Source organism: Mesocricetus auratus, unplaced genomic scaffold (assembly GCF_017639785.1).
Source record: "Mesocricetus auratus isolate SY011 unplaced genomic scaffold, BCM_Maur_2.0 Super-Scaffold_100008, whole genome shotgun sequence".
Lineage (NCBI taxonomy): Eukaryota > Metazoa > Chordata > Mammalia > Rodentia > Cricetidae > Mesocricetus > Mesocricetus auratus.
The window spans coordinates 38,933,179-39,005,267 of record NW_024429192.1 but is presented as its reverse complement, the minus strand read 5'-3'; the positions used below and the strand labels follow the sequence as shown (position 1 = coordinate 39,005,267).

The following is a 72,089-nucleotide window of genomic DNA, read 5'->3' as shown; positions in this document are numbered from 1 at the left end:
GGGTATAATACCTATTTGTTCTTACTCTTAGAAATGGTTATGTAGCCGGGCGGTGGTGGCACACGCCTTTAATCCCAGAACTCGGGAGGCAGAGGCAGGCGGATCTCTGTGAGTTCGAGGCCAGGCTGGACCGACAGCCTCCAAAACAATACAGAGAAACCCTGTCTCGTAAAAAAAAAAAAAAGAAAAGAAAAAAAAGAAATGGTTATGTAAACAACTTTTTAATAATCCAATATATATTATAAAATGGTTTGATTCCTTTCAGTCTTTATTTATAAAGTGATTAAGTATTTGCTACTTTACTCTTTTTCTTTCTCAAGTAGTAGAATATGTGCAGACACTGAAAGAATTTCAAAAGTGCTAGGCATCAGAACAATTCTAAGACGCTCATTTGCCAACGCTCTTATCTTGTTTAAGCCAATATATTTTGTTTTATTTTTTTCGTGTTAGAACAACTTGCTAAATATCTTCCCTAATTCCCTAATGTGTCAATATCATACTGGTGCTGTTTAGCATGATCACACAATAATACTGACATATATTCTTCATCTGTTATGTCCTTATATATTAGAGTATACAGAAAAGGAAACAGAAAATGTAAGTGGCCAGCATGAGTTGACTCTGAAGTTGCAGAGATATAGTAGAATTTGAATTCAGTCTCCAGAACCCTAAAGTTCTTATCCTTTTAATTGTATCACAGAGTCTTTGAGTCTTTCTCAATTTTATATTTCAAATATTTCACAAATGTTCCAGATCTACTTATTGAGAAGAAGGTAAGATAAACTTTGAAAAGAAAACAATTAACATTTTAAATATCTTTAAGTTACCTAGGAAGGAAAAAAGCAATTCCTTTCTTTGTGTGTTATGCAAAAAAGTATACAAGAAATAAAATTTTTGGAATACAACAAAATAATATGCTTCAGAGAGAACAGGCTATGGACAGAACTCTGTTCCTATGAAGATTTGCATTATGAATATTTATCTCATAAAATTTATTGGCAATTTACAAACACTAACTACCAAGTCAGTCAATGAGGCAATTGACAAGAACCTCAGAAACACTTGTCATTCAGGGAGCCTCTGATGATAGGAAGGTGGTGATAACCAAGAAAAATCATTGTAATCAGAAGCAGTTGATGTGTTCATGGAAAATACTAAATTTAGTGGCTACAAACAAGAGACTATACAACTAGTTGCCCAAAAATCTTCTGGCCTACTAGGCTTAAGATCTTTGGACATATCCAAGAACCCTGTATGAGGGTTTCTAAGAACCCAAAGAATGAGCAGATAAGGGTTCTGTATTTGTCACATCAATGTCTGTCAAAGTAGTGGCTCATCAATATGGGACAAGAGGGCCAATTCCCATAATATCTATAGTCTAGACAAGTCCAGTAGTTTCCCATGAACCCAAAAGACATCAAGAGAAGTTTTATTTCTTTAAAACATATTTAAATGCATTTTATTTTGTTTTGCTTTTCTGGTAAGTGTATAAAGGATCAGGCAAGTAACTCAACTCTCACATAGAGAGATGAAATTTCAAATTAAATTATTGAACACAGGCTTAATTACGTTGTTAAAATGTTGCTTCAAGAAAAATGAATGTTATAATGTGGCACTATTGTATTTGCTCTGCAATAATGAAATCTATTACTCAATTAGTTGTTTTTCCCATAAGTTACAATGTCAACTTTCTACAGAAAATGGTGATTTTCCATACAGGAACCCAGAAGTATTTATTGATAGAAATTTTATTCTCCAAAATATATTGAATAAGGGCTAGAAAGTTATCTGAGTGTTTAGGAGCACTTAATACTCTTACAGGGAAACCAGCTTTTGTTCCCAGCACCCATATGATTGCCCACAATCTTCTTTAAAGCCAACTCCAGGGACCAGATACCTTTGCTGATGTTCTTGGACTGCTATACGAACATGACACACATGAATGTTCAGATACACATATACTCACATAAAATCAAATACATATTAAAGAAAAAACACCCAATCAGGACTGAGGCATTACCTCAGTTGATTAATTGCTTACCTTGTTAACATATGGAAGAGAGTTGGGGTCACTAGATTCTACACGAAAACCTGGCAACTTTGACATGTCTTTATATGGCCAGGATTCTGGAAATAGAGACAAGACAATGTGTAAGTTGACCATCTGGAATGGATGTCCTCCATGTTCAACAAGAAACCCTTGATTAATAAATAAAGTAACTGATGATGGATGAAAATACTTAATATCAGCTTTGTACTTCCACTTACACACACACTTGTGCTCATATACATATAAACATATATACATACATGCACACACAAAAACACTGAATGCACACGTAATACTTACTTGAAGAGTAAGAGATTCACACTATATTATTTTGCATTATGTTTAAACAAATGCACTTACTGAAATTTGCTTAGCCTTTGGTATTTTCTATTATATTATTGCATCAGAATTCTTACCTCAAGTGATCCAACACAGGCATGCATATACACTCCTGTAATCTTATTCTAGATGCATATCTTAAGTCAGTTTACCCAATCTTATCCAAAATTATTTGTTATTATTAATTATTGGAGAATTTCATATTATATATTTTGATCACATTTATTCAGATTTCTTCCTCTGAACTCTACTTCTCACCTATTTATTCATTCAAATCTGTGATCATTTTCCCCTGAAATAACCCATCACAATCAACTTTTATGCACATATACTCCTGCCAGAGGTGTTATCCCCTGCAGCATGATCAGTCTGCCAAGAACTGCAGAAAACTTCCCCTCCCTTAGAAACTAGAAAAAACAGAGGCATGCTTAGGATTGGGAGCCCATAAGGTCCTCTTTACCCTCTGTTATAAAGTGAATGTCTTGCTATTGTTCAAACGACCATTGCTGCTGTGAGTTTATGAGTATGATGGTTGTGTAACATCCAGAAGACAATATTTTGTTCTGGTCCTCCACACATTTAGCTTCAACAGTTTCCCTACTACCTCTTCCTCCATGGTTCGTGGGCATTTTCAATAGGGGTGGGAGATATAGATATGCCATTTTTGTCTGACCAGTACACTGAACCTACTCTCTACACTTTGATAAGCTGTGAGTTTCTGTATTAACAAAAATCCACTGCAAATTATCTCTGATGAGATCTTAAATATTCACTAGTATATGGTTATGGAGATTACAAATTAGAGGAAAGTTTAAAACTATATACATTTAGCACAATAATAGTAGTAGATGCATACATGGGGACTGTGAGATCCTCAACCACAAGTTGTTGGCCAGGTTTAAAATGCCATGTGTGTTTCTTAGTGAGGAGCAGGTCCTAAATCCAATCAGAAAACATTTTGTTTCCATATTTTATAATTTTATGGACAAGCAATAAGTTGTTGTGCAAACTTTTATGCAGATAATAAAGGAACTCTTTTATCTTTCACTAGGCCTTAGGGTTTTGTTAAAGTCATATTGTAAATAAATTCTTCACAAAATGTAAGTACCTGAGTTTGTGATTAGCTATTTTATATATTCAACATATGACAACATGAAGCATACCTGAAAAGTACTACACCCTCAGCAAATACTTATAAATGACTCCCAAGTACTATAGTTTCATGAAGTATTTCAGTGTAATGTGAATTTCACTGTACGATTACAAGTAATATGAAACTTTGCACTAACATTTATGAATATTTTGAGTGAAGGAATTTGAAATGCCTTCCAAACAAAATGTTGTGGTGAGTTTGGTTAGACAAGTAAGATGTTGTTTTTACATCATTAGAAGAATACTAAGAGGGAATCTGAAATAACTATTGTATATATAATATATTATATATTATATATATATAATTGTATATATAATATGGTGTACCCTGTGGTACACACCAAAATATAGTGACCTTTATTTATTCTAAGTCTTCTTTCTCAGATGTGCTTGACAACTACATTTTTTTACTTGTTAATAGCTTATCTTCTGTATTTATTTTATTTTTCCTCAACATATGTTTTTATTTAAATTAGAAACATGCATGCTTCACATGTAAATCCCAGCTCCCTCTCCCACCCCTCATCCCTTGGCCCTCCACCAGTAACTCCTCCAGCCTCCCCAAGTCCCCCATCATTCCCCAGGGAGGGAGAGGCCCTCTTGGGGGATCGCCAAAGTCTGTCATTTCATCCAGGGAAGGACTTAGGCCCTTCCATATATATGTATGTATATATATATATATATATATATATTTAACTTTTTACACATGTCACTTTCAGTTACCTCTCCCTCCCCTCATCCTCCAACCCCTAATCTTCCCAAACCATCACCCCCACTCCCCAGGGAGGGCAAGGGCCTCCATGAAGGATTTTCAGAATCTGTCACAACATCCCTGGAAGGGCCCAGGTTCTTCCCCATGTGTCCAGGCTGAGAGAACATCCCTCCAGGTAGTATGGGTTCCCAGAGTCTTTAATATAACCTTTGTATTATAATAGGCATTTGACAGGAAAAAGTTAGATCAGCATGCTCATCATTGGATCCAGCTATGTGGGACTTTCTCTAATACCTTATAGGAATTGTAGATTGCCAAATTATTCAGTCTAAGAAGAATTATGGGTACCCATCTTCAACGGAAAAATATACACAAGAGAACTATAAACTCTTAATTTAAGAAAATATATTTCTCTTCCCTGTATATATAGGTGTTATGAAATCATAATGCTGGGAATCATAATATGCATATGTTTTCTGTAAAGACATCACTTACAGTAAGACAAGTACACTGATTGAAATATAGTCATTAAATTGATACAATCATGAGATCTTTCGTATGTACAATTTGTCAGATGATAGAGAAATTTCTCTTAGGTCATTAAATAAAGCTGTTAATTAATCTAATAAAACAAAACATGGAAATTAGCCTAATCAATACCCACTAAAGAAAAAGCATACAGGGTTAGTATTTATATATACATGTGATCTTTCTATGCTTACCTAAGAAAATCATTCTCCTTCTGTTCACTAAATATGTTCAATTAGGAGAGTATGTGTTGTAGTTTCATGAACATATAAATATTAATAATATCAACTAAGTCTGCTCTATGTTCTATAATTTGATAAATGTTTCAGGCATTTTATACACTTTATGACATATTCTATAATTTTTAATGATGGGTATTCAAAAGACAAATGTTGTGAATAGTGGAAATCAACATTTGAGTAATTCATGTGTATAAGAAAGCATATCTCTGCCATGCATTGGTGACACATGCCTTTTATTCCAGCACTCAGGGGTAGGGGATTAGTCAGATTCAGGAAGATCTCTATGAGTTCAAGGCCAGTTTGATGTATAAAGCGATTTCTAGGTCAGGCTCCAAAACAATATAGAGATACCCTGTCCCAAAAATAAAAAAAAATAGCAAAATGAAAAAGAAAACAAAAAGAAATCATATCTTCATGAAATAGTCACTAATATTTATGCCAAAAGCTATTGAAACCTAAAGAATGATATTGTCTGGTTTATATTACCAAGTATGAATCATTCTTACTGAGGGGACCTTCCTCTCTCTCTTCCTCTTACCACAATTACTCTAATTTTATCATCTCAAATCTGTTCTCCATAGGTTACAACACAGAAAACAAACACAAGAAACAATTTTATTCTTATCAAGCTTAGGGAAATTGAGCTTGCTGAAATTAATTGTAGGACAATGGGGGAGGAGTTACTTATAGGACCAAGGATAACACAAATGCAGTTACCTGCTAGAAGACTTATATATTATAAAAATACATTTCTATATTACGTGCAGACAGTTCTATTGAAGCATCCATCTTCTTAGAAATTTTTACTGCTCTTTTAAGCTTCCATAGCAGCAGTTTTCAACCTTTTGGGGGTAATATATCAGAATTCCTGAATAACAGATATTTACATTGTGGTTCATAACTGTAGCAAAATTACACTTATGAAGCAGCAGCAAAATAATTTTATGGTTGGGCTCACCACTGTATCAGAGTCTGTATTAAACAGTCACAGTTTTGGCAAGGCTGAAACCCATTGTTCTGTGGGGTATTGTGAATCATATGTTTTAGGAATTCCCATAGCCTGTTCAGTTTTGTTTACTTCCTGAGTTTTAAGACCTGAATTCTCCCTCAAGAATGTCTTAATTTGGAGGAAACTTTTATCTTCTTAACATCTTCTGTTTAATTTAAACAAGAAATAAAATGTTCCATGTTTTACAATAGGACCTCGTTACAAGATATGTGGCAATAATCAGTTCCATTAAATATATTAGCACAGTGAAGTGACTGTTTAGGTATAAATATATATGTATAAATTACTATATTTATGTGATTATTATCTATGAAGATGTAGAGTAGTGTAGTTATCAGGGTTTCAAAAGTAATAGTGTTATTCATTTTTGATACAGGGACACATTCTTATAGACATGCACTGTACCCCCTTGCCCAATACATAGAAAAAATATTTTTGTTGCTTCATCTCCAAAGACGGACTTATTGATTAAGGGTATATTAACTTTGATGAAAAGGAAAAGCAAAAGAAAATGAGTATTTGCAGAAGGAAAAATAGGAAAAGTAGAGAGAGAATAAGGTGGAAGTCATGAAAACATTTGATTATTAGGTCACCATTCTTGTTCCATGATATTGTTTTAATTCTGTAAATATCTACATTTATTTTCTTGTCTCATGGTTACAGCCTTGGAAAAAGTATTTTCCATGAAATTCATTATAATCTGTACAAAATAAGTGGGGGAGAGAGTCAGCACAAGGAGAACAATTGATGCACTTACAAATTATCTTTAGACTTCAATGCAAATGGTTTAAATTCTTATTTATAGATTAGCAAAGGTGTTTTTGTATAAAAATGCCATCTAATTTAAAAAGTTGTAGGTGATTTTAGCTCTTTATGTTTTGAAACATTGAAATGAGGCAAGATTACTTACAGGGTAGACTCCACTGAAAGAACTCAGGACATGAGCAATTTATTAAAATACAGTTTTATATTTCTATGTAACTTAAAATCCAATTTTCCATAAAAAATTTCTGACATCAAGTATAATTGGGAATAAAAGCTCGTGGCAGTGAAATATTCAACTACCAATAGTTTTCCAGTGTTTTTGCAGAGGGTTAAAGAGCTGGAAGAAATGGTATCTGAGTGTGCATAAGACTTACAGACACATTTTCATGTGTACCAGGCCTTCTTATGAAAAATATGTTACAGAACACTACAGATGGCACAAAAGAGACATATTTTTGCTTCATTGCACTATATTATAAATTATGAATTGAATGAAACAGTAAAACCATAAATCATTGTACTTTTATCCATATGACCAGAAGAAAGCTGACAATCTAACTGTTTTTAGAAAATTAGATGCAAGAGAATATTGAAGAACAATTTGTCATTTAAAGAAAGCCAAGATTTACCTCACTTACAGTGGGAGTAAAGTTCAGTAATTATGATTAAAATTGTAATAACTTAACAGGTTTTAATTTTAATGACTGAAGATACTACATTTATCATTTATATGGAAAATACTTCATTATTTAATTATTAAACATATTGTACTGGAAATGAGAAATCATCTTATGTGAAGTATTACTGTTATACAGGAGCATTATTGGAAGTTATTTATTCATAATTACAAACAATAATACATGATCATATCAAAAGATAATATACAATTCTTAATGAAGACAATTGTTCACTATGGAATATAAGCATAATGATTTTCAACACAGTAAGTACTTTGAGCTTTTGTCATTTGATTTTAACCTTTCTATTTTATTTTTCTATTGCTTAATACTTACGTATTCCACAACAGAGAATTTTACATGGAGTATCTTATAATACCAAATTCTGGTGGTATTTTGGCAGTATACATTTAAATGTTGCATTCATTATGCTGAAACAGTGATGGCATTATTTGAATTTCTGAGCACAGATAGTGAGCTTTTTTTGATTATCAGCATCTGCATGATCTATATAGAACAGGATTCCTCAGAGATATCTCAATTTGTAGTCCTAATTGTCGATATGTAACTTTATGTGACATAAAACATGTTGAATAAATAATTGTTAAAGGTAATGTGTTGGGAAACCTACCTGGTTTTCTTTTTGGGATCAACATACAGAATTCCTGCAGATGAGAAGAGATTAGTTTAAAAAAAAGATTGAAAACTGAAGCAGAGACTGTAATGTGATCATAGCTGGAAAGGGGCCACAATTCTAAGAATGAATTTAGTCTTAGAAAACTTTGATATAGCAATAAATGTCTTTATTTGGCATCTAGAATGAATACAACAAACAAACAAATTTGATTTCAACTCATAAAATAAATGTTTATGGTTTTAGCTACAGTACATAAGGAATATACCTAGATATTCAGATCTTGATTTTTCTTTTCAATTTATGTAAAATATGATTATCAGTATTTAAATACATTTACACATTTATTCAGTCCACTAAATAAAGCAAGAGAAAGTGAAACACCTAATAGAGTGATCCTGCACAATATATTCAGGGATAGACCTCAGCTTTCCAAGCTTATGCATGGGAAAGGAAATTTTCTGTCCCAAATTTATCCTGCAGTCATTCCATGCCTCTGTTTCCCTGTTTCATTTCTAGTATTTTAGTCATCACTTCAGCTAATCATAGAAATCCACAAAAGTGACATCAACACAGACAAAAATCTAGCAGTAATCAACTGTGTTTTCTTCTTTGTCATCACTTATGTTTAGCTCTGGATGTTTAGATCTGGTTTGGGTTTGTACAAATTGTGTGTATGCTGTCACAGCTATTTTGGGCAAGCTTGTATGTGCAGATGTCTTGCTGTGTCTAGAAGACAGTGTCCTTGTAGTCATCTAACACCCTGGCTTTATCACTCTTTCCACCTCCTCATCTGCAATTATTTTTAAATATTTCATCTTTAATTGACTTTATTTCTTGGATACTTGTTATTTTTGTCAGCCTATTCTATGTGTTGCTTGTTGAATCATCTACACATACAAAGAAGCCTCATTACTAGTTAAATAATATTCCAGATATAACTCAATTTTTTCACTATCTTTAATGACCAAATTAAAATCCACAACTCTCCAGACTTCACAATTCAAGAGTAGAAAAGCTTTTAAAAGTGGGGATAGAAAAGCTTTTAAAAGTGGGGATGGAATGCAGAAATCACTTCTCCAATCTCAGAACATCATATCTTAATGGTGATCAGTTTAAAGATAATCAAACAAAGAAAGAACAAGAGTTCAAATGACCTGAAAATTCAACAGAATATGAAAAAATAAAAAATTAGTTCAATTTTTCTATTTGTGTGCATCCATTAGAAAAGATACTAGCTTAAGTAGATTTCAGGATGTCTTATTACTTTCAAAACAGCTAATCATCCCTTCATGATACAGGGTTAATAACAGTCCTACATGCAACCTTATTTTAGTTTTGGAGAGTAGAATTGGTCACAGGCAACCCAAAAATACTTATTATGAGGCATGCTGACACAACAGGCTTTGTTTAAAGAAGAACTGCACAAAGTTCACTCTGATAATATCCAATTTGAGAATCAAATTGTTTCTTTCTTTTAAAATCAATTTCTACATTGCACTCAATGTTTCAAATGGCCATATTGTAAGAGCTTATTTCTTATTTATTTATTATATTCCTCAAATCACCCTAATGGAAGATACAAAATATTAACATTTTCAAATAAATAGATTGTAGGATTCTTAATGCCTCCAATAGAACATATAATTGACACAAGACAGTAATTGTAAATGTTACCTAGTGTAGGAAAAGAATAATTTCTCAATCATAATAGCTTACAACAATAATATCCACTATGTTTGGGGTCTGATGCTTTGTAGTTATGAGAGTGTCTTCTAAACACTGGCAATATCAACCTTGAATTCTGGAAAGATAGCACTGCTCCTCTTATGTGGATTAGAAGTAAGAAATACAAGATTGATGAACACAAATTGTTTCATGTTTTTGTAAACAAACAGGACTTAGATTTTCTTACTAATAAATGACAAACCCAAATTGAAGGTTCTGTTTATGGAGAGGAATACTGGAAAGTCTATATGGTATATTCATTTCTGTTCACTGATACAGAAAAGGCAGAATCATCATTGCTACGTGAGGTACTACCACAGAGTGGCTGCATATATTCCAGTATCAAAACATGAGATTTTAGCAAATGTAAACCATGCAGTATGGAGGGAAAAAAACCTAATTTTTTTAGATAAGTGAAACTTATTGATAAAACATTTATGGATCTTACAAATACACGCTGAAGAAGAAATACTAATGTCCTGAGCAAAAAAAGTGTAATTTGTTATAAGGTAATATGTGCATTCATCAGAAATCAATGAATGCAGTTTTAAATATACCGCAAGTTAAGGTAATTACGTTCATGACTACAACTTGACTATAAAGATCACTTAAAAAGGATATCTGTCTGTAGTGAATGATTGACTCTAAGGTGCTTATAGACAAACAGCATACAAAATTGGTGAATTATCATAAAAATGAAGATTTAGGATATTCATAGGAGTATTTTATTCTCAATTCTGAGGTGAGATTTCAGATTTCAATTAGTTTTAGAGGACATCACGGAAAAGAAAAGAGATAAAGGCTTTGTTAATATATCCATGGTTTATGAGGAGTCTGAAAAAAAATGTAGTGAGAATTCAGGCACTTTAAGAAAGAAAGTGTAATAGTGAAAGCAAATGAAAAACAAGGTTTATTTCAGTTGAGTATGAAGTAGTTAAATAGTGTTTTATTGGTATTCAAAATTAAACTATGTTACTATTTATAGTTTATAGTTCATTAAAAGTGCCATACTAAAAAAATATACTTGAGGCCACTTTTTGTAATAGAAACAATGTGTTCAGAATTGCCAAATATTACTATTCTCTAATAAAGAAGGGTGTGGAGAGAAGAAACTAGACAAATAGTAGGACCCAAACAAAAACATTCATGTCAAATGGAAAATAAAAGCGTAGGAAAATAATTGGATAAATACAAATTTAAATTTATATAAAGGAGAATGTATTCCTATAATTATCTAAAATATAACTGTAAGTATTACATCAAAATCTCACTGTGAATACTTAGAATGTAGATTACAAGAGATTGTATATCCTCAGATGAATAATAAAGAAATATATTAATTTATATAAGGAACTTTTGAAAAGGCTTTCTGTTTATGTAATATATAAAATACAAACAAAATACAAATGTATGTAAAAAGGGGGGCTGAAAATGTACTAAATAAAAATTAAAGTTGAATGGTCTCACTTGATACAGGTTGAACTACTCATTCTAATGATATTTTATTTATTTATCTATTATATATTTTTTTATTTAACTTTTTGTGCATGTCACTTTGAGTTCCCTCTCCCTCCCCTCCTCCCGCACCCCCAGTCCTCCCAATCCATAACTGCCACTCCATCCCCCCTCCACTCCCCAGGGAGGACAAGGGCCTCCATGAGGGATTTTCAGAGTCTATCACATCATTCCAGGAAGGGCCAAGTTTCTTACCCATGGGTCCAGGCTGAGAGAGCATCCTTCCACGTACTGTGTGTTCCCAGAGTCATTCTGTATGCCAGGAATAAATACTGCTCCACTCTCCAAGGTCCCACAGATTGCCAAGGCCTCCTCTCTGTCACTCAGGTTCAGTGGGAGGGATGTCTGGCTCAGTCCCATTCTGGCCCCTCAGTCATCAGTCTGGGGTCTATGTGTTCCCCCTTGTTTAGGTCAGCTGCCTCTGTGGGTTTCGCCAGCCCAATCTTGGTTCATTTGGTCACCACTCTTCCTTGCAACTGTGTTCCAGGAGTTCAATTCGGTTCACAGCTTTGAGTGTCTGCCTCTGCCTCCATCAGCTACTAGATGAGAGTTCTAGGATGGCATATAAGGTAGTCATCATTCTCATTATCATGGGAGGGCATTTAGGGTAGACTTAATGCCAGTTGGTGTCATTCTTGTATATCTGTGAAGATCTCACTAGTGCCAGATCTCTCCTCCAACTTATACTGGCTCCCTCTTTATGGTATCTCCCATCCATTTCTCCTCTATTCTTACCCTGGCTCAACCTTCCTGCTCTTCATGTTCTCCTCTCCCCTCCTCTTTTCTCCATCTCTTTATCCCATCTCCATCTACCCTTCCCTCTCCCCCCAATCCAATTAGGAGATCACATCCCCTAACCCTTCTCCGGGTTACCATGCATATCTCTCTTAGGGTCCTCCATGCACCCCAGACTCTCTGGTGGGGGATTGTGAGCTGGAAATGCCCTGCTCCATGACTAAAATCCATATATGAGTGAGTATATACCATGCTTGACTTTTTTTTGACTGGGTTACCTCACTCAGGATGGTTTCTTCCAGCGCCATCCATTTTCCTGTAAATTTCAAGATTCCATTTTTTTCTGCTGAGTGGTTCTCCATTGTGTAAATGTACCACATTTTCTCTATCCACTCTTCAGTTGAGAGGAATTTAGATTCGATCCAGGTTCTGGCTATTACAAATAATGCTGCTGTGAATATAGGTGAGCAGATGTCCTTATTGTATGAGGTTATATCTTTTGCATAAGAGTGGAATTGCTGGATATTGTGGTAGACTGATTTCCATTTTTCTGAGGAATCTCCATATTGATCTCGAAAGTGGCTGCAAAAGTTTTCATTCCCACCAGCACTGGAAGAGTGTACCCCTTTCTCCATATCCTCTCCAGCATAAACTGTCATTAGTGTTTTTTATTTTTAGCCATTGTGACAGAAGTGAGATGGTATCTCAGAGTTGTTTTGATTTGCTTTTCCCTAATGGCTAAAGATGTCAAGCTCTTTCTCAAGTGTCTCTTAGCCATTTTGGATTCCTTTATTAAGAATTCTCTATTTAGTTCTGTACCTCATTTTTTAATTAGATCCTTTGGTGTTCTGGAGACTTGCTTCTTGAGTTATTTGTAAATTTTGGAGATCAGTCCTCTGTCAGTTGTGGGGTTTTTAAATATGTTTTCACATTCCGTGGACTGTCATTTTGTCTTGTTGACTGTGTCCTTTGCCCTGCAATAGCTCCTCAGTTTCAGGTGGTCCCGTTTATTAATTGTCTCTCTTAGTGTCTATGATACTGGTGTTATGTTCAGGAATCCGTCTCCTGTATTATTTCATTCAAGGGAACGTCCCACTTTCTCCGCTAAGAGATTCAGTGTGGCTGGATTGATGTTGAGGTTTTTGATCCATTTGTGCATGGTGATAGATATGGATCTATCTGTTGTCTTTTACATGCCAGCATCCAATTAATCCAGCACCATTTGTTGATGATGCTTTCTTTTGTCCATTGTACAGTTTTAGCTTCTTTGTCAAAGATCAGGTATTCAGAGGTTTTGATATCACGGTCTTCGATTCAATTCCGTTGGTCTACCTTTCTGCTTTTGCACTAATACAAAGCTGATTTCAGGACTATAGCTCTATAATAGAGCATGAAGTCAGGGATGGTGATGCCTCCGGAAGTTCCTTTATTGTACAGGATTGCTTTGGCTATCCTGGGTCTGTTTTTATTTATTCCAAATAATGTTGAGGATTGTACTTTCGGTGAAAAATTGTGCTGGTATTTTGATAGGGATTGCATTTTTGGTAGAATTCCTCACCAAAGCCATCTGGCCCTGGACATTTTTTGGTTGGAAGACTTTTTGTGGCTGCTTCTGTTTCTTTAGGGGATACAGATCTGTTTAAATTGTGAGTGATATCTATCCAGAAAATCATCCATATCCTTTAGGTTTTCCAATTTACTGGAGTACAGATTTTCAAAGTGTGACCTGATGATTCTATGGATTTCCCCAGTGTCTGCTGTTATGTCCCCTTTTTCATTTCTGGTTTTGTTAATTCATATGTTCTCTCTCTCTGTCTTTTAGTTAGATTTGATAAAGGTTTGTCTATCTTGTTGATTTTCTCAAAGAACCCACTCTTTATTTCATCGATTCTTTGTATTGTTTTCTTTGTTTCTACTTTATTGTTTTCAGCTCTCAATTTGATTATTTCCTGGCATGTACTCCCCCTGGGTGAGTTTGCTTCTTTTTTTTCTAGAGCTTTCAGGTGTCTGTTAATTCTCTAGTGTGGCAATTCTCCAGTTTCTTCATGTGGGTAATTAGTGCTTTGAATTTTCCTCTTAGAACTGCTTTCAAAGTACCCCAAGGGTTTGTGTATGTTGTGCCTTTCTTTTTATTGAATTCTAGGAAGTCTTTTCTGTTTCTTTCTTCCTTTACGCAGGGGTGATGCAATTGAGCATTGTTCGATTTCCATGAGTTTGTGAGGTTTCTGCAATTTGTTTTGAATTCTAATTTTAAGCCGTGGTGGTCCTACAGGATACAGCGGGTTATTACAATTATTTTTGTATCTCTTGAAGTTTGCTTCATTGCCAAGTATGTAGTTGATTTTAGAGAAGGTTCTGTGTGCTGCTGAGAAGAAGGTATATTCTTTTTTGTTTGGGTGGAATGTTCTATAGATGTCTGTTAAGCCCAATTGGGTGATAACTTCTGTTACTTCCATTATTTCGTTGTTAAGTTTCTGTTTCACCAAACATCTGTCCAGTGGTGTGAGTGAGGTGTTGAAGTCTCCCACTATAAATGTGTGGGGTTTAATGCGTGATTTGAGTTGTAGTAATGTTTCTTTTATGAACATGGGTGCCTTTATATTTGGGGCATATATGTTCAGAATTGAGACCTTCCTAATGGATTTTTCCTATGATGAATATGAAATGACCTTCTTTATCTCTTTGATTAATTTCAGTTTGAAGTCTATTTTGTTAGATATTAGGATAGCTACACCTGCTTGCTTCTTTGACTGGAAAGCTTTTTCCCAACATTTAACCTTGAGGTGGGGTCTGTCTTTGAAATTGAGGTGTGTTTCTTGTATGCAGCATAAGGATGTCTGTCTTCGTATCCATTCTGTTAGCCTGGGTCTTTTATAGGTGAGTTAAGACCATTGATATTCAGGGATATTAATGACTATTGATTGTTGATTCTTGTTTTCTTTGGATCTGTTTTTGGGAGTGCTTTTATGTGTGAGTTTTTCTCCTATTTCTGATTTCTGGTAAACTGATATTTTTATTTTTGGTCTTCCTCTGACTTTACAGTATAATTGAAGTTATTTATCATAACAAGTTGTTCTCAAAGTTTATAAATGTAAGCTTTGTTGAAAAAATTGTTTTAAAACTGTCTGAATTTAATAAAAATTTAAAATCTGAAAGAAAAGAGAAAGGTGACTTTAATAACATTAAACTATGTGTACTCAAGAATATGAGAACCTTTCCAGAAGAAATTAAAAGGATAAGGGGATAGTAGCAAGAAATATAAATGTGAGCAGATCCAGGGAGACCAGGGGACCAGGTACAACAGACCCTGCATCCGGGCCTGCATTCCAGTGACTGGGGATTGCCTGGGAAATGCACAGAGCTTCCGTTCCAAGAGGGAGGCAAGCACCCCAGATTCCAGGTCTTTTCTTCCACCAACGAGACCAGGTAACCAGCAGATCCAGCAAAGGACCAGGAGACCAGGTGGGAGGCTAAGCACCCCAGATTCCTAGTCTTCTTTTCCACCCATGGGACCAGAACGAGGAAAAGGAATAGAAGAACTACTAGATTATTGGACTTGCTAGCACCCATCAAAAGGGAACTCTGGTCCCCTAAACAACAGACCAGTAAGGGGATCTTTCTGCACCCACTAGAAGAGATGGGAAAGAAACAATACAAAAACATACTCATCAACAGAAAAATGAATATGACACCACCAGATTCAAGAGAATTCACACCAGCAAGACTCCAACATTCCAATACAAATGAAGCAGAAGAGAATGACCTAAAAACCACCTTCATGAAAATGATAGAGGCCCTAAAAGAGGATATAGAAAAATCGCTCAAAGAAATAGAAGAAAAAACAAACCAAAAAAGGCAGGAAATGGAAGAAAAAACAAACCAAAAAATACAAGAACTGGAAGAAAAAGCAAACCAAAAAAATGCAAGAAATGGAAGAAAAAGCCAACCAAAAATGCAAGAAATGGAAGAAAGAACAAACCAAAACATTCATAAAATGCAACAAATGGACAAAAAGATAAACCGAAAATTGTAAGCAACAATGCAAAAAGAGCAAGGATTGAAAACTGAAATAGATCTAATAAACAAAAAAAATCACAATCTGAAGAAAGGCTGTACATAGAAAGGCTGGGCAAACTGTCAGGTACTACCGATACAAGCTTTACCAACAGAATACAAGTGATGGAAGACAGAATCTCAGGTGTTGAAGATACACTAGAAGAAATGGATTCATCAACCAAAGAACATCTTAAGTCCAGTAAATCTTTAACACAAAACATAGAGGAAATAGGGAACACCAGGAAAAGACCAAATATAAGAATAATAGGTATAGAAGAAATTGAAGAAAACCACCTAAAAGGGGTAGAAAACATATTTAACAAAATCAGAGAAGAAAACTTTCCCAACCTTAAGAAAGACGTGCCAATGAAGGTGCAAGAAGCTTACGGAACACCAAATAGAGTAGATCACAAAAAAATTCCCCTCGCCACATAATAATCAAGGCCCCAAACATCAGAATAAAGAAAGAATATTAAGAGCAGCTAAGGAAAAAGGCCAAGTAACATATAAAGGCAAACCTTTCAGAATTACACCTGACTTCTCCATGGAAACTCTCAAAGCCAGAAGGTCCTGGATAGATATTCTACCAACACTAAGAGACCGTCGATGCGAGCCCAGACTACTATACACAGCAAAGCTCTCAGTCACTATAGATGGAGAAAAGAAGATATTCCATGACAAAACTAGATTCAAGCAATACATATCCACTAACCCAGCCCTACAGAAAGTTTTGGAAGGAAAACTCCAACCCAAGGAAAATAACTACAACCAGAAAAACATAGGCATTAGATAATCCCTCTCTACCAACAGTCAAGAGAACAAAAGGGTGAAATTCCACACATAATTCCACCACCAACACCCATTCCAAATCAAAGAAGAATGAGCAATCAATGGTCATTAATATCCCTCAACATTAATAGCCTTAACTCACCCATAAAAAAAACAGGATAGCAGAATGGATTCGAAGACAGCACCCATCCTTCTGCTGCATACAAGAAACATACCTCACCCTCAAAGACAGATATTACCTGAGAGTTAAAGGTTTGGAAAAAAATTTCCAATCAAATGGACCAAAGAAACAAGCAGGGGTAGCAATTCTAATATCTAACAAACTAGACTTTAAAATAAAATCAATCAAAAGAGATGAAGGAGGCCATTACATACTCATCACAGGTGAAATCCACCAAAATGAAGTGTCTATACTGAACATCTATGCCCCAAATACAAAGGCATCTACATTTGTAAAAGAAACATTACTAAAACTTAAATAACATATAAAGACCCACACACTTATAGTGGGAGATTTAAACCCACCACTCTCACCACTAGACAGGAATACCAGATAGAAACTCAACAAAGAAGCAAATGGTATAATAGAAGTAATGGCCCAACTGGGATTAACAGACATCTATAGAACATTTCATCCAAATAAAAAAGAATATACATTCTAATCACCACATAGAACCTTCTCAAAAATCAACCACATACTTGGCAACATATCAGACCTCAGCAGCTTCAAAAAATATTGAAATAACTCCATGCATCTTATCAGACCACCAAGCTTTAAAATTAGAATTCAACAACAACACAAATTTCAGAAACCTGCAAACTCATGGAAATTGAATAATGCACAACTGCACCATTCCTCGGTCAAAGAAGTAAAAAAGAAATTAAAGAATTCCTGGAATTCAATGAGAATAAAGACACAACATACCCAAACCTATGGGACACTTTGAAAGCAGTGCTACGGGGGAATTTTGTAGCACTAATATCCCACATGAAGAAACTGGAGAATAGTTATACTAGAGAATTAACAGCACATCTGAAAGCTCAAAACGAAAGAAGAAAACTCACCCAGGAGTAGTAGACGCCACGATATAATCAAACTGAGAGCTGAAATCAATAATGTAGAAACTAGGAAAAGAATACAAAGAATCAATGCAACGAAGAGTTGGATCTTTGAGAAAATCAACAAGATAGACAAACCTTTGTCCAAACTTACCAAACAGCAGAGAGTGAACATGCAAAATAACAAAATCAAAAATGAAAAGTGGGACATAACAACAGACTCTGAGGAAATTCATAGAATCATCAGGTCATACTTTGAAAACCTGTACTCCACAAAATTAGAAAATTTAAAGGAAATGGACGACACCCTGGATAGCTATCACTTGCCAAAATTAAATAAAAAACAGATAAGCAATTTAAATAGACCTATAACCCCTATGGAAGTAGAAGCAGGCATCAAAAGTCTCCCAACCAAAAAAAGCCCAGGTCCAGATTGCCTCAGTGCAGAATTCTACCAGAAATTCAAAGAACAGCTTATAAAAATTCTCCTCAAAATATTCCACGCAATAGAAGCAGAAGGGTCTTTGCCAAGCTCTTTCTACAAGGCTTCAATAACCTTGATCCACAAACCACACAAAGACACAACTAAAAAAGAAAACTTCAGACCAATATCCCTCATGATCATTGATGCAAAAATATTAAAATACTGGCAAATCAGATCTAAGAACACATCAAAACAATCATTCACCGTGATTAAGTAGGTTTCAGCCCAGCGATGCAGGGATAGTTCAACATATGAAACTCCATCAATGTAATCCACCATATAAACAAGCTGAAAAACAAGAATCACATGATCATCTCACTAGATGCTGAAAAAGTCTTTGATAAAATCCAACACCCCTTCATGATAAAGGGCTTGGAGAGATCTGGGATAACAGGAACTTACCTAAACATAATAAAAGCTATATACAGCAAACCAACAGCCAACATCAAACTAAATGGACAGAAACTCAACACAATTCCTCTAAAACGAGGAACAAGACAAGGCTGTCCACTATCTCCATACCTTTTCAACATTTTACTTGAAGTTCTAGCCAGAGTCATATGACAACAAAAGGGGATCAAGGGGATACAATTTGGAAAGGAAGAGATTAAACTTTCACTATTAGCAGATGATATGATTGTTTACATAAATGACCCAAAGAACTCTACCAGGGAACTCTTACAGTTGATTAACACCTTCAGCAATGTGGCAGGCTACAAGATCAACTCAAGAAAATCAGTAGCCCTACGATATACAGATGATAAAAGGGCTAAGAAAGAAATCAGAGAAACATCACTCTTTACAATTGCCACAAACAACATTAAAAAACCTTAGGGTAATGCTAACCAAACAAGTGAAAGACCTGTATAGCAAGGACTTCGAATCTTTAAAGAAAGAAATCAAAGAAGCCCTCAGAAAATGGAAAGATCTCCCATGCTCTTGGATAGGTAGGATCAATGTATTAAAAATGGCAATCCTGCCAAAAGCAATCTACAGATTCAATGCAATCCCAATTTAAATCCCAGCACAATTCTTAACAGACCTTGAAAGAACAATAATCAATTTTGTATGGAAGAACAAAAGACCCATAATAGCCAAAACAACCCTTTTCCACAAGGCAACGTCCGGAGGCATCACCATCCCTGACTTCAGGCTCTATTATAGAGCTATAGTCCTGAAAACAGCTTGGTATTGGCACAAAAATAGACAGGTAGACCAATGGAATCAAATTGAAAACCCTGATATTAACCCACACATGTAGGAACATCTGATCTTTGACAAAGAAGCTAAAAATATACAATGGAAAAAAGAAAGAAAGCATCTTCAACAAATGGTGCTGGCATAACTGGAGGCTGGCATGTAGAAGAATGAGGATCGATCCATGTTTCTCACCATGCACAAAACGTAAGTCCAAATGGATCAAAGACCTCAACATAAATCCAGCTACACTGAACCTCTTAGAAGGGAAAGTGGGTAGTTCCCTTGAACGAATTGGTACAAGAGACAGCGTCCTGATCATAACACCAGTAGCACAGACAGTGAGATCAACAATTAATAAATGGGACCTCCTGAAACTGAGAAGCTTCTGTAAGGCAAAGGACACAGTAAGCAAGACAAAAAGGCAGCCAACAGAATGGTAAAAATATTCACTAACCCCACATCTGACAGAGGGCTATTCTCCAAAATTTACAAAGAACTCAAGAAGCAAGTCTCCAAAACATCAAAGGATCCAATTAAAAAGTGGGCTGCAAAAATAAATAGAGAATTTTCAAAAGAGAAGTCTAAAATGGCTGAGAGGCACTTGAGAAAATGCTCACCATCCTTAGCCATCTGGGAAATGCAAATCAAAACAACTCTGAGGTACCATTTCATTCCTGTCAGAATGGCTAAAATCAAAAACACCAATTACAATTCATGCTGGAAAGGATGTGGTAAAAGGGGAACACTCTTCATTGCTGGTGGGAGTGCGAACTTGTTCAGCCACTTTGGAAATCAGAATGGAGATTCCTCAGAAAAATTGGAGTAAACCTACCACAAGACCTAGCGTCTCCACTTTTAGCATATATCCAAAAGATGCCCATTCATACTACAAGGATGTCTGTTCGACTTGTTCATAGCAGTATTATTTGTAATAGCCAGAACTTGGAAGCAACCTAGATGCCCCTCAACCGAAGAGTGGATAGAGAAAATGTAGTACATTTACACAATGGAGTACTATTCAGTAGAAAAAAAAAACAATGGAATCCTGTGATTTGCAGGCAAATGGATGACACTAGAAGAAACCATCCTGAGTGAAGTAACACAGTCACAAAAATAGAAACATGGCATGAACTCTCTAATATATGGATTTTAGACATAGATCTGGGGAGTGCCAGCCTACAATCCCATGGCCAGAGAGTCTGGGAAACAGAAACTTCATTCAGTGGCTGATGGAAGAATAAGCAGACTCCCTCGGTTAAGTACTGAGCTGAACTCAAGAAAGCCAGTAACAGAGAGGGAGGATTGATGACCAAAGGGATTAAGACTGAGCTGGTTTTACCCCCAGAAACAGCTGACCTGACAAAGGTTAACTCTTGAATCCCAGGCTGATGCCTGGGAATCCAGCATGGGACTGATCAAGACCTCCTGAATCTGGGTGTCAGTGAGGAGGCCTAGGTAATCTATTGAGCCTTGGGCAGCAGATCAGTACTCATCCTGAGTATACACACGGACTTTGGACTCCCATCCAACAATGTAAGGTGCACTCTCACCCTGAACTCTTGTGGGAGGGTCTAGACCCTGCCCTGTATGAAATGACAGACTATGGACAACCCCATGGAGGGCCTCACCCTCCCTGGGGAAATGAGGGGATATTGGCGAGTTGGGGGGAGGGCACGGGATGAGGGGAGGGAAAACAGAGAGGGACCTGGAACTGACTTGTGAAGCAACCTTGTTTCTTATCTAAATTTAAACTGAAAAATAAATAATAAAAGCAAAAAAATAAAAAAGCAATATTAATATGTCCAATCCAAACCAGGTGCCAGATGATGGAAATGATTATTAAAATTAACAATGAAAATGTGAAAAGATTAGTAAACATATTTAAAAATAAATATATGTGAAAACATAAAAATATGCTTATTGGGGTAAAGAGAATAAACCATAAACTTGATTTGAATGTATTTGGAAAATGAGCTTCGTTTTTTCCATGGTTGTTCAGTGCAATTCCATTTCCTTACCCTTTTGTAGATTAAATCATTAATAAAAATTAGGACTTATTTATTAAACACGCACTAAATATATTTGTTTTTATTTTGGTATATATGTTCAATTTTACAAGGATTTGTCAATGTTTTAAAATATTCATAAGTGAAACCTGAATGTATAGTTTCTAAAATTTGGTATTCATATTCCACAGTAAGAGTTTTTAAATGCAGTCTTTGATTATTTGAAATGTTAACATTCTGTCATGTGAATATGCATAATTAATTTTATGCTAATTCTGAAATTATAGGTACACAAAGCCTGAATATATATGAAAATGTCATTTTAGAACATTTTCTCTGAGTGTATATACTTTAATGTTTTTTGAATTTTGAACAGTTATTTTAATGAATATATTTATAAGAAGTTATTGTTTTACTAAAACTGAACTCACTGTCAAATTTCTCACAAAACAAGATATGTAAAATTTTAACAATCTTTATGAATCTGTGAAAATAGCTCATTTTAATGCACATTTCCTTGATTAACATTAAAGGCAAAAGTATGTATTATTAAATTAACATTTTATTTATGAAAATATTTCCTAAATTATTTCCTTCCTTGAAGTCCTTTATGTATTCTGAAAAATCCATTACATGAAGTTGACATGAAATAGGGGACTTTTTAACTCATTGATATTTATGTAGATTTAAAAATTTTTACTTTAAATATTTTATAAAATGTATGTAATTATTCACTTGTTTTAATGCATCAACTCTATTTTTATAATGCTTAATAGTTTTCTTTTGTTTTCATAATTGTATTCTGCACAATACATGACTATTCTCATTAATATAGGCAAGACTTAAATATCAACACATAAGCCGGGCGGTGGTGGCGCCCGCCTTTAATCCCAGCACTTGGGAGACAGAGGCAGGCAGATCTCTGTGAGTTCGAGGCCAGGCTGGACCGATAGCCTCCAAAGCAATACAGAGAAACCCTGTCTCGTAAAAAAACAAAAAAAAATCAACACATAATAATCATATCTGTGTTACAGTAAAAATTTTTCACTATTCTATATTACGTAATGTATCTCCATCTTAATGGCCCACCATTTTGATCATATAAAATCTATTTAGTGTCTGTACTTATTTATGAAGTGTCTGCTCTAGTCCATTTGATAGTGTCAAATTCTGAACTTAGGACCACATTATTTTAAAATATTTTTTATTTTCTTTAAGGGTTTTTTATGCATGTATATATACAAGTGCACCACTACATGCAAAGTAGACAAAGGCCCAAAGAGGGCATTGGACATCCTGGATCTGGATTAGAAGAGAGTTGTGAACTACCATGTGAGTATTGAGAATGGAGCCTGAAGAGCAGCCTGTGTTCTTATCCACCAATCTGTCTATAACCATGTCGATTTTATCCACATGATTTTCTAAGAAACATAATATAGAACACTGACAATCTGCTTGCCACTCTTCTCATTCAATGTGCTTCATACTTTCATCTGAACTTAATGTCTTAATTTTTAAGGCAAATCTTGATGATAATAAAAGAGCAGCATAATTTATTAATAGATTTAAGAATTTTACATTTTTAAAGATTCTTCATTTTTCTTTTTTCTTTTCTTTTTCTTTTCTTTAAATTGTTAAGAAGCTTGCTTCACATGTCAGTCCCAACTCTCCCTCCCTCCTCTTCTCCCAGGTTCCCCAATAACCCTCCCAACCCCCCACGCAGTCCCTGCTCCACTCTCTAGTGATGGTGAGGCCCTGCATGGGGTATCTCCAAAGCCTGTCACATCATCTGGGGTAGGTCCTAGGCCCTCCCCCATGTGTCCAGTCTGAGAGAACATCCCTCCATGTGGAATGGGCTCCCAAAGTCCATTTGTATGCCAGGGATAAATACTGATGAACGATCCAAGGCCCTATAAATTTCTCAGGCCTCTTTGCTGACATCCACGTTAAGGGGATCTGGATCAGTCCCATGCTGGCCTCTCAGCTATCATTCTGGGATCCATGATCTCCCCCTTATTCAGGTCAACTGTTTCTGTGGGTTTCAGCAAACCGGTTTGGACCCCTTTGCTCATCACTCCTCCCTCTCTGCAGCTGGTTGCCATCCTAGAGCCTTCATCCAGTGGCTGATGGAAGCAGAGGCAGGCACCCACATCTAAACACTGAGCTGAACTCCTGGAAACAATTTGCAAAGAATTTTGCATTTTATAATATTCATTTTTATCTGCAAATGTCTATAAATTATGATAAATTAGTGGTTTCAAGGAATGAACTACATTGAGTTACTGTTGTGCAGACCCAAAATCTTAAATTGAGGAGTCCTCAGATGTTCTCACTGTGAAGTAATAAGGGAAAATCTGTCCTCTCCTATTTTTTGAGGATCTTCTGCATATCTACAAGCCTCAGAATCCCTGACTTTGAGTTCAGTAATAGAGCTTTTCTATGTAAGCACTGTGAACTTTTCCTTGTATCTATCATTGTAGCCTTTGTGACAGAATGTCTGCCCTCTTTCTATTTTTTCTCTTACAAAGACATCATTCATTGGATTTAAGGTCCATAATGAGCTAATGTGGATTGAAGTCATTATCTCTACTTTGCCCCTCCTTCTGTGCAAGTTCATGTTCTAAGGGTCAAATAAAAGTGAATTTTGGCAGATATGCTTTAGGTCCCATACCTCATTATTACTTGCACACAAAGCCCACAGTTTTCTATGGATTCGGTTATTTAGATTTTCATATGTTTGAATGAATTTATCTGACTTTGTAATAGTTCTTGAAAAAAGTGAATGCCACTTATTTTCCAGTTTTATTAGGAATTCCTTATTTTAAAAGGTGATTTATACAACAATATTTTGTATCTCTCTGAATAACATTCAGGATTTTTTTCATTAAATGGTTAAAGTCTCCTTTTCAGGATGAGTAACATGATTACTGGCACAAAATATATTTTATTTGTGGGTAACTGGGATTTGTTCCAATACTAATGCTTACATAATATGCTTGATTCACATTCAGTCTTTAAGTAAACATGCCTAAACAATTACTATTCTTGCAAAAACATACCTTTAAATGTGCTAAATTATGCCAGCTGGATCACGCATTTTTATTATCTAGTTTTAATAATTATAAACTAGCCGGGTGGTGGTGGCGCACACCTTTAATCCCAGCACTCAGCAGGCAGAGGCAGGCAGATCTCTGTGAGTTCGAGGCCAGGCTGGACCGACAGCCTCCAAAACAATACAGAGAAACCCTGTCTCGTAAAACCAAAAGAAAAATTATAAACTATATTAGCTATATTCTTCATATAGTTGAAATTTATTCCAAACTTTTTTCTCCCCCAAGTACAAATGATTTTTCAACTGGTATGTCAAAAGCCTCATTTGTTGTTATACATCTTAATTTCTTCTTTATGACTATGTTATTTTTGTTTTTTATCTGGTCTTCATTTCAGGGCATGCAGGTTAGTGAATTTGCATGTGTGCTTTTGCACTCCTACCATTACTTGTAGCCCCCTTTTAATTATCATTGTTTTGTATTGTATTCTGTTTTCTTTTGCTAAATGGACTATGCTAGCTTTTCTTTGTATGTGTTCCATGATTTGTTTATTTTCTTATTTGAAACTCCTCTGTTTTCTGCGGTATATCTGGCGTGGAAGATTTTCCTGAATCACCAATTTTCGACTCTTAATCTATAAATCCTGCTTAGACTTATTTGTGCAAATTCAGGTTATTTTGTTTCTAAGTACATGTCTTTCGCTATCAACCTTATATTTTAAATACTTTTTAATTTTTATATTAGGGATATTTTATTAAGACACCTTACATACTTCCATTTAGTAGAATAACCAATGAGTTTGACATTGAGACTTTGGAACTGGAGTGATGGTTCCTGAGTACCCTAGTTAAATCCTAACTCCTATGCAATGGCTCACAGCTTCCTGTAGCTCCAGCCCAGGAGACCTGACGCTCTTCTCTTGCCTCGTATACTGTATGTACACGGTATTCAAATATATATTCAAATACAGTACCTTAAATCATAAAATAATACAATACAATAAAAACTTTTTATGAGATTGGTATTTTGGCACTACAGCACATAGTAACTGATTAGATATTTCCACTAGTATGACGGCCACTGTGAAACTTTGATGACCTAAGTTCATATATAAGAAACAACATGAAGTGCTGGGCATGATCAAATGTGCTTTCATGAACCCTGTGCTTCAGGAAGCATAGATAGGTGGACATTGGTACTTGCTGGCTGCCAACCTCACTTCCGGTTCAGTGACAAATTCTGTCTAAAGGGACTAGGGCAGATAATGAATGAGTCTGATATCTGCTGTCCTCTTCTGGCACCCACACTAATGTAGACAGGTTTATATATGTGATACATGTGTGCATATGCCACAGTTACACACCACATAAATCCCAGACACATAGAGAAACTAGGAATATATGTTATCACTACCAAGATACAATCAATAATTCTTTAAGTTGATTAGATTCTCTCATATTTCAAATCTTTTTGTCATAAACCATATTAAATTGTGTGAACCACACAATTCTTAGACTAAGTCACATAAAAATATTTGATCACCTTTATCCTTTATGTAAGTAAACACAAAATTAAAAGACAATATGAAGAAATATTGATATCATGCTCTTATTTAATAAATGAATTTGCTTTATAATCAACAGTTTGATAGTTTTTAATAATAATTCCCCATTCTTCTTTGAATAACAGAAAATTTTGTCTAAAATGTGTTTATTTGTATTTGACTATTATCTTGTATATGTTATGCATGTGCATGAGTGTCAGTAGTTTCTAAGGAAGCAGCAATATAGAAAACTGAATCAAAGTTATATAAGAGTTTATGGTATATAAATAAGTTGTCAGAGCGCTTACATAGCATGCATAAGATCTTACATTAGATTTCCAGCACTACATAAAAACTTAGTGTGGCTATTCACATCCATAATCCCAGCACCCACTGGAGAATCAGAAGTTTAAAGTCATCTTCTGCCACATGGATATTTGAGTCCACACTGGGATACCAGAGATTCTTTCTCAAAAAATTAAATAAACCCTCATAGTTTCCTGTAAGTTTTTTCATATCTGGGAAACAGATGGTATTATATAAAAAGCAATACTATCTACATGACACTGGTGTGAAGAATGAAGATGAATTTTATAAAATAATATTTTTATTTCCTTGGGGCTCCAGTAGAAAACAATGGACCTAGTACAGACACATGGAGTTGAGAGCATAGGCAATCTATGGAAGTCAATAAATGAAATGCAGAAACACAAATATTAACTCACAGTAGCCTCCCAAATAGGCAATGTGATCAATGTGTTTGCAAAGAGGAAACTGAAGCATGGAGCATTCAATGGCATGCTTAAGGCTGTACAATCAGGTTCCCGGGCCCAGGATCTGCTGCATTTGTAGGTTAATTCACACAATATGCTCAGCTAAAGAACAGCTTAGTAAAGGAGAGATTGAGCTTTTAAAATTTACCAAAGTGCTACACAAAGAGACAAGTAGAAAATACCAAATGAAAATTAAAAACCATAAAACAGATTGCTAAAATTTAACATATGACTAAGGATTTCTTAGACTAGAGAGGAAGTGAAACAGCAGATTTAATTTCAATAACAAATATCACTCAAAGTAATAATGACTAAGAGTTTCCTAGAACAGAATGAAATCATGAGTCACCATACCTCATGTTTTAATAAATATTAAGTTTTATTGAGTTAAAATAGCAATTGACTCTGTATCTGGATTTGTCAATCATTTAGAAAGCAATGGCAACAGGAAAAACATACAGTATAAACCAAAGTTTACTACCTTTTTGTAGAAAAATAATAGAAACTTTAAACTGCATTTCTCATCAGTAGCATTGAGTGTCATAATCCAAACAAGGATGGTTTATCCATTCCCTGAAGAATGGCTTTGTATCCAAAATTTTCCGAATCATTCCACTATCATTAAAGAGAAAATGTAAAGTATATGTTAGAATAGTAATTAGAAAATATGTTGAATATCCTCCTTTCCTCTTCACAAAATTCTCCCTTATAAAAATACCACTAGGACAAGAACAACTGGAAGATGCTGCTCATAGGATGAACTGGAGCAAATGTATGCATTTGGACTAAAATGGAGCATGTGTTGAGAGCAATGCAATCCACTTAGTCTAAGCAAGCAGTGTGAATGTTTATAGGGTCTTTACGTCTAATGCTTTGAAAATTACTACTTATGAATCAAAGGTGGCTGCATTTTTTCAGAAGTAAAATTCCTAAGACTTCCACATTTACATAGTGAATTTCAGGTCAGTGGAAAAATGGACACAAATCATGATTCATTTTAATTCATTCCTTAATATATGTTTATCCTTCCTAGGCATATAAAATAAATATGGAGCCCAAATTCTGTCAAGGGCTTGTGAATATGAGAATGCTGCCCAATGGTGTGGAGATGGCTAATTCTAATGTTTATTTTAGAGTTAAATTAGAATGAGTATAAATTTTACTCTGTGAGGATTTGGAAGAGAAATAAAATTAAAGTATAATAAAGGTATATTGGTATAAGGTTATGGTTAAGGATATGTTTTGAAATATAGCTCAAGAAATATAAGGCAGATGGATTTATAGTGTGAAACAAACATCTGTAATATTTTTAGCTTGCCCCGGTTCAGTTTCTGTCAATGTTAATTGTCCATGGACAGGGACACAGGCTAACACTGTTATGGAAAAGAAATGAATTGAAAAACATCACTAAAGTTATAAAATGCTTTCTTTCTAGATAAGCATCGGAGTGGAACTAGCATTCATTTTGCTTTGAGATCAACAGTTTGAAGTGGATGTCAAAATTATATGCTATTAACTAGATCTATGAGAATGCAACATGTTTGTGGATACACAAAAATTTATTTCTAAAGCATTCTCAATGAGGTTGTAAGGTAATTTGGACACATAAGCATTGAGTCCATTCTGGATTTGATGAAACCGTGGAACATCTGGAATGACATGATTGAAAACTAAATACAGTTGAAATGCCTATGTGAAACTCAGAATAGAGATTTTTGACATTGGAAGGCTCAGTATGTAGGTGTCTCCTAACTGAAATGACTGAGGTCCTGTGCATATCGTGCATGTCTCTCTGTGTATCTTGTAATATTGCCATAAAACTCTTTTACCTCCGTTTAGGTATTACTTGTCCAGAGGCCCTAGTTTCCACAGGAAGACGTTAGTAATGATTTAATTACACTGTAAGGTAAGATTCCTGCACACATATTTGAATCCTCTGGACTCTCAAGTCAGCCAGTAAAGATGGAAATAAAAGTGTTGGCTGGTTTATAAGTTTCTATTCTTCTGTTATTAGATAAACTTATCAGCATCAACTTAAATATGAAAGTATTTTTTTCTTACATTTGTAGAGAGATAGAGTCCATACCCTTGAAGAATTTTTGGTAGCAGAAGTTTGGCTCAGAAAAGGCTGGGTGACTTACTTGTATTTTAGTTAAGACAGGTTGATAAAATGAAGTCTTTCTAATCAAGTTTGAATTTCAAATAAACAAGAAAAGAATTTTGGAATAAGAATGAATCAAGTACATTACATAATATTTTATTCCAGTGGTTATAATTCTCAACTTTATTCTTATATAAAACTTAGAAATTATATGATCCTTCATTCTTCCCAATACTTACATTACATATTATTAAAATTTTAACATTCACTCAAAAACTATCATGTTAACTCATGTCTTATATCACAGCTGGGTTTTCAGAAGTCACTTTTACTGATTCATGTCCCTCCCAGGAAGTGACTCTTTTCTGTCATATCCCTTTGTTTCTTCACAGCATGTTCTTTGCTTTGAAAATGGCTTTTATTTGAATGGCTGTTATCCAACTTCTGATTACTCAGAACAACATATCTTCATTTTAAAATCACATTTCTGTAGCACTGTATTGGTCTGATATTAAACTTGAGTTGTTACTGCTCAATATGTATTTCTCATTAATATTACTTGGCATAAGATATATTAAATGCTAAAACCCTTCAAAATGTTTATTATTTGAGCTCCTTTCAGCATTTTCTAAAATTGTATATAGTATATAAAATGTATATGAATTAATTATATTGATTACAAAAGCAGTATCTATTTCAACTTTTTAATTTGAGATTATTTAATTCTGATGCATTCTAAATATGTGTACTTGAATTCCTAATGTAAAACTGTTTTATAACATTAGCAAGCCAGAAGTGATTCTAATTTAAATTTTGATTATTCAAAAACCCTCTATATAATAAATGCTTTATGTCTTACCTACAATTCTTTAGCTATCAGAATCATCTATTAACAACTTAGGTGCAGTTATCAAGCTAAAGTAATAAATGTCCCCAAAACCAGACTAATTGAAACATTTCTAACAAGCTGAAAAGTTAATGTGATTTTAATGTATTTTCCAGCGAACTAAAAGCAGACACCATAAATCCACTAAAAGTCAAAGCTCACTTATCCACTTGGTGTTTTTCATTTTGTGGTGTCTCATTTTGGGGATGCAAGTAAGAAACAAAAATTAAAGAGAACGTATTCTTTATGAATCCATATAGTTGTCATGTACAGACTGAAAGCCCCTGTGTGGTGTGTCTAATAAAGATAACCTCAACAGTATGAACTATCAGAAGTGAATGATATCAAGGATTTTTAGAAAGTACCTTCAACAGTTTCTTCCTCGTGATAGGGGATGGAGGGAAGGAGAGATGCATTAGTTACTTTTCACTGCACTCAAATGCCTAACAAGAATCAGCTGAGGGAAGGGCCTATTTTACTTTGTAGTTTCAAGGTAAAGGAAGCAAGGTAAACAGACTCTAATTTTGTGGAAGCTTGCGCAGATCAATTACTTATTTGTTATTTATTTATTTATTTTAAATTTTATCTTACATTTCCACCACAGTTCTCCCTCCCACTCCTCCTCTCATTCCCTTCAGCCCATCCTCTCTTCCCAATAGGTGAGGTTTCCATGCCACCCTCTCTTCCCAATGGGTGAGGTTTTAATGAAGAATCAACAAAGTCTGGCATTTTAAGTTGAGACTGGAAAACGCCCTTCCTCCTTGCATTAAGGCTGAGCATGGCATCCCATCATAGGCAATGGGCTCCACCAAGTTAGTTAATGTACCAGTAATACATCCGTACTACCTCCAGGGGCCCTTCATGTAGTCCAAGCTTCATAACTGTCTCCTACATACTGACAGCCTAGTTCCCTCTACATCCCATGGAGGCTCCACACCTGCCAGTCAAGAGTCATAAGTTTCCACAAAGTTGATTCAGCTGTCTTTGTAGATTGCTTCATCATGATTTTGATCTCCCTTGCAATTATTCCCTCCTCCCTCTCTTTGACTGGATTCCTGGAGCTCAGCCTGGTGCTTGGTTGTGGATATCTGTATCTGGTTCCATCAATTACTGAAGAAGTGTTTATGATGATAGTTGGGGTATTCACTCATCTGTTTATAACAGAAGACCAGTTTGGGCACACTCTCCACTATTGCTAGAAATCTTAGCTAGGGTCATCATTGTGGATTTCTGGGAGTTTCCTTAGCACCAGCTTTCTCCCTAACCCCATAGTGCCTCTCTATATCAAGATATGTCTTTCCTTGCTCTCAGACAACAAAAGGAGATCAAGGGGACACAAAATGTAAAGGAAGATGTCAAACTATTGCTATTTGCATATGATAAAGCAGTATACATAAGTGACCACAAAAACCTACCCTGGAACTCCTACAGATGATTAAATACCATCAGTAATGTTTTGTGATAAAAGAATAACTAATAATTCAGTGTTGCTCCTATATGCAAATGATGAATAGACTGAGAAAAAAACACCTTTACAATAGCCACATATACAAAATATCTAACCAAACAAGTAAAATATCTGTATGACAAAACCTTTAAGTCCCCCCAAAAAGAAATTGAAGAATATACCCCAAAATGGAAATATCCCACTGTTCTCGGATAGGTAGGAACAACATAATACAAAGGTCAGTCTTACCACTTACCAAAAGCAATCTACAGATTCAATGCAATACCCATCAAAATCCAAGCACAATTTTTCACAGACCTTGAAACAACAATATGCAACTTCATGGGGAAAAACAAAATTTACAGAAAAACTACAACAATCCTGTACAATAAAGGATCTTCTGGAGGCATCACCATTCCTTACTTCAAACTCTACTATAGAGATATAGTAATAAAAGCAGTTTGTTACTGTCATGAAACAGACACTTGGACCAGTGGATATGAACTGAATTGAAGACACTGACATTGCACCCTCATTTGAACACCTGATATTTGACAAAGAATTGTGCAGTTGATCCAGCAATTCCACTCTTAGGCATACAAAAGATGTAAACTCATACAACAAGGTATCTGTTCCTCTATGTTCATAGCAGCATTATTTGTAATAGCCAGAACCTGGAAGCAACCTAGATGCCCCTCAACTGGAGAGTGGATAGAGAAAATGTAGTACATTTACACAATGAAGTACTTCTCAGAGGAAAAAAAAAACAATGGAATCTTGAAATTTACAGGCAAACAGTGAAACTAAAAGAAGCCATCCTGAGTGAGGTAACCCAGTCACAAAAAGACAAACATGGTATGTACTCTCTCATAAATGGATTTTAGACATGGAGCAGGGGAGTAGCAGCCTACAATCCCATTGCCAGAGAGTCTGGGAAACAGGGAGGACCCCAATAAAGATAGGCTTGGTACCCTAGAGAAGGGGAATGGGACAGGGTGTCCTGAGCAGATTGGGAGCATGGAGAGAGGGTAGAGGAAGAAAAAGAGAGGGAGAAAAGAGGAGGACATGGGGGAGTAGGAAGGTTGAGTTGGGGGAAGAATAGAGGAGAGCAGAATGAAAGATACTGTAATAGAGGGAGTCATTATAAGTTTGAGCAGAGATCTGACACTAGTGAGATTTCCAGAGACCTACAAGGATGACATCAACTGGCAAACTAACCAATGGTGGAGAGGCTACCTTAAATGCCCTTCCCAGATAATCAGATTGATGACTACCATGTCAGTGATGAGGCCATAGCAATCTATAGGGCTGGAGATAGTAGATATGTATTTATACCTGGCTTATAAATGGACTTGGGGAGCCCATTCCACATGGAGGAATGCTCTCTCAGACTGGATACCTGAGGGAGGGCCCAGGTCTCATATGACAGACTTTGGAGATCCCCTATGGAGGGCCTTATCCTCCATGGGGAGTGGAGTGGGGATTTGGTGGGGGGGGGTTGAAGGAGTTGGTTGGGGGCAGGGGAGGAGTGGAGGGTGAGGGAGCTGGTATTGATATGTGAAACAAGCTTATTTATAACTTAAATTTAAAAAATTAAAAAATAAAACCTAAACAAATGATTCTAAAACACACAAAAAAAGAAGCATATAAAAACAATAAATTAATGAGGAATAAATGTATTCTTTTTCAAATTTAATATGTAAATTTGAGGGCTGTAAATATCAATCAAATTAAAAATATTGTATTCTTAATGAACATTCATGGTATAAATTCTGTCAAAAAGTGTGATCAAAGCAGAACCAGACACTCACAGTTAAACACTGAGCCATACTCCTAGAATACAGTTGTAGAGAGGGAGGAGGGGTGAGTAAAGGAGCCAAGACCATGCTGGAGAAACCCACAGAAACAGTTGACCTGACCTAGTGAGAGCACAGAGACCCTAGTCATAAAGTGGGGGAACCAGCATGGGACTGAACCAAGCCATCTGAAAGTGGGTCTCAGATAGGAGGCCTGGGCAGTCTATGGCAACTCTCACGGTGGAGTCAGTGTTTATCCCTACTGTACAAAAGAAATTTTGGAGCCCATTCCCTAAGGAGGGATACTATTGCAGCCCAGATACATGAAAGTGGGCCTAGGGCCTTCCGTAAATGATGTGACAGAATTTGATGATCCCCATGGAAGACCTCACTATCCTTAGTGAGTAGGTAGGAGGTGGGTTGCAGGTCTGGAGGGGGGCATAGGAGGACAGTGTGGTGAGGTGATGGGGGATTGATATATAAAATAAGATTTCCTCTAAAATGAAAAAAATTAAAAGGGGGAAAATGTGTGTTGGTGAGCTTGCTACATGAATCGGAAGGTAAAGGCAACTGTCAACATGTCTGATGACCTGAAGAATTCAATGCTGAAAGGAGAAAGTACACCTTTACATGTTTTCTTCTAGCCTCCAATCACATACTGTGTCATACAAGTGTCCATATAAATGTAAAAATAAGTAAATGTAAATGTTTGCTGGTAACATCTGTATCTTGCCTCCAATTTTTATTTGATATTTAATTATTTTTCAATATCAAAGTGTTATTTCTAGTGAAATAGTTTATTTCCCTCAAAGCAGTTTATGAAACAAAATAAAATCAATTATTTTTATTTTACTTACATGAATGCTATACGTTCCGGTATCTTCGTATGTACATTCATTTTGTCTGTGAGAAAGATGCTGACTCAAGTACTTAATAGCTATAATGTTCTTTCTTTTATATAAGTAATGCATCATTTGAACATAAATGACTCAAATAATTCTTACTAATAAGGACAGAGTTACTTACATTTATGTAAGATAAATCAGTATAATATGCAATCACTATTCATTTTTATTTATTATAAATAATCAGAAAAACATTATTCTTCATTGCATATATTTAGCATCATTATGTTAAGTGATTTAAATTATTGTAGCATCCATCTTAAGGATAACATGTCTACATTTTTAAGAGACAGAAAATACTTGCTACTCTGACATAAAGCCTGTCAATTGTGCCCTAAATTGTAATAATCTTCAGAAAAATCATGGTAGGAACTTTAGCTCCCTGAGGGTGGTGGTGATTAACACTTTCATTGTTAATTTATTTCTATGTGAAACAAGTAAACCATCATCTTCCTTTGTTAGCCATATCTGTGAACAACATGAATCATGTACATCTGTGGCAACCATTAATGTTTTGAAGTTCAAAGCCATTCACATATCTGCTTTTGAAACCTGTAGTCATTACTCCACCTGATAGACATCCTGCAGAGGCCCTTTCTTTGAGGGTCATTGTTAGGTGTCCTGATCCTTTGTTGTGTTCTCCAGGACTCTGAAGCAGCTGCTCTTCAATTATCTGTTTCCATGACTGCTGATGTGTTTCCAGAAGTTCACTGGCCTTCTGCCTCTTCCTACTTACAGTTCGCTAGTTTCTTCTTGTGGAAGTCTGCCCAGAAATGTGATTCTCAGTTCATTTTTTTCTTCCTCAAATATCACTCCATTATCCCCCTAAGCCTTGAAAATCATGCTTGCATTTTCTGTTCTAAATATCTACAAAATTATCAACCTCCTCCCCCCCAAAAAAACCTTTACACTAGTTGTCATCCTTTCTTTTCCAATTTTCACATAGTAAAGCATTTTTCTACAATAAATGATTATCCAGGCAGCAGTGGTACATGCCTTTAATCCCAGTATTCAGGATGCAGAGGAAGGCAGATCTCTGAGTTCAAGGCCAGTCTGGTCTACGAAGCTATACAGAGAAACCATGTCTCAAAAGATAAAAAAAAATGTTAGCAGCTCTACAGGCTATTCATCTAAGTGAATCTTGCACAACTCATCTATGAGTCTACTTGCTCTAGCTCGTGTGTGTGTGTGTGTGTGTGTGTGTGTGTATGTGTGTATGATCATGTTATTTTTTTTATCTACATTTGTATGGGACAGGATTTCATTGGAATTCTGTAGCTCAGGCTCTTTGAGAATTCACTATGTAGTATAATCTGTCTTTGACTCATCCTGCCTCTTCCCCAGACTGATGAGATTAGAGGTGTGACCCACTATTCATTCCTATTTGCTTTTTGTTTCCAAATATGTACTGTGAACATCAATATATTTAAATTTCAACCTTGAGAGGACAATTCAGTTGTTATTTTAGTATGTTCATAAAAGGGCAATGGCCATCACATTCCAACTTGTGAAAGGAACCCTATACCTCTTAGCAATCTCTGCCCACTGATAACCATGAATCTGTCACTGTGGATTTACCTATGTAGACATTTAACATAATTACAGTTATATTATATATGTACTTTCATTTTGGACTTTTCCTAGTATATGTTTTCCTAGTATATGTATGTTCGTGTGTGTATGTGTGTGTGTGTGACAGACAGAGAGAGAGAGAGAGAGAGAGAGAGAGAGAGAGAGAGAGAGAGAGATTGATCCATCTTGTAGCATGACTCAATACCTTATTCCTTGTTTTCCCCCAAAATTGTATTCTATCCCATGTCTATGTCAGATTTGTTTATTCATGTTGTGAGGAATTTTGATAGTTGTCATTTATTTGTATTTTCCATTATTTGGGTAATTAGAGGGGTGGATCTAGATGGGAGGAGATATAGGGAGGAATTATAAGGAGTAAAGGGAAGGGAAACTGTAATCAGGATATATTTTATGAGAAAATAATCTATTTTCAATAAGAAGGTGTAAAGGGAAGCCTTCCTGCCAGCCTGATTTCAGAGCCGCATCAGTCCCAAATAATCACACAGGAGGCTATATTAATTATGAAGCCGTTGGCCTTGCTTGTTTCTTACTGGCTAGCTCTGACTTAAGTAATTATCCCATAATTGTTAATCTAAGTATGTCTCTTACCAGAGAAGTTTCCAGGCTATCTACCCCATGGTGTTACATCTCGATTCTCTGTGTTTCTCCTACCCAGAGTCATCCTGGACTCCTAGTCCCACCTATCTTGCTTCCCTATTGGCCAGCAGTACTTTATTGACATATACACAGGACTTGCACATCAAGAAGGACACACGAAAAAAATAATTCTACTTGAATCGCCCCATTGGTGTCAGATACGACTTCTGTTATATTTACATTAGAGGTTAATTTTGTTGCAGATATTTGTTTCTTTCTAGTTAGGAGAATTTTTTTCTTTATTAAGAGAACTGTTAAACATTAAGAGCTCTAATACTAAGAGACTGTATTTACTGTCTGACACTGATTTCCATATAATTCACATTCCAGTAGCAGATAGAAATATTACTGAGACCCAACGAAAAGGACCTACACACTTTGTTGTTGTGTGATAATAAGAAATTGCAGGATTAAAAGCTTGGTAGCCTATATTGCTGCTATAAAAGTCATGTCTGAGAAAAATCAATCTAAAGGAGTAAGATTTATTTTGGCTTACACTTTTGGATGTCTGAAGGTCAACTTGCTCTATAACTTTCAGCTAAAGTGAGGTGTAATATCATGATGTCAGTGTTGTTACCAGTGGAAGTAAGCAGAAAATGGGAAACTGGAAGAAACGGGCCTGAAGAAAACATATCATTTGTCCTGGTTTGGTCTCACTTACTGTGATAAAACATTGTCACAAATAATCTTGAAGAGGAAAAAGTTTACTGGGTTTATTAATGACAACACATCACAGACAGATGTGTACTCAAGAATTCACAACAGGTACTTGAAGGCAAACAGTTAAGAAAAGCCCATGGAGGAGCATTACTTACTAGCTGCTACCCATGACTTGCTCAGCTTTTTTCCTTATACATCCCGGGACAATTTGCACAGTTTATAATCTGTTTAACACATAGGCAACACCTTTAGTGGCCTGGGATTTTTCATATCAGTCATTAATCAAGAAAATAGCTCATAAACATGCTCACCGGCCAATATGATGAAGGCAGTTTCTTGACTGAGGTTTCATTTTCCTAGATAACTAAAACAAATACATCACATATTGTTGGGATACCCCGAATTGAGGGGGGGTCCCCAAGCTGGATTCGTCACCCCAAGAATCAAGAGTCCACACACCAATTGATGCAACATGCAAGAGGCTTTAATTAGGCATCTGCAGATGGGCCTCTCGGTCAGCTTTTAGACTGATTGGCCCTGAGGTTCAGTTACAATCAGCTTTTAAAGACAAAAACCACAAGCTTTTGGGAGGGGTCCCTATCTTGTGACGGGGAGGGGGGTACGTGACTACTGACCAGGGGAAGTAGATGTGTTCCTGACCTACACGTTGTAAATTCTTCAAACCTTGGTATGAGTTAATCATCTCTCCCTAAGTAAATGGTGTTATCATCTCCTTGTTTCCCACAAATCTTGTTTGCCCATCTCTGACGCCCTGGTCAGTTCTTCACAGGTGGTCAGCAGCCCGGAATTGGCCTTTTGTGGGTTTCAGCCCTGCTGCTATTAAGGTTGCTAAACCATACATTCTATTCTGTGGTTTGGCCAGTTCCTGGGATGGGGTCCTTTGCTCACTTCCCAAGTTCTCTAGTGGGGTGCCCTCCCCTGTTTAAGCTTATATTTTATTTCTATAAAGTTGGGGTCTTTCATTCTTCCCTTTTCTCTAGGGCATAGTTTTAATCATAAAACTTTTAGGGGCCTCATTGTTAGATACAGCTTGATATTGTTGGGTACCAGATACATAGAGCCCATGTTAGTTTTGGGTTGTAGGAGGGTTTGGTTACAGAGGTTCTGGTGGGACCTGGGGACATTTCCCAAGCATGTGTCCTTTCCCGAGACTTGGGTGAGGGTCAGCTGTTGGGGAGCATGTGTGGTTCCCTCAGTTGGGGTGGGGAAACAGAAAAGCATTAAGCATGACAAGACAATCAAGCAGTTTGTGAGAGTCTTAGCTTGAGCGGGTTTTGAGTGCACTGTAACTTCCATTTTGTCGACCTGTCCTCTGCTGAACCTCTTTTGGCCACAGCCTTCTTGGCGTGAGAGGAATGGATCCATGCTGCAATCCCGTCAACGTTGAGAGCCATGGGGGTCATCAGGATCATGGTGTAAGGGCCTTTCCAGCGGGGTTCAAGAGTCTTAGCTTGGTGGTGTCCGACGTACACGGAGTCCCCGATGTGGAACGGGTGGGGCACTGTGGAATTTCCAGCCTGGTATACTGCAGCCAGTGGTTTCCAGATCTGATTCTGAACAAGTTGAAGGGCATGTTACTGGGCCTGGAGGGATGGGGGTCAATGGGATGATTAGGGTCTATGGGAAGTGTACTCAGGATAGGCGGGGGGCCCTCCAAATTGGATCTCAAATGGAGTTTGTCCATGCACTGAAGGGGGTGTTCACGAACTGGAACAGTGCCATGGGTAGGAGTCGTACAGAGTCTTTAGTGCCAGCCTCTATGGTCAATTTGGTTAAGGTCTCTTTAATTTTCCTATTTACCCTCTCTACCTGTCCTGAACTTTGGGGTCTGTATGCACAATGTAGTTTTCAATCAATTTCCAATGTTTTGGCCACCAAAAAAAAAAAAACCATTTTGACTCACCTGAGACCTGAGAGACAAAGGCAGGTCTGTTACCAGACCTGATTACCTTGGGTAGCCCGAACTGTGGGAAGAACTCTTTAAGGATTTTCTTGACCACCACTTGTGCAGCCTCACGCTTGGTGGGAAATGCCTCAATCCATCCTGAAAAAGTGTCTATGAAAACCAAAAGGTACCTGTTTCCGAGGCTTTCAGGTTTGATTTCAGTGAAGTTGACTTCCCAGTTAATTCCAGGTGGCTCCCCTCTGACTCTAATCTCCTCAGGCAGCTTGAGCCACCTGCCCTGTGTTTACTTAGGCACAGGGAGCTCAGGAACTGTTGATTTGTTGAAGGAGGCTGTTGAGGTGGTGGATATAATAGAATTGCTCCCTCGTTGCAGGAGGTCTTTGAGTTTCTTATGTCCCAGGTGGGTCCATCGATGTAACTGGAGTAGGAGTTCTTTGGATGTTGGGGTCCCTCGAATTGATGAGGTGTCCCCAAGCTGGATTTAGGAATATGGCTGCCCTGAACTGCAACTTGTCAGGGTTGAGGAGCAGCGTCTGATAATGGGTCATTTGTGCATATGAAAGTCATCTACCAGGCGGCTGTTGGGCCACAGCTTCTATTGCATGGGGGACCACCACTGTGAGTGGCTGACCCAAAGTCAATTTGTCTGCATCTTTGGTGAGGACAGCCACTACAGCCACCATTTGAAGGCATGGGGGCCATCCTGAGGCTACATTGTCCAGTTTCTTTGAGAAGTATGCTACCAGTCTCTTTCATGGCCCAAGCTGCTGGGTTAGGACTCCTTTTGCCAGTCCTGCCCTTTCATCCACATAGAGGATGAAGGGCTTGTTTATATCAGGGAGACTCAGGGCAGGTGCTGACAGCAAGGCCTGTTTGATATTGTCAAAGGCCTCCTGGTGCTCCTTTTTCCATACGAAGAGGGCCATAACTTTAGTCAAAGGGTAGAGTGGGGCTGCTAATTCTGCAAAGCCAGGAATCCAGAGGCAGCAGAACCCGGTACTACCCAGAAACTCACACACCTCCCTGGAATTTTTGGGTGGGGGAATCAGGGCTACAGCCTGTTTTCGTCCCTCCGTCAGCCAGCACTGACTGTCCTGAAGCCGATACCCTAGGTAGGTGACTTGCTTCTTACAGAGCTGAGCCTTTTTTGCTGATGCCCAATACTCCAATTCCCCCAACCTTTGCAATAATGCCCCGGTACCTTGGAAGCAGTCATGTTCTGATTCTGTGGCCAGAAGGAGATCATCTACATATTGGAGTAAAATTATATTGGGGTTGTGTACTCGGAAGTCTGCCAAATCTTAGTGCAGAGCTTCATCAGAGAGGGTTGGTGAGTTCTTGAACCCTTGAGGGAGTCGCGTCCATGTGAGCTGGCCAGAGAACCCGGTCCTGGGATCTTTCCATTCAAAGGCAAATAGGGGCTGACTCTGAGGGCTCAGTCTGAGTCAAAAGAATGCATCTTTAAGGTTGAGCACGTATACCAGACATGGCTTGGAAGCAGGTTGGGTACTGTTGGATGAATGTCCTTTGTCCTCCAATTCACTTCCCAGAGGTCCTGCACTGGCCTCTAGTCCCCCTTGTCTGGCTTCTTCACAGGGAGGAAGGGGAGTGTTCCATGGACTATGACAGGGTTTAAGGGTACCCGACTGCATTAGCTTTGTCTCCCAGGTCTCTTGCCAGTCTAGGCCTATTTTTAGACTCCTGCACTACGGTGGCCAAAATTTTGTTAATTCTTGATTGTGCTTTCTATCTTTCTTGTCCTCTCTCTCCTCCTGCAACTTAGTAGCCTCTCCTCCTTCTCTTCCTGCATCTCCCTTTTGTTAAAAATCTTTTCAGCCTCCTTAACTAAGTCCTGCAGGGTATTGTCCTGCAGCCCCTCAAGGCACTGTAACTTAGTGCATATATCAGGTGCTGACTGTCCGATGAATGACATGATTATGTCAGCTTCCCTCTCCTGGGCCTGGGGGTCAAAAGGAGTATACATTCTGTAAGCCTCCATGAGGCACTCTAGAAACCCGGCAGGGGTTTCTTCCTTACCTTGAGTTACTGCATGTACCTTGCCCAAATTTGTGGGGTGTCTCCCTGCCCCTTTGAGACCCGCCAACAGAGTCTGGCAATAGAGACGGTGATGCTCCCTACCGTGTGGTGTGTTGAAGTCCCATTCCAGGTGGGTTAAGGGAAAGTGAGCCTCTATCTCATTGGGAAGCTGGGTAAGTCTCCCTTCCACCCCCAGGACATTCTTTCTAGCTTCCAGGAGGTCTCTCTGCCTCTCCTCTGTTGTGAGGGGAGTTTGTAGTAGCTGGTGGCAATCATCCCATGAGGATGGACTTGATGAGACCTGTTAGGGCCTGGGGGCCTTGTGAGAAAGAAGAATTATGAGTTTTCCAGTTGTAGAGATCAGCAGAGGAGAAGGGCCAGTATTGGTAGTCCCCCCCCCCATCGAGTGGATTGGGAAAGCCTGGGAGGTCCCAGGCTTATCGGCTCCCTCCTGCTGTTCGATCTTTCCTTGGCTGCAGCCTGGTAGAAGGGGGGGTGGGTTGCAGCTCAGACTTTCCCAGGTGACGATGTAAGGGACCTGGTCAGGATGGCCTTGAGGTTTGGGTTGAACAACCCGAGCTTTAACCTGCAAAATAATGGTGATATTAAAGGTACCATCCCTAGGCCAGCCCACGTTAAAGGTGGGCCATTCTGAAGAACAGAAAGTTTGCTATCTCTTCTTTCGGACCTCCATCGCTTCATTGTGGGCCCGGTCCAGGACATCTGGGCAATGATCTAAAGTCAAACTTAAGTGGGTTGTTAGAGATTGTCCCATGGGTACAAATAAAGACAAACAGTACGGAAGACGACAGACAGGCCGCAGCTATAAAGGAGATTCCGGTGCGGGCACGAAATACAGGTCCTGCAGGCACTTCAGGTCCTCACGACTTTCATCTGAGGCTCAAATACAGGTCCCTGGCACCTCAGTCCAGGGCACAATACAGGTCCCCAGCACCTCCGTCCGGGGCACAATACAGGTCCCTGGAACTTTCGTCCCAGGGCACAATACAGGTCTCTGAGGTGCAAAAACGAAACCCGGGTAATACAGGCCCCCCCAGAGCACAAATACAGGTCCCACACCAGAATAGACTCAGACAGGAGAGAACACACAGAACATAAATTTTGAGCTCAGTCTTACCTCCAATTGGCAGTGGAGTTGAGTCTGGGGGACACAATCTCGGTGGGACCTCCAATGTTGGGGTACCCCGAATTGAGGAGGGGTCCCCAAGCTGGATTAGTCACCCCAAGAATCAAGAGTCCACGCACCAATTGATGCAACATGCAAGAAGCTTTAATTAGGCATCTGCAGATGGGCCTCTCAGTCAGCTTTTAGACTGATTGGCCCTGAGGTTCAGTTACAATCAGCTTTTAAAGACAAAAACCACAAGCTTTTGGGAGGGGTCCCTATCTTGTGACGGGGGAGGGGGTACGTAACTACTGACTAGGGGGAAGTAGATGTGTTCCTGACCTACACGTTGTAAATTCTTCAAACCTTGGTATGAGTTAATCATCTCTCCCTAAGTAAATGGTGTTATCATCTCTTTGTTTCCCACAAATATTGTTTGCCCATCTCTGACGCCCTGGTCAGTTCTTCACAGGTGGCCAGCAGCCTGGAATTGGCCTTTTGTGGTTTTACAGCCCTGCTGCAATTAAGGTTGCTAAACCATACATTCTATTCTGTGGTTTGGCCAGTTCCTGAGATGGGGTCCTTTGCTCACTTCCCAAGTTCTCTAGTGGGGTGCCCTCCCTGTTTAAGCTTATATTTTATTTCTATAAATTCGGGGTCTTTCAATATAAACCATTAGCATTCCTTTATTTTTCATCTCCAGGCTCATGTTAATATTAATCTACAGTGAAAATATAGCCTAACTTTAAACATCATGCAGTCTAAAATTTTCAACATGTTAAAAATCCGAGCTCTCTTTAAAAATACAGTATCTCCTTAAAATGAAAAGTCTCTCTACTGTGGGCTCCTGTATGATGCCATGCCCGCCGTGCAACCTGTATCTGAGAATGTGGTGAGGGTATCAGGATTGATGTCACAGAGACCAGAAGGCTCCTCAAGAAGGCTCTCTTATTCCTCCTCTGGCTGGTTATTATATAACCTGACACCAGAGGTGGCAGTGGGTGGGTCTGAAAGAGGCAGTTAGTCTTTGGAAGAGGTTGAGGTCAGGGCATTCCCGTGGGCAAGCCCTTTTGAGGAACTTATTGCCCTGGGCTCTGGGCACTGTATTGTTTTTTGTAAACATGTTTTTAGTAAACATTGTCTTACAGCTGCCTGGTCCCAGGCTGAAGGGGAAGTGGGTCTCTGGCCAAGGTCTGTTGTTCCCACAGTATGACTCTGAACAAGTTATACATTTTTTTTATTTCATGGCAAAATACCAGGGCACGACAAAGCAAAACAAAACCAAATCCAACAGTGTATATTGCTCAGTGTCTGAAACCAGGACCTCACTCTTGATCTTCTTGGCTTCAAAGAAATGGCCATCTCCACTCCTTTTGTTCTGCAGTTCTCAGCACACACATCTTATCTCTTTGATTCAGGCCAGCTTCACTGCACATAAACCATGTCTTCCTGGTCATCTCAAAGTCTTGGCAACTCTAAAATGTTGGAGCTTACACTGAAACTGGAGCTGAACTTTCTCCAGTGGTCTGGTCTCACTTCAGGGATTCCAACAGCCAGACATTATGCAGAAAGAGTCTGTATGGGTCTGTACCAGGCCCTTTCCCTATATATTGTGTCTGTAAGCAGCTTGGTGATTGCAAAAGATTTCTTACTGTAGGAACAAGTGTGTCTCTGATTCATTTGCCTGTTGTTTGGTCTCCTTTTCTCCTCTCTGGGTTGCTTTGTCCAACCTCAGTGTAAGGGCTTTTGCCTTGTCTTACTGTACCTTATTTTGTCTTGTTCTCTTATTGTCTCTTGGAGACCTGATGGTTTCTTAAGGCAGAAGGAGGGGGAGTAGATCCATGGAAGAGGGAAGGTAGTGCAGGGACCTGGGAAGGTTGGATGAAGAAGAAACTGTGGTTAGGATGTGTTACATGGAAAAGAATCTATTTTCAATTAAATGTTTCATGACATATTATCCTTGTTAAATAAATTTTATATTTAATTGTTAGGTAAATTTATAAATGCACTCTCAAAAGCTTCTGGTAGTCTTCGCAATCCTTTCAAATTTCCTCTGAAATTTCAAAAGGCAGGATCCAAAGTCTTTACCTCTTTCAACATTCTTACCTTGCAAGCTCTCAATATATCTCTTCAAACTCTGAGCACACAATGGCTTTTTGCAGCCGAATGCTCAAATAATAACAACATGGTCTTATCTATCACATTGATGTCTCACTCTCTGGTATCAAACTTCTATTTTTTATGCTTCTTCTTGTACTGATAAAATGTTCTGACCAATAGTAAATTGGGTAGGAAGCAAAGAAACAAGTTTTTAGGGTTTTTTTTTTGTTTGTTTGTTTTATTATGGGTTGCATTCCATTATAGAGTGAAGACAGGGCATGATCTTTGGGACATGAACTAGCTTCCTAGCTTGTTCTTCCTCACTCAGCTTTTTTTCTTAAAGATACCATGAACACATGCCCAGTTTTTCCACTGATCACATTTGACTGGGACCTTCCATAGCAACCATCAATTAAGAAAATACTCCCCAGAAACGCCCACAGGCCAATCTGATAGGGGAAATTTTTCAGTTGTGTTTTCCGTTTCTTAAGTCAATGTTGTTTGTCTCAAATTGACAAAATATAAATAGCACATCCTTCAAAGACACACCCAAATGATTTCCTTCTTCCATCCATAATCCACCTTCTAGCAGCCCTTAGATAAGCTCATCCATGTGTATAGATATATGAAACTACAGCACTTACTTATTGTATACTGCAAGAGTTTACCTCTCCTTTCAAGACCAATACCAAATTTCATCAATTTCTAATTATTATAAGACCCTTCCAGCTTCTGGGCTTTTGTAATTCTAATACATAAAGTGACAATTTAAAATTAAAATGTTGTTTAAAATGATGAAAACATTTCCATAACTCATTTGTAGAATATTATAACACAGGGTAAATACTTTAAATTAACAGCAATTCATGGATTCCTCCATCTCTCTGTTTGTTTATTTAGTCACAAGGACAAGCAGGTTCCTGAACACCTGTGAACCTTGGTGAATCCCCAAAGGCTTATTGACTTTAATATTACTCACATTTCTGTTAAATTAATTCTGAATGGATTTTTTTCAGTTATTACTAACTGCTGTCATCTTTTTGTGAATTTCATTATTCTGTCTCTAAACCCAAATCAATCAGCAGCAGCAGCACACATAAAAATAATATTGACTTCATGTATGTTTTAGTCACATGATAACATTTATATATCTTAAGAAAAATCCTTTATATGATCATTCCATTAAAATAAAATAAATGAAATTAGTAGAACTACATGTATGAAGTAAGATTAGCAAAGTGTCATCAATTGTGAAATAGCTACAATATATTAGTACTAAAAATGACATGAATATTTTCTGTCAAAAACAATATGGCCATATTTCTTATAAGAAACAGAGAAAAAACTGCAACAAGGGAGTTGTTGGGGACTCCATTCCCATCTGCGAAATACTTCCTTTTTACTTAATAACATGAAAAATATTATTGTAGAAAATAATTGCAATCATTTTATTCTTAATTACTAAATTTATTTTTACTGAGAGAGTTACTTCAAAGACTACTCATACATAAAATTTCAATCTAGTAGGAATAAAATTTAAATAATTACACATGTTGTATTCATTAGTCATTCTCGACTAGATGTTTCAGAGGGTGAGAGCACATTATGGAATCAGATTTCCAACTGTGAGAACAGCAGTTTCTGACAAAATATCTAATATGTTTCATGTAAACAATTAACATTAACACTATGACAAAATATTATCAAAATATTATCATTCCTATATTTATAAAAATTATGGCTAGAAATTTAAAATTAAAAATATCTTTAGGCTATGATGATGTGTTCCATGTTCCAGTGGAAGTAGTTTTGTTACAGCTGAATTAATTCCTTGATGGATTGGAATTTCTTTCTTGGCTGAAAATGAATCAAAGTTGCCCATTTTCTCTTAAATCATTTGAATAAAAGGACCTAAAATTTTCAAATTTGATGTACTATTAAATATCATTTTACTTTAATTCTTTTTCATTTTAAGATAAATATTGAAACAGATGGGTTTTATTCCAATTGAAACTTTAATGGTCAACTCTGTTTTTATTTATATTGCATTTTAAAAAGTCTTTTAAACCAGGTGTTGGTGGCACACACCTTTAATCCCAGCACTCAGGAGGAAGAGGCAGGTGGATCTATGTGAGTTCGAGGCCAGCCTGGTCTACAGAGTGAGTTCCAGGACAGCCTCCAAAACAATACAGAGAAACCCTGTCTCAAAAAACCAAAAAGAAAGTATTTTATTTTATTTATTTATTTATTTATTTTGGTTTTTCGAGACAGGGTTTCTCTGTGGCTTTGGAGGCTGTCCTGGGAACTCGCTTGGTAGTCCAGGCTGGTCTCGAACTCACAAGAGATCCGCCTGCCTCTGCCTCCCAAGTGCTGGGATTAAAGGCGTGTGCCACCAATGCCCGGCAAGAAAGTATTTTAAATTAAAAATTAACATTAAAAAACCCCACTACATTTGGAACAGAAGTTGCTCTAGGAGTGGCATGTAGCACAAGTTGGTATATACATGCTCCTCACATTTTCTGTATATCTAGATCTTCCAAGATTTTATTATATGTATTTTAAATATCTGCTTCAAATACCTTTATTGTAAAAATTATATAAATACATTCAAAGCAATAATTTTTGCAACATTAATACATAGTTATTAATTCTTTCATAAGAATGGAAAAATAATAATCACTATTTTTCTACCCTTCATAAATGTATCTCCCAAACATTTAACATCTCAGCAAATATCGATATATTTATACTGATACTCTTATTTATTCAAATTGAAATCTACAAACAGAAAATTTAGAATGAGAAGCCTTCTACTAATGAAGAGTCTGATTCAGTTCACCAAACAAAGACTATCTAAGTGTACCGAAATACATTTAGAGAATCCTAACACATTTAGGAAAACAGAGTAAAGGTGATCTTATGTTTTAATTTTAAGTGTGCTGATCTCTGAGGTCAAAGCAAATTGAAGCATAGTCCACCCAAAAGTATTTTTCTTTTTGTAACTAAGTTATAACTTAGATATTTCTAGATTTCATGCAATTGAAATAGTGTAAAACACATGCAATATTGCCATGAATTGTAAGGCAGGCTTTCCATACAAGTATTATTATTTCTATAGATTTTTGTAAGAAGTTAAGACTTTGACTTTTCTTAATATTCTTTAATATTTTAATCACTTTTATTTTATACAAATTAACACCAGTTTTGTGGGGATAAATTAAATGTAAATACCTTTGCACCATGGCATCAGTCTCAAATCTTATGCTGTTAGATGGCAGTTATTTTTCTTCTAACCCTGCTATTCTGAAAAATCTCATAGGAATTCAGGATTTCTCACACAGAAGTGCTCCATTCACAGTCCTCTCTAAACCTGTTTATAGCCATCCAGCCTCCCATCCTCTGTCACTACAGACAAATCATCGTACAGTTCTTGTATATGTTCAATTTCCTATATCATATGCTCACTAATGGCTAAGGTTAATGTGTGTGTGTGTGTGTTTGTGTCTGTGTCTGTGTCTGTGTGTCTGTGTGTGTCTGTGTGTGTATGTGTGTGGACAAGTGCTCTTTCAGAATGCCTTCCCATCACTGCTGTTGGTATTTCTTCATATCAAGCTATCAAGCTATTAACTTTCTAGGACAGATTGTTACAAAGCTCCCTATAATTTGTTCCAAGAAAAAAAAAACACAAGGTTCTACTGCCATTAATAAACCTGCAAAGGTTTCCCACCAGAGTCCTCACACAGCTTCCTCAATTTCCTTACTCCTGTTTTAGCTGCCTTAGTGTAGTCCCTTCATCCCAAATCCAGGAGTCAACTCATGATTTTAAGAACTCTATATTTGAAACTGCATTTTATACTAATTATTTGAAATAATAACATAATTACATGATTTACCACTTCCTTTTTCTCCTTTCAACACTTTATCATAAAAGTTTCCCCCAGAATATGTCCATGAAAATGCTGCTCACATACACACACACACACACACACACACACACACACACACACACACACATGAAATGTTGTCAAAAGACTGCCTTCATAGCCTTCAAACATTTCAACACTACCTTCCTTGTCAATTTACATTCCCAGTTATTACTTCTCTTTCTCTTTTCCCCACACTTAGCATTTTCAACACAGGATGTGAAATATATTGTCTAATTTATTCTACTTATTTATTGTCTCTCCTCAGAATAAAATAGAAAGACCAGGATTATTGTTCTAATATCCTCAAACCAAAACCCAAGTGTTAGTTCATTGTTCCTGGTTAGTAAATAGGAATTAAGTGAGCAAAGGAGAAAGGTAATTAGAGCACTTTTGAAGACTCATTCTCAAATGTTCTTGAAATATCTCTAATATAATATTACATCTTAATTAAAAACAATTATTAATCAAAACTGATGCAATGAGCCTAAAATTAATGCTTAATCTGGAAAATTAATATGATAGTACACACCTGTACTCACAACACTTGGGATACTGAACTGTGATTTCAAGTTCACCTGGATTACATAGCAAGGTTTTCAAATCGATAAACACAACTTTATATGTACTATAGGCCACCATTAAATTTAAATATTCAAACAGAGTAGGATAATATAAAGTATGAGGAAGTTATTTTATTTCAATTTTGATAATATAATATGTGTATGTGTAGGAAGAGATATTAGGACTGCGCCACTAACCAGCCCACTTTGGGCGTGGCTAGAGGCACATATGGAGGTGGTAATAAAAGGTAGTGCAGGAATGATGCACGCCCTCTTTTGGGCTTCTAGTCTTGTAGCAGAAAGCTGCTGATTCACCTTGGTTGCCAGGTTTCTCTTGTAAGTAATTGCCACAATAAATAGTTACCTATACCCTCAACAAGTGTACTGTTTATATTTTCATGTATGTTTCAAGGTTATTTTTCCCTGGACAGCCAATAGGCATGCACTTTCCTGGGTAAGACTGTAGGAGCAGGAAGTTCAGGGAGTTTTCTGGTAGATTATGTCTCCTAGTAATATCAGATGACACATCCATAAAGTCTCATAAACATGGCTGACCTAATATGAGTTGATCAAGGATGACACCCATGGGTTGTTCTCATTTTTCTAACAAAAGCTATAACTAACTTTGGCTATAGTTAATAGGAGAAAATTAAAAATTTTAAATTTATGTATTTCATATTTCTTTGAAATAAACATTGAAATTGGAATCATTCTAAGTTGAACTTATTAAAATAACCAACAGCTTAAATAAAATATTCATTCTAATATAGTTCATATACTTCAATATCTATTCTATTTTTCATAATTGTAAACAAATATAACAAACATATGATCTGTCAAATGAAAATGTTGATTCAAATACATAGAACAAAATTATTTTAAAGTTATTTAATCTTTGATACCATAAGAATTTTTATTTCTGCTTTGTGTTACCAAATGCCTGAAAGCAAACTAAGGAGAAAAAATGTTACTTTGGCTCAGGGTTCATAGATTATGGTTGGCATGTAGATCATGAAGCAATAAGAAGGGAACAACAATATACATTTATTCATACTTCTCTCTTTTCACTTTGGGACACCAGCACATATCAACATGATACAATATCCAGGGCAAGTATTATTCTTCCTTAAATCATATCTCAAAATATCATTGACAGACACATCCAAGTTTGTATCCCACTAATGTCCTGGGTACTCCTTATTCCAATTCAATCCACAATATACTTCACATCTCCAATTTCTTTTTGTTATAAATATTTTTTAATTTAACTTTTTATTTGTGTCACTTTCAATTCCCTCTCCCTCCCCTCCTCCTGCACTCCCCAATCCTCCCAATCCCTCACCCTCACTCTCCATCCCCCCTCTGCTCCCCAGGAATGGCAATGGCTTCCATGAGGGATTTTCAGAGTCTATCACATCATCCCAGGAAGGGCCGAGGTTCCTCTCCATGTGTCCAGGTTGAGAGAGCATCCCTTCACGTGGTATGGGCTCCCAGAGTCCTTCTGTATGCCAGGAATAAATACTGTTCCACTCCCCAAGGTCCCACAGATTGCCAAGGCCTCCTCTCTGACACCCAGGTTCAAGGGGAGGGTGCCTGGATCAGTGCATGCTGGCCCCTCAGTCATCAGTCTGTGGTCCATGTGTTCCCCCTAGTTTAGGTCAGCTAACTCTGTGGGTTTTGCCAGCTGGATCTTGGTTCCTTTGGTCATGACTCTTCTTTGCAACTTGGTTACAGGCATTCACAGCAGTGGGTGTCTGTCTCTGCCTCCATGAACCAATGGATGAGAGTTCTAGGATGGCATATAAGGTAGTCATCATTCTCATTATCATGGGAGGGCAATTAAGGCAGCCTTAATGCCAGTTGGTGTCATTCTTGTAGATCTGTGAAGATCTCAATAGTGTCATATCTCCCCTCCAACTTATACTGGCTCCCTCTTTTATGGTATTTCCCATCCTTTTCTCTTCTATTCTTACCCTGGCTTAACCTTCCTGCTCTCCAATGTCCTCCTCTCCCCTCCTCTTTTCTCCCTCTCTTTCTCCCATCTCTTTCTACCCTCCCCTTCACCCTACCCAATCCAATAAATGGATGGCACTGGAAGAAACCATTCTGAGTGAGGTAACCAGTCACAAAAAGACAAGCATGATATGTACTCACTCATATATGGATCTTAGACATGGAGTAGGGCATTGCCAGGCCACAATCCCATCATGAGAGAGTTTGGGGTGCAGGGAGGACCCTAAGAGAGATATGCATGGTAATCCAATTTCTTAACATGATATGTATTAACAATTACACATGTTTATCTTGTTGTTGTTACTTATCTAACTGCTGTAACACATATAATGTGAAACTAAAACCAAATGGATAAAAAAATGATGGTCTGAATAACAAAAATTTTTTAAGTAATTTGGTATTTGCTGACTTTAGTATTATTGCATGAATGGGAAATGGTTTTGTGAACAGGCTGGAAAGTCTTACTTGCTTCAATAGCCTGGAGGAAAGTATGTAACAACAAACCTGGGTTCATAGTTAGAAACTCAAAACACTTGCTGCATTTCAAATTCTCACTCTCCACTGTTCTTCAAATTCAAAATCTTGATGAATCTGGCATCAAACTGCAGACTATGAATATTTCTTGAAAGCAATGGAGCCAATATCAGGCAACTGCTGTTTATGGGTAACTTCAGCTCATGTTTCTTCCTATTATGTTTTCTTGTTTTGTGGTATTGGTTTTATTTTTATAGATGTTTCATTGTAAAATATAATGAATTCAAAAAGCTCAACAGAGCTGTTTCTTTTTGAGTTTTCTTGTTTCATACACGAGTTGACCCCAGAGTCATAATTTCCTGGATTTTGTTAGCTTACAGAAAGCATTCAACATGAACATCACAAGGCTCTCAAATGTGCTCAGACATGATATATTTTCTGTTTTTTAAATTTTTTCTTCATAATTTGACTCTTTGAAAGTACTACTCCTGATCCAGCACACACTACTCATCATAGTTTTATCTATTAAAATGTATTAATATCTGACTCCCAAATTTTAGCTCATCCTCTTTGAGAATCACTGGTAATACCCTGAAAGTCCTGGGTCCTTGTCAACTTACCTTTCCTTTGGCATATTTCTGATTTATGTTTAATAATATTTATTTTTCTTTCCTTGCTTATTTATATTTCTATGACTTTCTAGTAAAAAATAATATCTATTAGTAGTAGTGTGTTTTCTTAAATTTGATATCATAAACAGATACTCTACAAAAGAGGACTCCATTATTTGCACAGAAATAGAATCCACTGGAAATATGCAATCACTTTGTAAGCAATCCTGCAATTAACATTAACTCTGTAACTGAACTTAGTCATAATGTTTCAATTACAAAAGTAAGAGCTAGAATGCTATCTATTCTGTTGGAAAATGAAGACTGCTAGTCCTGTGTACATACGTTTGTGTTTTGATTCTAACTTCAACATGTCAATCCTAAGTTAATAAAGCCATAGAATTCTAAATATGAAGGAGATCTTTAAGAGAGGGTGTCATGTTCAATATTAGTGACCAACTTGGAAGATCTAGAATTCTCTAGAAGAAAAAATTTTGCATATCTATTAACGAATTCCTTTATTGGGGAATCTGAGATGTCCTAAATATCAGGTACTAGGTTACAACAATGTTAAATGAAGCTATTATGGAAAATAATCTTATAAGCCTTCAAATCAAAGGCAAGGAAATGGTACAGAAAAGGAACTATTTTCAAAGTTCAAATATAACTAAGGGTCTGAGCTATAACACACAAAAGTTCAAAAAGTTTATTTAATATGTTTATTGAGTGTGTGTGCATGTGTGTAATTCTATATATGTGTTTGTGCCCATGTCCAGTGAATATGTAGCAAAAGATCTGCTTGCTTCTCTTCTCCTATCATGTGGCTCCAATGAACTGAATATAAATTAACAATCTTAACAGTTAGCATCCCTTCTTGCCAAGTCAATTTACAATACAGATTAAATTTTGAATTTTATTGTTTAATTGATGTGTCAACATAGTGCAAAATTGTGTATGTGTGAACAAATTCCAGTATGTATTGTATCACTCAGTAGACTCACTTACTTAAAATTATATTGATATATAATATATGTCCAGTAATGCTCAAGTTTCTAAAGAGTTTTCCTCTGCTTTTGACCCTTGTCAAAAGTGTCTGAGATAAATCAGCATAATTAGATAAATGTACTCTTTTGTTCTCTGTTTTTGGGAACTTTAGTCCACAGTTAGTAGGCTGTGTGGCTTTAGGACTTTTGGTAAAAAATGTAGTTGATAGAGATCATCTTCTATCTCCAACATTGTTTACGTCTCACTTTTCATCAAGAATATAGTGGGAAGCATAAAGTAATTCAAACTTGGATTATAAATTTTATTAGATAAGAAATTAATAGCATTAACTACTATAGCACAATTTAAAGCAGATTGACCCTTAGCATTTAAAAGAACCAGCTTTGAACTATCAATAGCAGCAGGATGCTAGTATTTCTATACTGAACAACCACAGACCTAAAATCTCTGAGAGTCTCAGAATGGCACCCCAGAGCTGTCTGTAGCAGAGCTGGCCTATGGAAGATGAATGGCAAGTGCAGTCATCTGCCTCTTGGACATCTAGAGGTCTTGAGAGCAGGCATGGAGAGCAAATGATATTGAAGCCAGGAGTCATGAGTCTCCAAAGTCATGAGTGCAGAAGCTTTGAAAATGTGGTCTGGAGTGTTTGATGTTTTGGTGGCTACCTTCTTGAGTTCATTGTATATTTTGGAAATCATCCCTCTGTCAGATGTGGGGGTGGTGAGGATATTTTCCCATTCTGTGGACTGCCTTTTTGTCTTGTTGTCTGTGTCCTTTGCCTTACAAAAGTTTCTCAGTTTCAGGAGGTCCCATTTATTAATTGTCCATCTCAATGTCTCTGTTACTTGTGTTAGGTTCAGGAAGTGTGCTCCTCTACCAATTCATTCAAGGGTACTTCCAGATTTCTCTTCTAAGAGATTCATTGTGGCTGGATTTACGTTGAAGTGTTTGATCCATTTGGATTTAAGTTTTGTACATGACAATAGATATGTATCTATCTGAAATCTTCTACATGTCCTCATCCAGTTATGCCAGTACCATTTGTTGAAGATGCTCTCTTTTTTCCATTATATTACTTAGCTTCTTTGTCAAAAATCCCCCATGGAAGGCCTCACCCTCCTTGGGGAGCAGAAAAGGAATGGGATAGGGGATAATTAGGGAACATGAGAGGATGAAGGGATTGACATAAAAAAAAAGCTTGTTTCTAATATAAAATTTTAAAAAAGGAAAAAAATCAGGTGTTCCTAGGTGTGTGGGTTAATATCAGGGTTTTCAGTTTGATTCCATTGGTCTACCTATCTACTTTTGTGTCAATACCAAACTATTTTCAAGACTATGGCTGTATAATACAGCTTTAGGTCAGGGATGGTGATACCTCCAGAAGTTCCTTTATTGTACAGGGTTTTTTGCCTACCCTGGGTTTTGTGCTTTTCCATATGAAGTTGAGTATTGTTCTTTCAAGGTCTATGAAGAGTTGTGTTGGAATTTTGATGGGGATTGCATTGAATCGGTAAGATTGCCATTTTTAATATGGTTATCCCACCTATCCAAGAGCATGGGAGATCTTTCAATATTCTGGTATTTTCTTTAATTTATTTCTTTAAAGTCTCAAAGTTCTTACTGTAGAGGTATTTCATTTGTTTGGTTAGTGTTACTCCAAGATATTTTACATTTTTTGTGGCTATTGCAAAGGGTGATGTTTCTCTGATTTCTTTTTCAGCATGTTTTTCATCTATATATAAAAGGGCTACTGAGTTTTTTGAGTTAATTTTGTATCTTAATACTTTGCTGAAGGTTTTTATCAGCCGTAGAAAGTTCCTGGTAGAGTTTTTCTGGTCACTTATTTAAACTATCATATCATCTTCAAATAGTGAAAGTTTTACTTCTTCCTTTCCAATTTGTATCTCCTTGTTCTCCTGTTGTTGTATTATTGCTCTAGTAATAATTCCAATTATAATATTAAAGTGATATGGAGACAGTGGCAAGCTGTGTCTTGTTCCTGATTGTAGAGGAATCCTGTGGAGTTTCTCTCTATTTAGTTTGATGTTGGCTGTTGGTTTGCTAGCTATTACTTTTATCATGTTTAAGTATGTTCTTTTTATTCCTTATTTCTCCAAGACATTTATCATGAAGGGGTGTTGGATTTTGTCAAAGTCTTTTTCAGCATCTAGTGAGATGATCATATAGTTTTTTTTTTCAGTTTGTTTATATATGGTTCACTACACTGATGGATTTTTGTATGTTGAACCATCCCTGCAAAGTGGGTTGCAGAATTAAATAGAGAATTCTCAGTAGAGGAATCTAAAATGGCTGAATTACATTTAAGAAACTGCTCAACATTCTTAGCCATCAGGGAAATGGAAATGAAAACAACTATGAGATACCATGTTACACTCCTGAGAATGGCCAAAATCAAAAACACCAATGACAGTCTATGTTGGAGTGGATGTGGAGAAATAGTAAGACTCCTCCATTGCTGGTAGGAGTGCAAACTTGTATGCCTACATTGTAAATCAGTATGGTAGTTTCCCAGAAAAATGGGAATCAGTCTGCCTCAAGATCCAGCAATTCTTCACTTAGGCATATACTCAAAGAATGCACATCATACTATAAGGACATATGTTCATAACAGCATTATTTGTAATAGCCAGAACCTGGAAACAACGTTGATGCTCCTCAAATAAAGAATGGATAGAGTAAACATGGCAAATTTACATGATGGTGTACTGCTCAGCAGGAAAAAACAATGGAATCTTGAAATTCAAAGACAAATGGATTGAACTAGAAGAAACCATCCTGAGTGAGGTAACCCAGTCTGAAAAATACAGGCATGGTATGTACTCACTCATATATGGATTTTAAATACAGAGCAAAGTATTACTAGCCTACAATCCACACTTCAAGAGGAGCTAGGAAACAAGCGGGACCCCAAAAGAAGAATCCATGGACCCTGTAAAAGGGAAGAGGACAAGAACCCCAGAGCAAGGGGGGGAGGGGGATGTGGGAAGGGGAGAGGAGGAAAAGCAGAGGGGGAGCAGAAAAAGAGGACTGAGATGGGAGGAACAGAGGAGGACAAGAAAGGAGATGCCTTGATAGAGGGAGCCAGTACCGATTTTGAGACAGGTCCGGGAAATGTGCTAGCAGTTTCAAGGAAAAATTTCTTGTGCAGTACATTTATGTGTGATGTTTTCAGTGACTGAGGAAAGAATTAAACTCACTGTCTGATGCCATCAATCAAATCCTGAATATTGGATCCAGTGAATCCTTGATTTAGAAAGAAGCCTCAGAAGAATCCTCAGGCGTATATTCCTGGCTGACTCATCATCCTTCTAATATTAGTGAACTTTTAGGATCCAGCCTCAAAGTTCTACAGGCTTTTTTTCAGAAATAGCACAAACTCTGGAAATCTATGCTTCCTGCTGGAGCTAGATTCTGAAGTCTCATGTCTCATCCTCTTTCATAAATTCATTCCATCATCAGCTTTGGTTTTGCAACCCCAGCTACCTCAAATACATTTGAGTTACTATCTGAGCCTCTTTGGCTGAATGTAGAGTCATTCAGGAAAGAATGGTAATAATGCCAAATAGTCGATGATAACTGATACCAGCGAAACTTGCCAGAAGCCCACAATCAGACTTGATGACCTGAAACCAGTAGGAAATCTTGTCTGTTTTTCATTGCTATAGCAACGTCACCAAACTGTAAGAAACCATCACATTGAGAGAACACCTACATTCAATATTAAGACAGTACCTCATAGCAGACAGGCAATGGTATAGGAAGTTACTTGTGGAAACCACATACCTTGGCAGGAGGCCCACTTTCCCCTCAGCCTGGGAGCAGGCAGCTCTAAGACAATATTTACTAAAAACATGTTTACTAAAAACAATTCGGTGCCCGGAGCAATAAGTTGCTGATAAGGGCTTGCCCACAGGAACACCCTGACCTCGACCTTTTCCAAAGTCTAACTGCCTCCTCCTGAACCACCCACCGCTGCCTCTGGTGTCAGGGCATATAACCAGCCAGGGGTAAGAAAAGGGACAGAAGCTTTTCTTGAGAGAAGCCTTTCTTGGGAAGTTTTCTTGAGCCTTCTTGGGGACTGCTTAAAGTTTTCTTTGTACCACCCACTGGTCTTTGTGTCATCAATCCTGACACCCTCTGCACATTCTCAGATACAGGCTGTGCAGCGGGCACGGCAGTTGCTCAGTTCAGTTTCTAAGAGAAAAAGTACTAGGGAGATGATAGGGTCTTTATATTCCCTCCAAAGGCACATTCCTGTGACAAAACTATAGAGAGGTCTTTTAAAACATATGCCTTCTAGACACATTCAAGCACTAACCTATAACATTAAGTGAGTAGCTTTTTACACACCAGATACACTCACATAGGCTCAATTCAATAAGTAAGTACTGAATTATCATTCTTCCTGTTGTTAAAATCCTATCCAAATCAATAGTATTCCTTGGTTTTACTTTCAGCATTTTAATTAGTTGCTTTCTCATTCTTATATTCTGTATAAATGATGCCATAAAGCATATAATCAACTGTTTGCTTTCTTGTATTCTGGTTATGAGACTAATGCCTATATTCTATCTAGGAGTCCAAAATGTATATGAATCAAAATCTCAATCTGTTTGTTATGTAAGTTAAGTAGTTTATACTTTGGAGACATTATGAATATTACTATAGTAATCATTTCTGATGGCCTTTATAAGCCTGTTGTTTTGGAGGATGATATCATAGTCTCATTTCTTTTTCTCTCTCAACTCCATGTTTGAATGCCTAAGTTTCTGTAGTCAGTGTGTGCCTATCTTCATTAGTTTAGAGTCTCTATTAAGTAATGGAAGTGAACATGAGTTCAAATAGATATGCCACAAAACAGCATGAATAGTATTATTACAAGATGACTGAGACTCTGTCAGAAAAAGGCCATATGCAAAAAACAAATACCTAAGGAAATACCCACTCACATACCAGAAGTGGAAGCCTGAAGCAGACCCTACCTCATGGTCCTCAGATGACACTCATTGTGATGAAATATGTTGAAATATGTATCTTGAATTTTTAAGTTCTACAACTATGAGTAAATATATAGTGTGTTCAAATCACTGAGGCTGTGTTGCTTTCATCGAAGCCAAAACTATACACACAAAAAACCATAGTGACCTATATGTAAGGCAAAAACTGCTGGGCAAGATATGCAAGTATGTTTTGCTTTAATATTAAGGTTTTCTAAAGTGATCTTGCAATTTGCAAGCTCTGAGCAATGTATGAGCCTTCTGGCTGTTCTTAATCAAATTTCTCAGTCTCTTCCTGTATCCTTTTCATTAATTCCTTTTGGTAGAAATAAAGTGGTATCTATGGATACACTCATCATTACTATTTATATGAATGTTGTGTATATTTATCACGTTCTTATCAGTCATCTGGATGTCTTCTTTAACACTAAATCTCTTTGTTAGCATATATCTTTCTGCTAGCCTTAAAATTAAGGAGCAATGATTCTGCCTAAGCTGAGCTTCTATCTCAGTGATGCAGTCTATCTTTTGCAAAGACTCTCATGTGGAAAAAGCAAGAAATTCTTAGACATATCCCTTAGTTAATCGCATTGGGTTTTGCTTAATCTTTGGCACCATCTAGTCACTTGTGTTTTTTACCTAAACCATAGACTTACTATTAATCCTCTCTGTTTTGTCTACTGAATTCCAATATCCATTACACTATAAACACATGTTTTACTCTCATAATACTACTTATTTTCCTTGGGGTGAAATGTATTGTTCTCCAGTATTCAGGCAGCCAAGATATTACTTGAAGAATGTCTGCTGATTTAGTAAGATTGGCAGGGTACTTTTTATCTCGCTATATTCAGGCTTTTGAAGAAATTAATGAGATTATGACTTGAACTAATTCAACTGAATAGCCTCAGTACTGAAGATGGCTATGTTGTAAAACAAACAATCTTCTTTAGGAGTTATGGTTTCAACTCTGGATACAATCAAATTTCCTTTGACATTTTCCATGAGTGTAAATTATTTAAAAAAATATAAAAATATAACCAAGACTGCCAGTAAATATTTGTAAAATAAATTAATCAGGAAGCTGAGACATGAGGATTATTTAAGGATAATCTGAGCTATTGAGTGAGTTCAAAGCTCTCAGTGGCAATGTTGAGACCCTGTTTCATGATGAAAAGTAGAAAGATGACTCAGTAAGTAGTTCAATGGTGGAACAATTGCAAAATTTGTATAAAGACTTGGCTTCCATCCTTCATGAGAATGAATAAATACAGATAAAAATACACCTTTTCTAATTTGTTATTTAGTATTTTATGATAAATAACACCTTCATTTATGCTAAGATAATTTTTTCTAGTCATGAATGTTTAAGTGAGGTATTATTCTCACATGCATCAATAGAAATTAGAATAATCTGTAAAGAAACCCTTCTGAGTAAAACAATAGGAGTCTAACATCAAATGTATCCAAGAGTGTTTCCTATGTATTTGTATATTCATAATATTATATATCATTTTTTCCTATTACTCAAAATCAGACTTTTATGTACTTACTATTTTGTGATGTCTTAAATGAAGGTCAGAAAATTATTTGAAAACTAAATAGTTCGGGAAATTTTACCTTGTTTGTTCAACTTTATTATTTCTTCTAAAGGGTGTTCTGAGTACAGATATGAGCATACTATCAATTTAAATAATTAACTAATATATTTCATAAAATAGTATTCCATCTGAGAAAAGGTTTAGAAGACAAGGGAAAATGTGTGTTTGATTCTGTTAACTTTCTGCATGCTACTTCAAAAACACAGATGGAAATTTATGAATATTTTAGAAGATAAACACATAAACTGCATTGCATTCTCTGTGAATATGTCTGTAATTCAATTGACTCATGGTTTCTTTACTATTTCATTGTGTTGCAGAGTGTATTAATTACATTTAATACAAATAAATTATTATGATAGATGATGTATAAGTGGTGAAAACTTTGTCTTAATATCTAGTGTATATAGATCAAAGAGAAGAATGTATTTATCTATGTCCTTCACCTGATAACAATTTAGTTAGGTATTTAGAACTTATACTATGTCCATGGTAGTAAACTAATAGCAATCCTTTTTAGAGGAAACGAAGAAATTAAAACTGGAAGTAAAATGGCTTTGACTATTTTATTGTTAGATAACCTCTTAATCTTAGTTTCAGATTCCAAAATACAATATGGGGTGTTTTTAAATAAAATGCTCTCTTTTATGTTTTGAGTAGTAGGTAAGTAATGCTGTGTTTTGTTATGAACATGTGAAATTGTTTTATATTATTTATATCTCTTATAATTACCATGTCATAAATTTCAGTGGGAAGAGTAGTGACTAATCATGAAGAAGTAGTAATTTGACAGTGGGCCTGAGTATCTTAGGATGCTCAGGAAACCTAATTTCTCATACTTCTCCAAGTGTCAACTGTTATCTCCTTGCCACCCCTCCCTTGGCCTATTCTTATATAGAGAAAATGCTCTATGAGAATTCCGTAGATAAGAAACACATGAGCTAATACCCTTTTTCTTAGACACCTAAAGCAACACATTTGTCATATCATAGCTCCAAAAATGTACAAATTGATTATTTAAGGAGTGGTTTAAATTTCTGTATGAAATACCAGCTCCTCTTAGGATATCAATATGTAATATTTTTTGAGGAAATTAAATCCTAATACAGTAGCTGACCAGGAAGAATTAGTATAGTCGAAAGTTGACTCAGAAGACATAATTTCTTATATCATTTTTGACATGTGAGAAACAAAAATAAAAATTTTTGTATGCTGGAAAAGCAATCCACAGTATTGAGAAAGACAGGCAAGTGATATATCTCTGAACTTACCTACTTATACACCTTCTATGAACCATAATGGAATTTGTTCCCTACCAGATTCTATATGTTCTAGTGTAGTGTTCTTTTACTTTCTAGGCTCCAAAATTCCAAGAAACAGGTGTATACTATTTCAGGTACTTAGTCTAGATACAGTCACATATCTACAAAGTTCCAAGACCATTTGTGAGAAATGAGTTGGTAGGCAGTTTTGTTGTGCCAACATAGTTGTGGTTGCTTGTCTTGATTCCTTTGGTTGACTTTTAGTGGCCCATATTGATTGCTGACAAGATGATTTTTCTGAGAAGGGAATCTTGGGTTATACAGAAATATAGACTGGAGAAAGAAAGTTGAACAGTAGCATGCATTCATTCATTACTTTCTGTTCTTGACTGTAGATGCAGTGTGACTAGACTTTTCAAGTTCTTTACATCTTCATATCCATGTCATGATGGACTACCCTCCCTCACATATATAGGTATGTATGGATATATGATATTGATTTTATTTTAATTATGTACTTGTATGAATTTCAGTGGGTGTGGGTATGTGTCTCTGGTTTGTGTGTGTGTGTGTGTGTGTGTGTGTCTATGTGATTGAATGTTCTCAGGTACATCAGATGCTAGAGGTCTTCCCTGGATGAGGAATTACTTGTGGTTGTGAGAAGTTCAATATAGATGATGAGAATAAAACTCAAGTATTCCCCATGAGGAGTTGGGGTTCTTAACCACTGAAAAACATCTCCAGCCCCAGTACAGTGAACACTTTAATGGAATTAAAATAAACAATTTCCCCCTTAAGTTGCCCAGTAAGACTGCTTTTATCTCAACAACACGAAAATAAACTTACAGTTGATAGATGATGTCCTTCACTCTATCAGCCTAAACTGATTGACATGTCAGATAATATAATAGTTTGGGATTAGTATGAGAACAGCTTTGAGGGTCAGTATTTTGCCGGAAAAATGTATCACCCAAGAGTTGAATGAAAATTAGAAGCAACTATTACAAGAATGCTTTTAGAGACAGTATGAAAAAGAGAGTAGAGCCGAATTATCTCTATAGGAAGAACTTAAAGCAACATATTTAAAAACCATAATACCTGATTATTTCAAGGGCCAAATTTAAAGTTACATATAAATTTGGAGACATTTTTTTCCATGCATTCTTTGGACTTGAAAATTGTATAACTGGAGAAACAGCTAATAAATAGGTGACGTTAATGTTTATCTGATAGATTGTTCAAATTTTGCTAGAAAGAGTATGTTTGTGTCTAAAATAACTGAAAAATTATTATAGTCTGCTCATAGGATTACATCAATAGTAATTCAATACAGCAGTCCATAGATTTCAGACATAAGGGTGCTTTTGTAACAGACAAGTAAAAAGGATTTTTGACTGCATAGATATAGCTTGCATATGCTTTACAGAAAGGATTATACTTACTAAGTGTTTGCTTTAGTGTAATGTCAAATATGCAACATTTACACAGTCCAGGTGTTTGCAGCACTGAAATTATTCTAAGAGTAGTATCACAGAGTGGAAGAGTGAACCTTATCACTTTTATTGCATTTGCATTGTATCAGTTAAAATGTAGAAAATGAAAAGTAATTATAGCCTCTCCAAGACTCTCTAATGCAATATCTCATTCAAATAAATTTGCTATTCTGTGTAGACCTTAATTCAGAGAAGACACAATACAGGGAATGAGTAATTGCAATTTAAAAATAAAATTATATATTTTTGATCCTTTAGTCATGTTATCAAATATATGAATTACATTATTTGCTTCCTTGTTTATGCATTAAATAATACATGGTGTTAGAACAAATAAAACCAAACAAACTCAATTTTGGTACCAAACATCTGTGTTGTGCCAAAATAAATGTCGGTCATGAAAGAGGAGCTACTTAAAATTTAATGTAAATGCAAATTATCTTGAGAGCTAGAATTAAGGAGGTGTCTGACAAGGCTTAAAGAGCATGTAAATGATACTGACTTTGCTAGCACATCATCTTTTGAATTGGAAGAATGTTCTTTCTGCTGCAGTCTTCAAAAAATATAGAAATTTAAACTTTCACAATGGATAAATGAGTAAGCAACTTACATTTTAATACATTTCCTAATACTTAGAATTATTTGCTGATGATTCAGAAAGCTATTTATCAGAAAAATTTAAACACATTAATTTCTTTTAGCCAGCATTTATGTAAATGTTAGTGAAATCATCATACATTGTACTCCTGACAGAAAATCAGGATTCTAGTGGGTTTATTCTATAAACAATGATGAGTTAATCTCATGTTAACTAAGCACAATGGCCTGCATAATTTAATGGTGACAAGAATTAACAATACATATGTAGAAGAAGGGCAGAGCAATAAATTGTGCTAAGCAATCCAGGTTCCAGTCTCCTGAGCATTTAAAGCAAATTATAGACCAACTCTGTGAGATTTTTATTGTAATTTTCCCATTACATTGGGTAAGTAGTTCCCCTTTCTTAGACTGGTAAGCATCAAGTTTCAATATTTTAGTATTAGTTTTACTGACAATGGGACTCACAGAAATTAGACCTCTGACAAGAAACACCATGTCAGGATCTTCTGAGGAATGGCACCTCAAAGTAACGACTTTTAAAGTTTTATCTTAAAATGTGCTATGCAGATGAACATGACTTCTGATATGTCGTTGTCCTCTTCCAAACTGCCAAAGTTAAAGGCACATGTCACTATAACAATTTTATGTGGTTCTGGGGAAAGAAGACAAAGCTTTGTGAATGTTAGTTAAAAGTTCTCCCAACTGAGCTATGTTTCCAGCCTTAATTTCTTTACTTTTCCAATGACCATCACTATTTGGGTCCTGAATAAGAATGGGAGTCCAAGGAAATTAAAACTATATAATAGTGTTATTCCAGTACATAATAGATAGTTCCAAGTATTTACTATTCACAAAGATAAATATAAGTAGTACTTCCATCTACATATCAATAAATTAACCACTTCAAATTAAATTCAACATGTTAATAAAATTTAAATCAAAATCTATATCTTACTTCTACACATCAAAAAAGTAATAGGTTCAATATATCCCTTAAAGAATGGGCTAAAACAATAATTACTGGTGAATTTTTTTCTGCCATTTCATTTTAAGGAAACAGCACACAAGAATAAATACTGAAGCAGCAATATCATTTTCGCTATAGAAAGAGTAAATGTTGAGGTATCACATAGGGAATTCACAAAGAAGGTGAACCATCAGATACACTCAGTTGTGAAAAGAACCACCCTCTATTATCATTATAATTGTTTCAATGCAAATTTTGTAAGAGACAAATTCAAACACATGTGTGTGTGTGAATATATCTGTAGCTTCAATTGAGAAATGAATGATAGTGAAGTCACAGTAGCATTACTGCTGTCTTAGAAACATGCAGACATGCTTCAAATGTCAATCTCAGCTCCCTCTCCTAACCCTACTACCTTGTCCCTCCACCAGCCCTCCTCCACCACCCCAATCCTCACATCATCCCCAGGGAAGGTAAGGCCCTCCTTGGGGGGATCTACAGAGTCTGTCATTTCATTCAGGGAAGGACCTAGGCCCTTCCCCGTGTGTCCACTCTGAGAGAGCATCCCTTCATGTGTAATGGGCTCCCAAAGTTCATTCTTATGCCATGGTATACACTGGTCTAGTACACAAGGCCCCAGAGATTACTGAGGCCTTCCCACTGACACTACATTCATGGAGTCTGGATCAGTCCCCTGTTGGCCTCTCAGCCATCAGTCTGGGGATCAAGAGCTCCCCCTTGTCCAGTCAGCTGTCTTTGTGGGTTTCACCAGCACGGTCTTGACGCCTTTGCTCATCATTCCTCCATCTCTGTCACTGGGTTCCAGGGGGTCAGTTCAGTGTTTAGCTGTGGGTATCTGTCTCTGCTTCCATCTGTCCCTGAATGAAGGTTCTAGGATGCCATATAAGGTAGTCATCAACCTTATCATCAGGGAGGGACTATTAACATAGTCTCTTTGCTTTTGCTTAATTTGTCAGTTGGTGTTATCCCTGTACATCTCAGGAAATCTCCTAGTGTCAGCTCTCTCCTCAAACCTATAATGACTCTATCTATTATGGTATCTCTCATCCTGCTTGATACCACTATTTCTTTAGAGGTCCCTATTTACTAACAATAAAGCAAACTGATGATGTTAAATAAATCACCAATAAAGAAAAATAAAATTTATAATGATAGAACACTAGATTAGCTTTGTTAAATTTTGTTTTTTTCAAGAAAGGTTTTCTCTGTATTGTTTTGGAGGCTGTCCTGGAACTTGCTTTGTAGACCAGTCTAACCTCTTACTCACAGGGATCCCACTGACTCTGCCTCATGAGTGCTGGGATTAAAGGTGTGTGCCACCATTGTCTGGCTTAATTTGTTAAATTCTTTAACTTATTAAAATCTTAGCTTTCTTTTTAGTAAAATGAAGACAATAAATTATATTTGATGACTGAAGTTGTTACTAGTTTAAATATGTATGAAAATATACTGACTTTGTCGACTGATGATATATATATACACATATACATTACATAAACACACATATAAATGCATATGTATTTATATATCATATATGACTCATAAAATATATATGAGAATAGATTGCCTATCTAGCATTTATAAAGATCAGGTATGATGGTACACACCTGTCACTTCACTACCAAAGATTTGGAGGCAAGACGATAAGAAGTCCAAAGCTATCCTTCCCCCAAAAGGGAGTTCAAGATCAGCCTGACCTATATGACAACCTGTTTCAAAAAAATCCCACAAAATAACAAATACTTATTAGATAATATTACAAAATTCCACTGATTTATAGGCTTACTTCCATTACTCTCTGATAATGAGACATTGTGTATTAAGCAATAGAAGGTCAAGTTGAGCAGATGTGCCAATAAAAGAAGTCTGAAGGCTTTTAAATGACATCACAGGAATACTGATATTATTCTTCTCATCTCACAGATTCAAGGGTCTTTTGACAGAATCTATTTTGAATGAATATTTTGGTGGCTTTTCTTCTCAACTCTGATTTACAATGTTGAGAAGGATAATCCCAATGGCATTTAAAAGAAGCCCTGTAGATGTTGAGTATCATTTAACATGATAGCACAGTTCTCCTGCCTGAATTTTAAAATGTCAGCCAGCATATTCCTCATCAATATATATTCAGGACCACTCGCTGCCCTTTAAAAAAATAGACAAGGATTTGAAATATTGGCAGGCCTTAGGATCACTTCCAAGAGGAGGATGCTGTGTGGATAAACACTTGCCTTTTATTGGCTCTTTCCTTTTCCTGACATTGTACAGACCTTCAGACCTGCACTTCCTAACACAGAAAGGCAGGCAGGGCTCTGCTGATACTGAAGATGCTTTGGCCTTTCTGTGTTCTGTGAACTTTAGGTTAACTCACATAATATAAGAGTTAAGTAGGAACATTTCATACAGCCTTAAATCAAACAAGACCAAATTCTTAGCTTATAATTACTATGTAGACTGTTTCCTATTAGTTCCTTTTATGTAGAAGTTCTACTTTAAGTAATAAAAATATGCTTGTAAACAGACCAAAAAGGGGGAAAACTTACATAGTTTGTTTTTCTGTCTTCTGTTCTATATTTGGTATGAAAATATTTTCAAAGTGATACAGTTGTAATTGTCAGAATAAAAATAGTAACTAAGAGGAAACTATGGGATTGAACCTTTAAATTCTGAGAGTTGTTTGACTCTGGTTGCTGCTGTTTGGTATATATGTAAACAAATTTTAGCATTTAATTGTTGCCAACTACAGGAGTCAGTGCCATGTGAGAGAAAAAGAACAGAGCTTGACCTAGAAGTTGAAATGTGGACTACACTAATGAGCAAACAAAATCGATTTAGAAAGAAATGACAATAACAGATTCAACTTTAAAAATATTTTTCAATATTTTTAGTTATGTGTATGAGTATATATGATTGTGTGTGTGTATGTGTGTGTGTGTGTGTGTGTGTGTGTGTGTGCCCCTGTTCACACAACTAGTCATGCTGATTAGAAGAGAGGCTCTTCCTGGAACTCAAGCTACATTTGCTATCAGGCTGTCTGAACTGAGTGCTTGTTACTGAATCCAGAGTCTCTGAAAGAGCAGTGCACACTGGTAAAGAGTGATCCATCTGCAGGTCCAGAGTCTGTCTGTGTTTGTGTTTTTAATTTTGATGTTATCTTCAATTCCCTCATAAACAGTCTTTTTGAATTGTTTTTATTCATATGAAAGGGTGGAGTAAAATAAATCAAGATACAACAAAAGATGAAATAATGTAAATGACAGCACTGATGTAAATCAGTATAGATGTAATTTTCTGTAACAAAATGAATGGATTTTAAAAGTACTTTTACAATTTACCTGAAAATGAAATACCAACATGTTAATTAGTGTATGTGTATGTTTAAAGTTAAATATATGTGTGTGAATGTGTATTATACATTTATATATAAAGTTTAAAATATTTTTTCTTGTACACTTAAATTTTACAGAAGTTTTATTAGTCTTAGAATAACAATTTCTTATTCTTCCTTATTTATTTATTTATTTTTTTGGTTTTTCGAGACAGGGTTTCTCTGTATTGTTTTGGAGGCTGTCCTGGAAATCACTCTGTAGACCAGGCTGGCCTCGAACTCACAGAGATCCGCCTGCCTCTGCCTCCCAAGTGCTGGGATTAAAGGCGTGCGCCACCAAAGCCCGGCTTCCTTTTTTATTTTTTACAATCAATTTGTCTCAGATGTTCATAGATGCTTATATAGGTTGGACACAATTCAAACTATTCTTGAGTTGAAATCCTCCTACTTGGCTACTTCAGCAGAGGTTTGATCTGTAGCCGTAATTCAGTAGCCTTAAATTTAAGTGACCTCCTCTATCTTATTTATTCTTGAAGAGCAAACTTACACTTAAAGAAGTAAAAGCAAATGTGTGCGTGTGTGTGTGTGTGTGTGTGTGTGTGTGTAAACATGCAGAAATTCCCAAACATAGATAAGATAACAAGATTCCTTAGGCAATTGAAATTTAATTATTTGTCCAGAGGAAGTGCTGCGGTGAAGATATTTCCTTGAGTTCAGTGTAGACAACAAGGGTCATAGATCATCATGAACCAAGTCTTGAGTGCAGGCTTTCTGTAACTATTCTCATCAGCTGGCCGTTGAAGATCCTCACCCAATTTTCAGTGACCTTGACAACTTCTTTCTATTCAGTGTATGATGGATAACCAGTTCAACAGAAAAAACAATAGCAACTTAAGTCTATAAAAAAAAAACAAAGAAGACCTTACTGTGAATGAGTACTAAAGTATGCCACTAGCTCTTCTGTTAATGATACCTTAGGAGACATGTTTTTACAATTTCTCACATTCTTTCCTCTGATTCCAGTGTGCACAAATGGGACAACACTCTGAAGTTGCGTGGTCTCTCTGTACAGACTTTTCTTTCTATTAGACCTTTCTTCATATTGATTGATTCATCACTCTAGAAGGTTTGAAGAACAAATGACTTGCTTGGGTCTATAGGATCAGTGAATGTGAATGAAAATTCATCACTTGTGTGATAGCAATGAAGCTTTGAAATGTGTTTCTGGGTGAGGTCATTGAGTGGGGTGATGTCTACAAAAAGAAAGCAATGTTCTGAATGATAGAAACCTATGGTTGTAGCCTTGGATGATTGGATTTACATAAAATTAATGTTAAATAAAAAATGTGGCCTATTATGACCTCTTCTATGGTTCAGTCAAGTGTTCTTCCTGGTTACATGGTCACATCCTGTGAGGTAATGAGTTCTGCACAGCACCGTCTCCACTGGCTAAGTGATCCTTATGTCCAATATAGACTAGGATGTGACTTTCTGGCTTATTTTACATTGGTTTGCAAAGCTACAGGTCTCTTAAATTTCATAAACATTTTGGTCATTTCTGCTCCTTGTTTTCCTATTGGTTCAGCATGTTAGTAAAACAAAATAAATCCCCTTAGATATTAATGCATGAAAAGATATGGATCTAGTTCTGCAATGTATTTGTGTGATTTTTTTTCCACTAATAGGTGATTTGAAAATTAGGTGGTAATTTTTCCCCTCACTTACCAGGCAGTCCTATGTGACATTGTTCATATAATCCTGTTAGCTTCTCTCTCTTTCCTTTTAGGCCACCTTTAAAAGCAGCCTTGTAACAATAGCACATGAGTTTTCCAGGCAGTTTGAAAGCCCACATATTTATGAAGGGGGGGTTATATCCTGTATCTGTGCTTTGTGTGATTCAGTCATAGAATGTTAGTCTTTGTTATTTTTGGTATCTGTTTCAGAGTATCAGAATAAAATTTTTTAGGTGAGTAGAAGCTCATGATTTTCTCATCTTCATAACAAAATCAGGTTAGAGCTGAATAACTTTGCTCTTTCTCTTCCTGTCACAACCCAGTTTAAAATGCTCATGTCTTTCAATAGCCAGCAACCTCATACATCTGTAGTTAGGCCCAGCACACTCTAATCTCAGAGATCAGCAATCTATTGAGAATTCATGAATTCCAGAAATCTCAGGTCAATGATTTGTTGACTTTAAGATGGAACCCAGGATATGTGCTACATTTGGGAAGGGGTTTCACTTTTGCTTCAACAGGAGAAGAAAAGCTATGGATATCATCAAAATTAATTTAGATTTGATTTGATCAGGACAAACCTCTTGATAAGGTGAAATGATAGTTCTTACACCTATGTGACAATCTTGTTAGATGTAAATGAAACTCACAATGGTCAGGGAAACATTCTGTATTTGTCTTTACAGGAAAATAGAGATGCCCATCTCCAAGTAATCAAAAGTCCTTGGACATCGTTCTGTCTAAAGAAGAAGGGAAAGACTGGGTGTTGGTGGCATATGCCTTTAATGCCAGCACTCAGGAGGCAGAGGCAGGCAGATCTCTGTGAGTTTGAGGCCAGCCTGGTCTACAGAGAGAGTTCCAGGACAGGCTCCAAAACAATACAGAAAAAAAACCATCTAGAAAAAACAAAAGAAGAAGAAGAAGAAGAAGAAGAAGAAGAAGAAGAAGAAGAAGAAGAAGAAGAAGAAGAAGAAGAAGAAGAAGAAGAAGAAGAAGAAGAAGTAGGGAAAGCTATCAATAAAGATTACCAAGCCAATCAATAAAGCTCTGATATATAGTACCAATATATTCTATGGGGGCAAATTCTCACACCTAAACATCTGTATCTTTTTACTTTTCAGAAAATTTTTAGACCTGATTCAACTAAATGGCAAAACTGGCTGTGAAGTTGGAGCATGGCTCTCTTCTCTAAATCCAAGAAGGTTGCTAGAATAAAAATCCAGAATTTCCATGTCATATCAGAAGAACCACCTGTTATGAGACAAAAAAATATCTAAGGACTATTGTTGTCAGAAGTCTGCTATCTCTCCCAAATTCTATTTCTCCCCATACTTATCTTCATCTCTTTGGAATCTTTCTTTGGATATATATCTATCTAAAATTTAAACTTTCCATTTTGATATTAGTAATGTTTAGGCTTTCTACAGTGAACAGCATTTTTCCTAACGGCAATCTGAAGTATCCAGAAAGAAGATGGGGCAATTTTTCCTCATTCATAATGATGACATTGAGCTGATAAACACCACTCAAGGATCAGCTTTGGACTACAGACTGTTCAAGACAATTTTAGAAAGAGAAAGAGAAAAAAGAAAATTTAATATTTCACAAAATAGAAAAAAATTGGCTAGCTGAGATGGTCCACCTTCTTACAACACTCTAGCAAGAACTTCAGATAAGTTGTAGGAGTAGTCACTACTCAGAGACTGGCTACACATGCTATAGCTAGTCTTCTTGAGACTTAGCCACTGTTTTAGTGCTTTTTATAGAATCCCATAGAGTCTGCCATTAGACAGCAGGAAGCAATTCTAAGAAAATAAAACCTCCTAACAGATTTTGTTTCTGCAGGGTTATATGTGATTGTCACAGTTACTATTCTCTTATACTAGCTAAGATATATTAGCAACAATATTTGACTCTTCAGTCAATTTTGCTTTTGCAAATTACCCGTAGCACAGGCATTTAGTATTAGTTTCTTGATTGACTTTGCTGATTGTATTTCTGTTTTTGTATATGCTATTCCCCTTTCTCCTTCCTAGATAATACTTGATAATTGTCTTTAATGTATATAGCTTTGTGTTAGGTTTGCAGTCTTCTTATTTATAAAAAAGGGGAAAGTGTAGTGGGTATTTGCCCAGCACATGGACTCAGGCTGTCTGTACAGTTAGGGGTGACACTTCTTATCTGCTTATAGGACTCTAAAAAGGAAAGGGAAAATTGGTCACATGTTCTTTTGTGTGGTGTTCGGAGATCAGACTGGATCCATTCACCCCAGGGCAGAACAGAAGACCACAGTGGCTGTTAACCTTGTTGAATATACTAATAAATCATAATTATCCCTTTGCAAGCTCTAGTAGAATTGCCTACACTAGCCTATTATTTTTCTTTTATAAACAATAATGTTTTTATCAAGGAAATGCAAATTTTTGACAAGGTCCCTTCAAATCAAATAAGGTATTTATTTATTGCCAAGTTTGATATGAGCGATGCAGAAGTGTTGGTGTTTATGGAATGTTTTATTTGATGCAAATTGAATTTAATGTCAGAATAATACTACTGTATTTGGTTATATTTTAATCTTCTTATGTTTATAATTTACCAGTTTTTGAATACTTGTTTGTTTTTATAATATGACATCTATCTGCCCCAAGCAACTCTGCAATTTCTTTATAGAAACTGACTATTCTGGTTGAAACATCTAATGCTTTCTGCCCCCATTACATATTTCCCTGCTAATACTTAAAATTTCCCATCAATGTGTCATTGTTATTTGATAGGCATCTAGCCACCCAATTTCATTCTGTGATCCTGAATTCTCAATTGAGAATATATTATTTTTAATTATGTTTTCTCTTTTGGGGGGAGCATTAGCTGCATTAATTGAATGTATGAGATGGTTGCAAATGTTATATTTATTTGACAAAAGCTGATCCTCTTTCATGGCTTAAATATGTATGTAGGATGCTACATCATATAATGTTTCCCCAGGCTATGATGCACAATGTAATTTATTTTTGAAAAGCTTATTTAAGAATCACATCACTTTTCCTAATTTACTGAATGCTTCAGGCTGGAGAAAATTTTTGGGTGCGTGCTTTTTTTTTTGAAAATGTATAGAGTTGCTCTAAAAAAAATCTCTGAAATGATTCATGGACTGCCCAGAATTTTTATGTCATTTTAAGAGTAGACATTTTTTTGTATGTAAAGGGTGAGGATTTAA

At 36.4% G+C, this 72,089-nt stretch overlaps 1 long non-coding RNA gene across 1 annotated transcript; it reads left to right on the top strand.

Moving 5' to 3' along the window:
• Positions 1 to 39,315: 39,315 nt before the first annotated feature.
• Positions 39,316 to 69,679, top strand: LOC110341790. Its single transcript, XR_005878766.1, has 3 exons — positions 39,316 to 39,397; positions 61,126 to 61,205; positions 69,559 to 69,679. It is a non-coding gene; the product is annotated as an uncharacterized LOC110341790 (long non-coding RNA).
• Positions 69,680 to 72,089: the final 2,410 nt, after the last annotated feature.